At 35.8% G+C, this 72,089-nt stretch overlaps 1 protein-coding gene across 1 annotated transcript; it reads left to right on the top strand.

Moving 5' to 3' along the window:
- Positions 1-57,097: 57,097 nt before the first annotated feature.
- On the top strand, positions 57,098-58,096 carry LOC131078640 (pathogenesis-related thaumatin-like protein 3.2). The gene is given in 2 exon segments (XM_058016393.2): positions 57,098-57,188; positions 57,311-58,096. Coding segments are annotated over 2 exon segments (702 nt in total). The 5' UTR covers positions 57,098-57,124; the 3' UTR covers positions 57,949-58,096.
- Positions 58,097-72,089: the final 13,993 nt, after the last annotated feature.

Here is a 72,089-nt window from a genome sequence, read left to right as displayed (position 1 = left end):
GAATCAGACGATCGAAGATGTTTGGTTATTTGTGGTTTGGATGGTGAACTTATATCATGAAAATATGTATCTAACCAGAACAGGAACTTGTGAATATTACCAGAAGGTGTGTTTCAAATTTTTGATGAATATTTGCTAAGGTTCTAGTAGGGTTTAAGACCGCTAAAGAAATCATCAAACTGGTAATGATTTCTATTATGATGGTGATCAATGGTGAGTCTACATGAAGCGTGTAACATGGCACAACCTACGTGAAAGATTTATTTGTTTTTTAGTGTGATTCAAGGAATAAATTCTTAGGAATCAGTGAAACGCTTAATACAGTGTTTTGAACATTTGACATTGGTATAGATCAGATTTTTATGATGGGTTATGATTAACCAATGGTTGATATTGCATTGTACTCTATTGTAGTGATCTATATAATGATATGTGATGATCTCTTATGATTTGAATTATAAATTTAAGATGTAATTAGGGTTTTGTGGCTGACCTAGTTGAGATGGTTATTTAGGAAGACACAGTTGATGTTTATGATGTCGATGGTCTTAGAGAATGTGTTAAGCCATCCAAGTGAAGTGTGAGATCTTCCTGAGAGTTTTAGAGTATTGTGTATAATTGGATCTGATCAAGCAAGAAAAGAAGTGAAAGTAACAAATCATTTTCTTATTGTTGTTCCCTAACAGTTGTAGCAAGTTAAATCCCTTAACTGGGTAGATCCTAACAGGGCATCTCTCAAAAGAGTGCTAAATCCTCTTGCGAGGTTGATCCTAATAGATCCTCAAGATCCTAATCAGACTGCTAGGCAAATCCTTTAGCTAGGTGACTCCTAACAGGGTCTGCCCCTAACTAGGCGTATTGTAAACTCCTAATAGTGTTAAGCTCCTAACAGGGTGTACTTCAAAATAGTACAAATATTTGTGGGTACCAACTCCCACCGTGGTTTTTTTTGATTTGGGTTTCCATGACAAAAACTTATGGTGTTCATATGTGAAATGTTTAATATTTGATGTTCTTGTTTATGTTTCACTTCATGCATTATTTTTGAGACACCGGTTATGATGTTTTATCATAAGTTTATCAGAGGTTACCGGTACTGATAAGGAGTTGTTTGTGAAAGTATTTGATCTGATTGATAAGGTTAAGGAGTTGGTAAATGATCAATTTTATATGAATTCTTAAGTGGTAAATGATTTGATTAATGTATCTGATAAAGAGGTTGTTAGATCTTATTAAAGAAGTTGAGATATTTGTTAAATGGTTTCAGATCTGATATAAGTTTGTTTTTGAGTTAAAGTTTCAATTGGTCTTAATACTGATTCACCCTCACCCCCCCCCCCCCCCGCTCTCAGTATTAATCGTATCCTCATAGGAATAACATTTACACCGACTCCAAAAAGGTTAAAACTTGGCCAAGTTATTTAATTCTCCTTGCCATAACACATGTATCTTAGTTCAACAGTTTGGTTGTTAGATACTACATGCATGTACAAGTTCCATTCCTGAAAGTTGATGTTGGTTTGCTAGGATACTCTATCATGAGGGATGGGAGATTATCATGAGCACTAGGAAGAGAAAGATTCATTTGGTTAGGAGGATAAAACACCTGGTTCATATGCTTGTCTTCTAGATTGAAGATGGAGGTGAGTCCAATGGAAAGGAAGATATTATATCCGGAGACAGATATTCATATTATATCATTGTAAAATCCTATGTATTATAGTATGTTGTATGAATGTTTTCATTTTAAAAGACCAATGAGGTATCATGATTATAGGCTAAGTAAGCCAAGTGAATGACCTAGTATGTCCAATAATGTAAATGTGATGGGAAGTCACCATGTAAATGTAACTAACAGAAAAGTAAGAAAACTACTAACACACTAACCTACTAACATGTGTCCTACGTGTGTATGATTCTTGGATTATGTTCTTTCATGCTTAGTTTCTATCTTCTATTCTTGAATGCATGGTTCAATGACATTATTTAAGTGGATAATTTATGTTTACTCATTGATACATTGACCTTACTTTGTATTTAATAGTAGTTTAACATAGGGAATTCGAAGTTCTTCATACACGTTCTCATCTTAACTATACTAACTATAAGTTGGAACATTTGTTTTGATAAGAAAATTATTATTCCTATATAATTGTTACATTCCTCATATAAAAATGTTATCACATAATTTTGTTAGGCACAATAGTAGCAATTTGTAGTTTCATGAATGTAATCTTTAGTTATTTTTAATTTATCTTATGAATACTAACTTTAGGTTATCATATTAATCTATTGGGTCATTATATTTCCTTCATACTTGTCACCTTAATTATAACTCTTCTACTTATAAATGAATGTTAAATTTTGCACTCATGTTAATGGTACTTGTTACTCATTTTTTATTAGAGAATGTAAACTTACATAAGTATTTAATAATGTATGTTAGTTCTTTTAATGTAGTTATTCTAAGATTAGGACTAGCGCATCCTTACAATTATTGGTAGATGGAATATTAGAAACCTTAAAATGATGAGAAATTGTACCATCCTCTTTCTCTAAGGTATCTATATGATTAAGACACTCTAGGAAAGAGACAATCATATATCATTAATTCTTCTATAGGGAGTAGGTCATTCAAATGAAAAGAAGGTATGGTATCACTAGGAAAGGTAGCTACAATATCATCCCCTTGCACAAAATAATCCTTATGGGGGAGGTACATTTCAGAAGGATGAACATGCTGGATATTAGAGTTGTTGGAATGTGTTGTTGTCATTTATGTCAACATATTCACGTGTTCTTGTACTTTGGTGTTGTAGAGAGTTGGTTTGGTTGGTATGTTACAGATATGCTAATGTGAATTTAAGGATTCAGAGATTAGTATCTTCGGTTGATTCAACATGAGTTTTAGTGCACCAAAAGGTGATTTGATCAAGTTATGACGTTTGGTGTGATGACTGGTTTTTCTATTTGTTTTGTACTACAGAGTTGTGATTTCTAGTTTGTATTTCTCCGGAATTGATTCATTATTTTGAGAATATTTTTGAGAGTGTTTGGGAAATTCATGTGTGTCCTTAGTCCAAGTGGTTCATGATTTGGAGCTTCACATGCATATCTTTCAGTTTATCAATAAGTTATGTTGGTGTTCTCGAGCTCTAAGAGGGAGATGATGATGATTCTATTAATTCGAGTTGTTATGGTTGTTGTGGTGGAATTCACATTGCTTGTTGATGTTTTTTGATCATGTTCTATCCATGTTGCTAGTCCACATTAATCATTGTGCACGTTATTGAATATTTTCTTGGTTCAATAGTATTATTCGTGTTATATGACCTTCTGGCCAACCCGATGATTCTTGCGTGTTGTGGATGATCTTGGTAAGATATTTGGTGGTGTTGTGTGTTTGAGGTTTTGATTTAGGTCCATGCTATTTCCTTGCCAAAATTGTATTGGTCTGCATATTGATTTATATATTGTGTGATGTAATTTTGTAGTTAGGTCTTATGAGTTGATCCAACCTTCAAATTAAGGTTGATGATTTGTATAAATAAGAGTAAAAATCATGTAAGATGTGTGTCTACATTTTGAGAGGGTGTTGTATGTGTGAACAAGCATTTGAGCTTTCAGAAGAGTGATGAAGTGAAGAAGAGAGTTGTAGAGCAGACAGTGTTCTTAACTAGAACTATGATAAGGCATTTGAAGATGTTAATCTTTCAGTTCATGTAATCTGAATTGGTGTCTGATCTTTGTAAGGCAGCAAGCCTTCCTTTCTTCCTTCGGGGGTTGTAGCCCTCTCTTATATTTGAGCACTAAGCTCTAGGTAGTGCTCTTGAATGTATGTGCATTTCCCATTGTAATATTTACATATACTACTACAAAGTATCATCATATTGTGGGTAGGTTACCACTATGGTTTTTCCCTTAACTGGATTTTTCATGTCAAAATCTATGTGTTATGTGTATTGTTGTTGTGGTATTTTTTTTTTCTTGATGTTAATGATCAGATCTGCTTTTGTGGTTAATTTGTTTAATTTTGGTGAAAACTAATTCAACCCCCCTCCCCCCTCTCATTTTTCCTTTATTTTTGTTGCCAATAATTAGTATTAGAGCTATATCCTCTTGAATAAGCTTGACCTCTTGAGGAGATCCAGGATGGAAATTGTTGTTTTCATGAAGGAGAGTCTGAGATTTGATGTAACTAATTACATCATATGGAAGAACAAGATGGAGTGTCACTTGAAATTTCTTGGAGAAGATTATTGAAATATCACAAAGAATGTCTACAATGTTCCTCAGAATGGTTTTGTTACTGCAAATGAGATCAAGGATGTTGAACATAACATAAGAGCCAAAGAAGCATTGTTGAGTGCCCTGATATATTTAGAGATGACTAATGTGATCGGATTGCAAACTGCTCATGAGATTTTGGAGAAGTTAGAAACCTTGTATGTGTTAGGATTCCCACAGATATTGAGAGGGGGGGGTGAATCAGTATCTAACCGGTGAAATGAATTTCTTAACTTAAAACATGTAGAACGTATTATAACAGTGTATTGGTATGCAAGAAATAATGCAATAAATAGAATTAAAAGCAACCACATGAAAAAAACACCATAACACAATGTTTTAACGAGGAAACCCGGTGTGGGAAAAACCTCGGTGGGGTTTGTGACCCACAATATTCACTTACTGGCCAATAAGAGAATATTACTGCTACAAGAGGGGCCTGCACATGCAGGAAGGCCAACTTCCTAGAGCTCACTGCTCAAATACAAAATAGGAAGTCTCAATGACTTATAAAATGGATTATACAAATCTAGTGTCTTGTACTGCTTCAAAATAGCATCTATAATGCAAGATCTAGTACCAGTTTCTGCTCTGCATCTTACATAAACCCTGAACCTATATTTTGCATAATAGGTCTCCCTTATTTCACCTAAAAATATTCTTCTTACTTACTTACAAATTTTCTATAATGATCTCTTCTATATAAGAGTCATTTTACAACTTGCCAAGTCAGCTTACAAAATTTTTACAAATAATAAACAAAATATAATATAACAAAAATCTCATCGGCCTCTATGTCGGTATGCTTCCTTTCTCTGTCGGTGCCGGTGGTCTGAGTGTCGGTGTAGAGTCTGATCTTGAAAATGCTAGCGTAATGCCTTGTCGGTGCCATAGGATTGTAAGGTTGCCATCAATGACAAAACCTTCAATCACCTACAATGTCTCATTGGAGTGTTCATATGCCAACAATCTCCCCCTTTGGCATTGATGGCAACACTCATGAGAAAATTCAAAAGTGTATCCAAAACTTGTAATTCAAAAAATGTTTCCAAAAATATGTTACCAAAAATATAAGAGCTCCCCCTGAGTAGATAAGCCTTCTGCTAGTTATTTTCTCATACTACTACTCCCCCTTTGGCATCAATGACAAAGGTTGTCAAGATGTCAGTAGAGTTGTAGTCTCAACCTTGTAACTGGGTGGTTACAATTTGAAAAAGATCTCCCAAAATCAAGTTTATACTTTCCATAAACTTCTTGTTGTCCTTTATTGTTGTCTCTGTTCTTTGAACTGTACCGATGAGGTGCTGCATATGCTCTGTCGGTGTTCTCTGTCTCTATACTAGTACCTTAGATATTTCCTTCCGTAATGATGCTAGATAGTCCAATCTTGGACTCAGTCTTAGTTTCAAATTCTTTGCCTTATTTACTATTCTTTCCTTTTCTCTTTCTAACTTAAGTAACTCTTCCTTAAAACTTGTTATCCTTTGTTCAAAAATTGATAATGTATCAGGTGAATTAACAAAATTGTCAGTAAGTTTATTGATTTCATCCTGTACCTTGCTCATTTTCTTATCTATGTCTACTATCAAAAAGTTTGTCTTGCAAGTATCTTTGTACAGAGTTTTAAATTCCTTCAATAAGTTACATAGTTCCAGTAGAAGTGTGTCAAATTCCCTAATACACTTCTTTATCTAATCTTCAAAGAATTTTTTCTTTTCAATTTCTAACTTATCCTTCAATGCCTCTTCCTTTATTTGCTCAACAATCACTGTGTTCTCAGTGATGTATTTACATAAAGTGTCAAGTTGGCTTAAAGAATCCTTATTGTCTATGTTACAGTTAGGAGCTATCATCTTCAAAATTGGGATTGTGTCATCTATAGCTTTATAAGCCTGTGAACAACAATCTGTTATCCTTTTGATGGAGTCCAAAAGTACTTTAGTTACTTTTGTTGATTTGTAACCTGTTGAGGAGGAACCAACATTCTAAATTCCATCGATGGACGAAGTAACCAGGGTTGTAGTGACCTCTGGTAGGTCAATCTGTGTTTCCATTTCCTTAAGAAATGGTTTTTGATCTTCTCCTACTGCCGATGGCACTGTTTCCATGTGAATTTGTTCCTATTCCAGAGCTTGTTGTGTTATCATTGTTTAAGAAATGGGTTTTCTTTTCCCATGATTGGCTATGTTTTTGAAATTTTGAGTCAGACACACTATCAATTGCTCTGAGTCTGTGTTAGGTTTTAAAAGTTTAGGGTTTCAATTTTAAATTGCTCAATGTTTGATCAAAAACCCTTTGGTTTCTATTCCTGCATTACTTTATCCACTTAAGTAATGGGTCTTGGGGTCGTATGAGGTGTCCCCCCTTGTCATTTGCCTAGGCAGTTGTTGAATTAATCATAAAAATTTATGCCTTATGTCTTTTCTTCCTAATGTTGTCGGGCCCAGTAAGTTGCACGCAGCTCTCAGATGGATCTGTGGTTTTCTCTATTTCATTAGGTGAATTTGCTCATGTTTTAAGACTCATGAAATGGTAAAAGGGAAAAGCGTGTTCAATGGTGTGCATTTGGTCCAGTTTAAAAGGGTTCCATCTCGTTCAAGATCTAACGGCTGGTGTTAGTTCGCAGCCGAAACTAGCAAGTGAAATACCTTTCGCAAAATGGCAAAAATTCTTGGTGGGACCCGGCAGTGGAGACTTTTCAAATGGCTAAAAGGTGATTAGGTTCAAGAGAGATCAATGGTTCACGTTGTTTTGTGGCTGATAGATACTCACGTGTTATGCCCTGCGAAGTAGCAAAAAGGTTTTTTGGCCCACGAAAAGGGAGTTTTAATAAGAGCATAACAGATGTGCAAGTCTCATTTGATCTAATGGTTAGCACAGCTTCACAAGAGGAAGATGCTCGATAGTTAGCTTTCATGAAGTAGTGAATTGACATGGTGCTCCAAGCAGGCAGTCCAGTTGGTCAAGATGGCGAGTAAAATGATGGCACATGGCAGAAAGTCAAAATAGTCAGCAAGTCAGATCTAAGGATTAAAAGGTGGGTCCTAGAGGTGAGTCATGTCACAAGATAAGAAGTGACCTAGCAGATACAGGTGGCAAGGATGAGGTGGAATCCAATGTTTTCTCTCAGCGAATGAAAGGTTGACATGTTAGTTCGAAAATGACTAGATGCCAGGTGGATGGAGTTGAGTCAGAGGGCCCACGTCTGCCGAATTCAATTATGTTGTTAAGCATCGAGCAGGTCAGTTAAAATCAAGTGGTCCACGTGAGTTCACAAAGGTAAAATACTTGTGTTTTAAAACTAGCAAAACAACGAAAAGGTTTTGGGGTCCCAAGGACAGATAAAGCATGAAGTTAAAAGGGGATCAACTTCGATTCAATCTAATTGCTCGCGTTGTTTCGTGGCTGTGAACCAACTGAGGGATATGCTTCACAAAATAGCGAAAGGAAGAGAAAGTTCATCCAGGTGTAATGCTAGATGGTGACATGTTGATTGACACATGGTTTCAAAAGAAATTGAGGGCCCGCCAAGGTGTAACCGGTGGTTATAAGGGAAAGACATGTGGCTGACTTTGAACTAAACTTGAAGAGTTTTCCAAAGCTAATGGTTGAGTGCCATGTGGTATTCGGTAACCAGCGAAAGAGTGATGTAAGTGAAGCAAGCATAAAGCTCTTTCTTAAAGGATGGTCATCTCCAATTTGATCCAACGCTTCACATTGTTTTGTGGCCCAAAGTTGAAAGCGGTTTAAGCTATGCAAAATAGTGAAAGACCGTTAGCCGTCAAGATAGAGGCGTGGTTAATGAAGAAGCTGATGGTCCCGGTAAGAGTTAAATGTCGCGTAGTTAAAGTTCCATCTAACGCCTGGCAAAACTTCGTGAAAGAAAAGTGCTTGGAGGATAAAGCCCGCAAAATGGCGAAAAGGAGGTAGGCGGTGCTAAGGCAAAGCTGTTAAGTCAGTGTAAAGACCAATCAAGTTTCATTTAATCAGACGGTTGGCATGATTTTGTTTGATGAAATTGCTTGAAGGTTATGCTCTGTGAAATAGTGAAAGAGCGAAAAGCAAAAATGTGCAGGCATGTTGTGACCCGTTGGACCAAAATTTTTGAATTCTCTCATGAATTCAATTCTGAAGGGACAGCTAAAGCATGTGGTATCAATGTCGCAGTTAAGAGCCTGAGTACCACATATGATCTCATATCAATCGAATGAAAATATCATTCTAAAGAATTGTTGCAGAGAAAGCAGTTGCAGAGCTATTTTCTTCAAATACAGAGCAAACTTATTCAGTTGCAGAGCATATTTCTTCAAGCTAAAAACAAGTATTCTTGTACTCTTGTTTGGCAATTTCTTAGCAGTGTGTTTTAATTGAGGTCTTGATTTGTCATAGAAACAGTTGGGGGTAGTAGTTAAATTGCTTGCATATTTTAAGATGGCACCTAAGAGAGAATTCTCAAGAAAAGTTAATTACCAGGAAAGGGCCATTTGGGATGATTTTCTTGAACAGTTGACATTGTCAACTAATCTGGCATCAAAGGTGAAAGAACTAGTGTCAAGAGCTCCTCGCTTGAAAATAGGAGAGGGGTTATATGATAAGGGTAGCTGGTTGAGAGACCCACAGGTTGGGTTGTCTGGGTTGGGGTTGTTCAAAGTTGGATTTGGCATGAGAAATTCCCCAGCCCCAATGAACAACATCTGGGAGTTAGATGTGGGAAAATTGGTAGTTCCAGGAGTATTCATGGATATGGATCTCCTAACTTAGATTGCACATAATTATGATCCAGTCATAAGGAGAATCAGGGATATAAATGGGAAAGCCCTCATTGAAATCCATAATGAGGAGTTTAGAAATGCATTTGGGCTTAATGAGTTTCCTAATTTTCTAGAACCTATTAATTTCAAATCATTAGCTCAGGTATACAGTGTGCAAAGGAACCACCTTAGAAATGGGCCTCTTAAAGAATTCTTTGTGAAGATAGGTGGGTTGATAGTTGTAGGACCCAACACTGAAGATCCCTTCTCATTGAATCTGTTCACCCTTAGGGCTAAGGGATTGTATTGGTCACTTTGCCAGATTTTAGGAGAGGATGCTAAAGCAAATATGCCCACTCATTACATGCTAATGATTGCTCAAATTTTGAATCCTTCTCTTGCAGTAACCTTTGATTATGCTTCCTTTATCATTGATGCTATCCATGAAGGATTGATAGGAATAAAGAATGGGAAAGTGGATAGGCCTTTTGGATGGTATTCCCTCCTCATGCATCTATTTTTATTCAAGGGTGGTGATTATTTTGCAAATGGAATGGATCTTGTAAAAGAGAAAGATGGAGAAAAGATGCCAGTGCAATTATGGAGTACAGTGTTGTCATGGGACATAAATGATGCTAGTTTCTTAAAGTTTGATAAATGTTTTGCATCAAATATTATGACTCTCCTCTGTTCAAAAAATCCAAGAGTCCCCAAGGTTCTTTTGGAATTTATTAGACTAAAAGAATTTGCAGAAAATATAAAAATTGTCCATAATTGGGATGATATTTACTTATACTTTGTCTCCATAGTTTTTAGAGTATTTGGTTTCAGAGGCACTCCATTTTTATTTCCCTATCAAGTCCCTCTCAAAGTGGGAACTGCAGAAGTCCTTAGAGAAATTGGTAGTGTGCAAGAGGCAGAGCTAACAGGCAGGGGTAAAGGGACTATTTTCCCTACAGTTACTATAGCCCACCAATTTGTAATAACCAAGGGAGGTTGGAACTGTTTTGAAGATTTTCTTCAACCTTATCATTTTTCAACTATAGTATCTAGGTGTGCCGATCCTGAAGATTTCTTCAATGGCATTTTTAGAAAGAGGGCAATATGCAGAGGTAGACCCCATCAATTCTAGTTTCCTAAAGACCTCATTAGAAATGAGTTTGATCTAGATGAGTAGGAGCTGAGGAAGGAAAAGTGGGTGGCTTATAAAAAGGCCTTAGACTTTGTACATCAGTTTGATACCAGCTATGACCCATTGTCTAGCTTTCACCCTTTTGAGGAGAAAATAAATTTCCTAATTCTTTGTTTTGAGGATGTGATGCAGACTTTGAAAGAAAAGAGAGAGGTTGTAATTAAAAACAACCCTGAGAAAGCAAGACTAGTTCTAAGTAGGTCTGCATCCACTAGAGCAATCCCTCCTGGTGACTATACATTGCATAAGAAGTCCAATTATAGTGTGTTGATGCCTACAATAGGGGAAGAGGAAGATACAGGATGTCATTGACATTCAAGATAGCCCAAAGAAATAGAGAGTGGGAAAAGAAATACAATCTGATAAACCCTTGTACTCTCCATCTCAATCCCCTATTCATATAGGAGATGAACAAGCAACAGTTGAGCAACTAATACAGTTAGGTAGTCTGGGAGAAATAGCTTACACATATGATGAAGTAGAAGAGGGAATGCTAGAAGAGCCCCTTGTTGCTAAGATGAACATCACTACCAATGAGTTCAAGGGCTAGGAGTGGGATCCTGAGATCAAGCAGGCCAGTGAGGACTTCTTGGCTGACAACAACTTTGTTACATTAGGAACATTCATGTAATTTGTGTGGAAATGGAACATTGATAAATACAATGCAAGGTGTGAAAAGAGAAAAGGTGAGTAGCCTCATAAAGATCCAACTATGGTTGAGGAGGAAATAAAGAAAGAAATGATAGATGATTTTAAGACCATCACTCCTGAGCAAGGAAGAGATATGGTGGCACAAGCTGGAGTACTCATTCTCCTTGAGTGGGACATAGAAGATGCCTTGGTATTGGAGGCAGTGAGAAAAGAAACCAAACCCATGGAGGGAGTCACTTTTACCAAAGACAATGTTGCATTGGTCATATGGTCTCTCAAAAGAGATGAAAATAGGACAAATAAGGACACCCCAGGGTCAAGTTACCTTGGTGGAATGATAGTGAAAAGAGTGCAAAACACAGGGGTGGTGGAAGCTACTAGCACTGTGCTAGAGACTGCAAAGTTTATTGTTGCAATAGTAGAAAGGGAGGCTAAGGAAAAGGCAGACCTCCAAGTTAAGTTGGAGACAATTTTGAAAGCTTACAACAATGCTAAGGAAGAGGTAAGGGGTAAAGATAGCATCATTGCTAAGCTGCAAAGCCAGTTGACAGGACAGTACCATCAAGGTGAGTCTTCAACACTAATGATCTCCTCTTCTCCTGCAATACCTCCACCTACTAGCCCCATTATTGAGTTCCCACCATCTCCAGCACCTTCTAGTTCTCAAATGGTTGAGATCACTCCCCAAGAATTGGAGAATTTAAAACAGGCTCAAGCCATGTATGCAAAGAAGTTTGAAGAAAGAGTGAGGGTTACAATTTCAAGTTTTGTTGACACCATGCAGGCCTCACTATTGTATAAAAACATAAGCAAGATTTTAGATATGTGGAATGAGCTTAATGGAGATAAGGCCATTTTAATGCCTATTTTTGACAAGTGGAAGCCTAGAGAGAAGGATTTGGAGCTTATTTGTGCATCCTATGATGAAGCAGGGCAGATCCTATTATCAAATCCACTTGTGACACCACCAAGGACCTAGTAAAATTGGCAGAAGGGGTGGACAATGCTGACAGGAAGATCAATTTGTACAAGAAGGAGTACACTGATCAGGTTTTTGAATTGCTCCCAGGAGTTTTTGTCAGCCCAAATCAATTGAAGGACAAACAAGTGTGGCTTAAGGAATTAGAGGCCAAATTGTCAATTAGAATAAAAGTAATTGTTGACTTAGATGATGCTTCCTTTTTTGTTGTAACAATTCAGGAGATAGAGAGAATCAAATCTCATTATGGTTTTCTCAATTCAGAGGTCAACAAGATGAGGAATTCATGGAAAAAGTTAACCAAGGCAAAAGGCAAAATGATTAACTTCATGTGGCCAACTGATGATGTATACAATGAGTGGACAAGAAAATATGCCATTTAGGATGCAGAACAATTAGAAGAGGTTGCAATGGGACAACAAGTAGAAGAAGCCGCAGAGGTTGAAAAAGACTTGTAACCATTTTTGTAAAAGGTTTTGTAACTTCTTCTTGAGAAGCAATAATTCTAACAAACTCTCCTAGGAAAGTCCGAAGCTATGTGCATCCATGCTAAATGGATACCAGGACTAGTTAGAAATGATCACAAAAGAATTGTAAGAAAACGCTGTAGAAATTTATCTGATCTTTTCCAAGTTTTAATGGAGAATATTCAAGGTTTCTTGTAATACTTTTTTGAAGAAAATATCAATATACAGACCATTGGTTTTGAGTTAAAACTTTGTGTTGTCTTCAAATGTGTTTGCAAGTGTTTACTATTTCATTCTAAATAATCCAGGATTATTTTGTTTGAATAGGGGTTGTAATGCAATCTTCAGAAGGGGAATTAAATATGCAAGAATCACGTCTACCAGTAAATTCCTTGTGAGATATTTTGAATCTTGATGAGAATAGTTTGATTTAGTATGAATAAATTCTTATGTGTGTCAGGCATATATAAGGATCTACAGAAGCCAAACTAATGGGATATGTATAGATATTTGATTGAGGGAGTATTGTTTGAACTTAGATGACTCTGTGACCTTGGATAAGGCACTGGTATAGATCGAGGTTGTCCATTACATATTTTGTAGGTGAAATACTAAATATGAGTACAAGTTTCATTCCTTTGTTTCAGTAAGTTTTAAGGTGATTAGATCCACTGGTTTTCTAGACTAGTTTGTTGTGGATTTATCTTTTAAAAGTGTGAATTTAGTTCACAAAGGTATACCCGCCTGGACTTAGAGTAGGTCCGAAGTGTAGAAGGTTAAATCAAACCTTGTCATATGTTGTCCTGGAAGTTTCCTTCTCTTTAATATCTCTTCTGCACAGAGTTATCATATCATTATAAGGATGTTGAAGTGAATCAGATTTTGAAGACAACATGTTGCTCTGCCTATTTCTCTGTTTGTTGCTATGTTTCAGTCTCAATCTAAGTCTCTACCTGTTGCTTTGTGTTATCAACTTCAACTTTTCTTTCAGTATTGTCAATACTGTCAGTTGTCGATGGCTCACTAGCCATATCTATCTTGCCGATTGTATCTTTGTCTATCATAATGTTGACCTTTTGTGTATCAACATCAACTGTGTATAGTACCTTAGGATTAGGATTTGTATCCTCTATGTCCATACTCTCATCTGCCATTTGATCTTCAGTAGTTGTTACCGATGATGTAATTGGAGGTGGTGGGAGTAAGTTGTCTTTTACTTTGATACTCAGAGGTCCACCAACCTTTCCTTTACCCTCGTCTTTTTCCTTCTCCTTCTGGTATACCTTTATTGGTTTGGGGTTCCTGTACTCTTCCTGTTTTCCTTTCTCAACAATAAATATGTCCCATGCATTTTACGTTTCCTCTGTTACTTCATTCACTCTTCCAACCATTAATGCAATTTGCCAGTGTGCAGTAGAGAATACTGACTAGTTGGCTTCTGCAATTAAGTCATCTATCTCCTTAGGTGAGTTTACTAGGTAAACAAAAAGTAATTTTTGAATTTTGATTTTCTTATCGAGCTCTACAACAGCTTGTCTTCTTGCTTCCATTCTTTTGAACAATTCATCTGGTAGTTCATCTACAACTTCCATCAAAAACTTCTTATAGATATCCAGGTGTAAAATAACATTGTTTTCAACTTGTTCTTTTTCATCTGCCGACAGTGTATCATAGACCTTTCCTATGTTCTTGAGTTTCCCTTCCTCTGTGATTTCATATAGCAATTTGTCAAGAGGGGGCATGTTTTGTTTAGTCTTCTTCTTCTTTGGTGTCAACTTTTTCTTTGGTGTTGTCTTTCTAACCGGAGACCGCATTGCCTGTTGTTTTTGTCTAGTCCTTCTAGGCGAGGGTGTGGATGTCGGTGAAGGATCCCTTTTCCTTACAAATCTTTTGAAAGTTGTGGGCATGTCACTCTCTGAAGAAGTAGCTACTGGTAATAGGTGAGTCTCATGCTGTAGAGTTCCTGACTCGTCCTCAATGATACCAGTTTGTTTCAGTACATCTTCTTTAATAGCCTTAGCCTGTCTAGAACCTCTTCTCATAACTGCTTCAACCTTTTTCACTCTCTTCTTAGATTGAATTTGACTTTCTATGGTCTTAGCACTACCAAATACTTCTTCCTTTGGTTCATTTGGTGCTTCTAGAAGTGCTTTAGCATAAGTTTCAATTATATGATCATCGGTCTCATAGCCCATCTCTGTTTCCCATAATTGTTCTTGGGATGACTGCTTCAATCCAGATCTCATCCTTTTTTATTACAAAACATATTTCATCCTTGTATTTGTTGACAAGATTCTGTGATAGTCTAATTCTTTTGTTCATCCTACCCTTTAGTGTTTGAAAATAGTCATGAATATTCTTTTCTTTGTTTTCACCCATGTTGTTGAATAGGTCTGTTAACTATTTTGCTACAGGTATATCAAATCCAAGGTTCTTATTGCCTATACCAGGAACCAACATCAAGCATACAAGTAAATTTCCAAATCTAAAAGTTCCTTTCTTATCCTTCTTGATTTTTCCTAAGTTATCAATCAACTCATCTTTTAACCATTCACATACATCAATTTTTACATTGTCTTTAACCATGTCATAAGCACTCTTAATGCATAAACTGGAAACTGAGTTAAGTCTATTTGCATGAGTTGCTTTGTACCCTAAAATCATGCTAACAAATCTCACATTTATATCGGTCACGTCATTAACCCTCAGAGACCTTCTGTCTAATGTTGCACTAGTTAAGTTCATTACTAGGTCATTAGAGACCTTGTTAGTCTTGTCTGGTCTGTTACCGGTGGAAGGTAACTCTGTTACTGCTTTCACAGCTTCCTTTGTAATTTTGTGAACTAAATCAAGCCAAAAGAATGAACAATGTACCCTGCTTAAAACTATCCTAATCACTTCCTTGGGAAATTCAGGAATACAGAGGATTTTAGTGAATCCTAGGGTTTCAACAACTTTATTTTTCAGGTTTTACATATCTGGAATTGTCACATATAACAGTCTTATACATGTTTTTAATTTCTCCATCTCCTAATTCCTCTATGTTGCAATGAATGTATATTCTGGGATCTTTTGCAAAAACAACTCCTTTTGGAATTTGGGAAAAAGCACCTACATTGTCATCTTTCTTAGCTACCTCGGGAACTAGCGGAAATACAGGCCTAGGGCATTTTATAACCTTGACAACTATAGGGTTTGCTATGAATTTAGGTGCAAAAGAGGATGACATGATGATAAATACCTTTTTCTACCTTTGGATGGATTGATTGCTGAAGTGCTTTGCCTCTTTGCTCGAAATGCCTTAGCTCTGCAAATTTCGCGCTCTTCAAATGTTTGAAATCTCGATGAAATAAAATGGAGCCAAAACCATAAATTTATAATGTTTATTTTCTATCTACCATATTTAATGTATGTCGGTTAAGTAGTCACTTAACATTGTCTGCCGGTATTGAAGTAATTTCCAACTTCTCACCATTAACCTAGGGAATTATAGCATGTCTTATTTGATTGCCAAACCCTCAAGAAAATTTTCTACAATTTGATGAAGAGCTTCCTGCTGGTGGAGTATTACTCTGTCTTGCCGATGAAGCACTACTCTGTCCAACCGGTGAAGTGTTGATAGGTTCTACTAGTGGAGGAGTATTCCCAACAATATTTAGGTCTGACTTTCTAATCCATTGTTTTGAGAATTCTTTCTTAACCTCTTCAACTTTTTCTTTTCCTTTCAAACTAGAACTTTTGTTGTCTACTGGTGATCCTTTACTTCTATAGAATTTTGCAATATGCCCAATCTTGTTACATGCATAACAAGTCACATTATTCTTCTGAATAGCTTTCCCATAACCTATGCCGGTTTGTGTTCTGCATTGATTAGATAGGTGTCCAAATCTTCCACAAACATAACATCTCACATTCATTCTGCAATTTTTAGAGTTGTGACCAACTTTGTTGCATTTTGAACATTGACCGGTGGGTGTGTTGATATTCCGATAATTTCTAGATCTACATTCATTTTCTCTATGACCATACTTATTATAGTTAAAGAATTTTCCATTAAATTTATAAGCATTAGGTTGTCTTACCAGTTTGCTATGATCCTGTGTGTTTAAGTACCAAAGCTTTCACCAACTTCAAAGCCAATTCCATAAGTGTTGCCTTTAGGTTTTTGATTCTTCAGCAAGTTACCAAGTTCTTTTGAGCTTTTATTGAATTTCTCTTTATGCTGATTTGCAGTATCCAGTTCTCTTTCTAAGTCTTCTTTCTGCCTCATCAGTTCATTTGAGTCATTCTGAGTGTGCATCGGATCTGTCTTCAATAAATCATTTTCATAACTGAGTCTTGTGTTTTCATTTGCAGCATCACTTAGTCTTCTGGTCAAATCTTCTTCATTATTCTTTCTATCTTCAATTTCTTTACAAAATCTCATAGTCATATCTTGCATCTCATTCTTTGTTGTCATGTTCTCTTGTTTCAGCTTGCTTATCATATCATTAAGAGTTTCTTTTTCATCATTCTCATTTTGCATCTTTTCACAAAGTTCTCTTCTCTTGTTTCTTGAAATAGTAAGATTTTCTTGAAGTGCCTAAATAATATCTTGAGCTGCCTTTAGATCATCTTCTAGTTTGATGTTTTTCAATTTCTCTACATCATAGTCTGAGAGAGTTGCTTCTAGTTGCTTCATCAAATTTTCCATCTCTACCGATGTCAAGATCTTCCTCAAGCTGTTAGGCTTCTGAAAATAGAGGACCAGGCTCTAATACCAATTGTTAGGATTCCCACAGATACTGAGAGGGGGGATGAATTAGTATCTAATCGGTGAAATGAATTTCTTAACTTAAAACATGTAGAACATATTATAACAGTGTACCGGTATGTAAGAAATAATGCAATAAATAGAATTAAAAGCAACCAAATGAAAAACACACCATAACACAATGTTTCAACGAGGAAACCTAGTGTGGGAAAAACCTCGGTGGGATTTGTGAGCCACAATATTCACTTACTGGCCAATAAGAGAATATTACTGCTACAAGAGGGGCCTGCACATGCAGGAAGGCCAACTACCTAGAGCTCACTGCTCAAATACAAAATAGGAAGTATCACTAACTTACAAAATGGATTATACAAATCTAGTGTCTTGTACTACTTCAAAATAGCATCTATAATGCCAGATCAAGTACCAGTTTCTGCTTTGCTTCTTACATAAACCCTTAACCTATATTTCACATAATAGGTCTACCTTATTTCGCCTAAAAATATTCTTTTTACTTACAAATGTTCTATAATGATCTCTTATATATAAGAGTAATTTTACAACTTGCCAAGTCGGCTTACAAAGATTTTACAAATAATAAACAAAATATAATATAACAAAAATCATGTCGGCCTCTATGCTGGTATGCTTCCTTTCTCTGTCGGTGCTGGTGGTCTGAGTGCTGGTGTAGATTCTGATCTTGCTAGTGCTGGAGTAATGCCTTGTTGGTGCCATAGGATTGTAAGGTTGCCATCAATGACAAAACCTTCAATCACCTACAATGTCTCATTGGAGTGTGCATATGCCAACAGTATGAAGGAGAAAAACATGTGAAAGTTGCTAAATTGCAGAGCTTGAAAGGAAAGTATGAGTTGCTGAGAATGTGAGAAGATGAGAATATTTCATCCTTTATTGATAAAGTGAATGATCTTGTACTAAACATTAGATGTGCCAAAGGAATCATTGAAGAAGATGAGATTGTAGATAAAATGTTGAGATCCTTGCCTCCTTACAAGAACAAAGTTGTTTCTATTGATGAGATCTAGATTGTGACAAGAGACATGCAGGTTGGTAAGCTTGCTGCTTTGAATTAAGTAAATTTGGAGAATCACATGCCAAAACTGAGACTGCATTTAAAGCTACTATATTGGGGAAGCAGAAGTATAATCTGTGAGAGAATTTAACTAGGGTTTTTAGATATGAAAGGGAAATGAGAAAGATGGAAGAAAAAGAAAGAGAATTGCAAGATCTTGAAGCGCTCATTGCCAAAAGATTCCCTAAGGGAGCTAGTAAGTATGAAGGGAAGTTAACTTTGAAATGTTTTTCATGCAATAAGATAGGACATTTTTTCTTTTAGGTGTCTGGAAAGAGTGTCAAAGTATGATAAGCCTTACAAGCCTAATCCCAAGTATAGATATCAGAAGAAGTGTTATTATGCTACTGATGAAAGTGTGACAGATGATGAGTCTAAGAAAGGGAATTCAGAAGATGAGTGAGTATTCATTGCTATCAAGGAAGATGATTTGGTACCTGTTGATTCTACAAGTTACATGAAATCCTTGGCTACTAAGATTGAAGAGAAAGATGAATGGGTGATTGACAATGATTGTTCACATCACGTGACAAGTGATAAAGGTAAATTTGTGAATATAGAGAAGTATGTTGATGGTATAGTAATATTTGGAGACAACAAAGCTTGTGTAATCAGTGGTAGAGGTTCTATTTCTCTTGATGGTAAGCATAATACTGATGATGTTTTATATGTTGAGGATATGAAGCATAATATTTTGAGTGTTGGACAGATGGTTGATAAGGGGTGTGATTTACAATTCAAGAATGAGAAATGTAAAATCCTAAATAGATCTAGTATAGAAATTGCATCAGGAACTAAAACTAAAGGTAATATCTTTCATCTAAATGTTGGTGAGAAAATTTGTTTGATTTCTCGGATTGATGAAAGTTGGTTGTGGCATAAGAGAATGTGTCATGTTAATTTTGACTGCATGCTTAAGATGAGAACCTTTCTATCCAAGTTGTTAGGGGTCTACCTAACATAGTGAAGCCTACTAATCTGGTGTATAAAGAATGTCAATTGGGAAAGAAAACAAGAATTCCATTCAAGAGAAAATAGTATACATCTAATACGATATTAGATCTTGTGCATATTTATTTATATGGTTCTTCTAGGGTGAGAAGCTTGTAGGGTGATAGATACTTTATGTTGTTGATTGATGACTATTCTAGAATGATGTGGGTCACTTTTCTAAGGGAGAAATCTAAAGCACTAGAGAAATTAAAAATATTCAAAGCTAGGGTGGAGATAGAGACGGGATTGAAGCTAAAGTGTATAAGATCTGACAATGGAGGAGAATTCGCTTCTAGTGTGTTTAATTCCTTTTGTGAAGAGCATGAAATTAGGAGATAGTTATCTGCTCCACGAACCCCTCAACAGAATGGAGTTGTTGAAAGAAGAACATAATTTTGGATGTTGCTAGGACTATGATAATTGAAGGAAATGTTTTTCATATCTATTGGAGAGAAGTTGTTAGCATTGTTGTGTACACATTGAACTGGGTGCATATAAAAGGTGATTTCGATAAGACCCCTTATGAGTTATGATTTGGTCATATTCCTACAATTAGATATTTTAGAATCTTTGGAAGAAAATATTATATCAAAAGAGATGAGGATATAGGAAAATTTGATGCAAGATGTGATGAAGAAATCTTTTTGGGATATTCTACTAAGAGCAAGGTCTATTTGTGTTACAACAAAAGACTAAGAAAAATAGTTGAAAGTGTAAATGTGAAGGTCGATGAGTACGATGAGAAACAAATCAAAGTATGTAGATATGAATCTGATGATCATGACGTTAGTTCAAAGCAAGTGCAGACTCAAAGCATAAAATAGAGTGATCTGGAAGAGTCATTAAATTCAACTGTTGTTGGTTGTGAAGAAGTTCAATAGACTGAAAATCAAAACAATCAGAAGACCCCCAGGTATCTACGATTAAATCATTCAGAGAATTAGATTATTGGTGATAAAAATAAAGGTGTGATGACTAGGAGAAAAATTGTTGCTAAAGAAAAATGTCTATTTTCCAAGATTGAGCCTAAAGATGTTGAAGGCCGTAAAGATGAAAATTGGGTAAAAACTATGGAAGAAAAGTTAAATCAGATTGAGAAGAACAATACATGAGAACTTTTTCCAAGACCTAAAGACAATAATGTAATTGGTAGTAAATGGGTATTCGAGAATCGTTAGCAATTGACACTCATTTGATTAGTTTCAATATATTGTCATTGATGGCGAGATGTTACGACTTCATATTTTGGTTTGGTTGATTACCGACAAACACTTCATCAGCATCGGCACCGGCACCAACAAGTATCTTCATGGGTTGGAAGGAATTCTTTGGTTACTGGCATTGCAAGCCGACATGGTTTACATTCAGGATATCGATTTAGGAGGCCGACGTCATTTGGGAGATCCAACATTGACAATTGATTTTGATATTTATGTATTTATGTTATTGAGTCGACATGTATATTCATATTGTAATTATCTATGTTAGTCGACATAAGGCATGAAAGTTTGTAAGGGTATATAGATTAGTTGATTAGATCATTCTGTAAAATATAAGAGAGTGTAGGGTTATTTGATACATGAGAGATATAATTGTACTGAGGAATGTGATGATTATGTTAGAGGTTATTCTGGTAAGGATTAAGGGTTTCAGAATTGGAACAAACAAAGCTTAATCGGAACTGTATTCAGGCATAGAGGATGCTATCATTGCAGCTCACTCATTTCTCTAGATTGTAGTCTAGATTTGTATGTAGTCAGTGAGACTCCTTTTGTGATGAGTAGTGTGCTCTAGGATGTAAGCCTTCCTACAAGTGGAGGCCCCCATATTGTGTAATATCTTTTCATATGGCCAGTGGATTGATATTTTGGGTCTCAAATCCTACCATGGTTTTTCCTCTTTGAGGTTTTCCACATATAATTATCTATGTTATGGTATTCATTTGTGTGATTGTCTTATTGATTTCTTTACTTCTTCCAATCTTATATGTATCAGTATATGGGTAAGTGCACAAAGATGGTGGTCAAAAAGGGGGGTATAAGTGGACACTTTTTTTCTAAAATCAGGTGAACCTGAACTTAGAGGAAAACTTTGAAAGTCATCCACTCAAGATATGAAGATAATCAAAGAAGAAATATTGTAGTAATCTGAATCTAGTTTCCAAACTAATAAACTTTTTCAAAATTGGATAAGATTAAGGGAGTCAATTCCTTCGCGCACGAAAAACTGACCCTATTTTTTTTTTCTGAAAAACATAACATAGTGTCTAACTTGTGCATCAAAAAAGTCATAGTTAGATTTAGTATTTTGACAAATCCTTTGGCAAAAAGATAGTTATGAGTGAGCACTAGAAGATGTGTATTTTTTTGTAATTTTTTGTTGAGTATTTTTTTTTTATATGATTTTTCCAATTGAGCACATCCTGAATATTCGGTACCTGTTAGTGCACGAAGCATAAGTTGCACTAAACAAATCAAAAAGACAATTTTTTATAATATATAAAGTTTTTTAAAATTTGGATACATATATCAAAAGTTATTGAAAAAATGGTGCACCTATGTCTGTGAGAACTATGGAGACACTAGTAAAAGAGATTCAATAATAATATGTTATTATTGTTCAAATTGAAAACAAATTATATGGTTAGAAAGCTCAGAAGACGGGTGAAAATATGGTGGCAATTTTAGAAATACCCACTTTATGAAGTGTAAACCTGATGATGACAAAGTCAATAAACCAAGTTGATAAAATAAAACACGTCAAAAATGAGAGAAACGGAGGGAAATCAAACTTCCAATCCGTAGCTTTGTCATCCAAGCCTATTTCCAAGCCTAAACAATCAAAAGCGCGTACGGGTTACTTATGGTTTTAAAAGCACGTATGAGGTATGTATAGTGTAAGCAGCGCGTACGCGCTTGTTTCCCTATAAACAGTGTGTACGTGCTATTTTATAATATGTGTATAAACATATAATATATGTAATATATAATATGTGTATAATATGACATTGTATATATAATATGTTTATATACATATAATATATTAAACATATATATATATACATGTAAGTGTATCGTCTCTCCCTCTCAAACACATACAAGGTCTCTCTCTCTCTCCCTCTCTCTCTCTCTCTCTCTCTAACCCCGTCTCCCTTCCTCCATACCCCATCCCTCTTTCTCTTCTTCTCTCTCTCCATACCCCACTACAACTGTGTCTACACTTGTATATAAGTAAGTGAATTTATTTCTTATCTACAACTTCCTCTTTGATTTTTATCATGTATCCTCTCCTAAAAAAAATTACTGATGGATTTTTGTGTGTATATTGAATAGGAGGAATAGGGTTTGAAATTGAACCACAGGTGTATTACCGTGACAAACAAGGAAACCTATAGAAATATTCTTCTCGAATGTGTTTTTAATGAGCAGAGCATATGTGGAAAATAGTGTCAACAAAGCAACATGATGAGTCAAAGTACCTGCAATATGTTTTTCAAAAGAAAACAACAGGTAGGAAGAGAAAGAGTGAGAGTAACATAGATGATGTCCTATAGAATGATAGTGATGGGTATGTGAGAGTTCCCATGTTGTTACACAATGCCTATCACCTAAAGAAATTAAAGTTTGTTTTATGCATGGCAGTGGTAGTATATGATGATCATCACTTGTCAAACAGCTTGGAACGGTACATACCCATGAAAGAAATCAAGTGTTTAATTCCTATAGTCACAATCGAGATCAGTCTTATAACCTTGCAAATTTAATAGCATCATATGTTTTAGAACTTAGGCAGTACTCTTAGGGTTAGGTCAAGCTCTTACACTTGCTTTTTAGTGAATCCTTGTTGTTTGTTCACTTGGAGTCTCATTGTATGATATTCTGTTCATAACTTTAAATTTAATATATCATTTTATTATCCCACCATATGACCCCTTAGGTGTCATTAGAGGTTGTATTGTTTCCTAAGAGGTCATATGGTATCCTGTGACCCCTTAAGACCCCTCCTCTTTCCCTACCCCCTACTCTCCCCCTCTCCCTCTCTCTCCCTCCCTCTCCCTCCCTCTCCCTCTCTCCCTCTCTCTACCTTCCTCTCTCTCTCTCTCTCTCTCTCTCTCTCTCTCTCTCTCTCTCCATCTCCCTTCCTCCATACCCCTTCTTCTCTCCCACCCCCTCTTCTCTCTCCCTCTCCCTCCCTCTACCTCTCTCCCTCTCTCTACCTTCCCTCCCCCATCCCTCTCTCTCTACCTGCAATATGTTTTTCAGAAGAAAACAATAGATAGGAAGAGAAAGAGGGAGAGTAACATAGATGATGTCCTGTAGAATGATACTGGTGGGTATGCGAGAGTTCCCAAATTGTTACACAATGCCTGTCACCTAAAGAAATCAAAGTTTGTTTTATGCATGGCAGTGGTAGTATATGATGATCATCACTTGTCAAACAACTTGGAAGGGTACATACCCATGAAAGAAATCAAGTTTGTAATTCCTATAGTCACAATCGAGATCAATCTTATAACCTTGCAAATTTAATATCATCATATGTTTTAGAACTTAGGCAATACTCTTAGGGTTAGGTCAAGCTCTTACACTTGCTTTTTAGTGAAGCCTTGTTGTTTGTTCGCTTGGAGTCTCATTGTATGATGTTCTATTCATAACTTTAAATTTAATATATCATTTTATTAGCCCACCATATGACCCCTTAGGTGTCATTAGAGGTCATATTGTTTCCTAAGAGGTCATATGGTATCCTATGACCCCTTAAGACCCTTCCTCTGTCCCTCCCCCCTACTCTCCCCCTCCCTCTCTCTCTCTCCCTCTCCCTCTCCCTCCCTCTACCTCTCTCCTTCTCTCTCTCTCTCTCTACCTTCCCTCCCCCCTCTTCTCTCTCTTTCTCTCTCTCCCTCTCACTACCTTCCCTCCCCCCTCTTCTCTCCCTCTCTCCCTCCCTCCCTCCCTCTACCTCTCCCTTCCCGCATGTTCTCTCCCTCTCTCCCTCTCTCTCCCTCTCCCCTCTCCTCTCCCTCTCTCTCCCTCTCCCCCCTCCTCTCCCACCCCCCTCTTCTCTCTCTCTCTCTCCCTCTCTCCCTCTCTCTCCCTCTCCCCTCTCCTCTCCCTCTCTCTCCCTCTCATCTCCCTCTCTCCCTCTCTCTCCCTCTCCCCTCTCCTCTCCCTCTCTCTCCCTCTCCCACCCCCCCTCTTCTCTCTCTCTCTCTCTCTCTCTCTCTCCCTCTCTCTCTCCCTCTCTCTCCTTCCCTCTACCTCTCCCTTCCCCCCATGTTCTCTCCCTTAGGTGTCATTAGAAACTGACACTATTGCCTATACAAAAAATGTACAAAGATTAAATACAATTAATATAATGATAAGTATTGAAGGTTGAAAACAATTAATTTTACATATGGAACAAAAGTGTACTGGATCTTGAGATGCTTCTCCAGTGCAAGGAGGAGGGTTTGCCATTGACGAAATAGGTATGGATATTTTCTGTATGAAAAATTATAAGATTATAATATACCACAAGTTCACATGTACACGTGCATATAATCATGAAATCAAGAAAATAAAGTAGAGATACATACCTCTGCCCTCTCTTGATCCGTGGGTGAATTAGGTGCATTCAACATATCCACAAAGCTCAATGGTTGTTGTACATGTAAAATAGACAAAAAACACTAATCAATGTACAAACCCCAACTAATACTTGATTTCAACATTTTCAAACAATTGTACAACTAAAAATTAGTTCAATTACCTTCTTCACATGTTTTGGCGTCTTCGAGGAATTCTTTTTCTTAGGACAAGCCCTAGACGCAGAGGGGGGTACCCTAAAAACACAAAGTTAACATGAGATATTAGTACAGATAATAAATTAAACATAATTTAAAAAATCTAAAATGAAATTACTTGCATATTCCATCAAAACAATACATAAAAAGAGTTTTACAAAATATGATACCATATAGCCTTGTAGGCCAAAATCGATCGCGGAGAGCGTGATGTCATCAATATGGGACATTTCATCCCTTGTCAACACCTACAAACCAGAAATTGGAACAAGCATTAAAGATAGTTAGTATATCTTGTATTTTTTTGAATTCAAAGTGTACTATTCTATTTTAACATGTTACAAAATTTATACCTCAGGCGTCGAAGTTGCAGCTATGGTAACTGGGGGAGGTGTATGGGATACCATTGTTGCATTCTGAAATGCATATTATTTGTCTCAATTTAAATCGATGTATAAATGAAAATTCATTTATGTAATTACAAATTTAAAGTGACTGATAAATAAAATGTTATGAATTCAAATCAACACACCTGTGTCTGTGGCTCATGGGCAAACACCATGTCCATCAACTCATCTGTCAGCGCGACATCCTCAAACGTGTGAGTCCAACATCTACAACTGCAAATCATGCACAAATGATATGAGTATCCATCTGCATCGGCTGCATCATCTATCCCTGAGCATATCCCTGAGCAACTGACACACATATGCTCGATGGGCTCTTTGTTGCCCTCTAATGGCTCATCATCCAATACAATAGGGTGTGCTAATGATGTCCCATGCTGGATGATGGCACTAGTCAATGTTGTGGTTGCTTAAAGAGTCTATAGCTCTATTGACTCTTTCAGCTCTAATGGGACAGCCTGATGCACCTTGGGTTTGGGTGCTAGGGGGTGACGACTCTCCGTGGCTAATCGCCTATGGGCTCCAGGTCTATCTTGGGCAGAGCCACCACCTCTACCATGAAACTCTCTCATGTAAAAATAGTTTGGTTGCACATTGAGCACAAACTCACAATATATTTTTCTCAAAAAATATAATGGCACCTCATAATTATTACAAGGTGGATCATCAAAGACCATCCACCACCTCTGCTAAAAAAGATTCTTCATTTGCACATTGGTAGACCAATGTATGGGAAACCTCTTTGCATTAAGAGGTAATGACTGACCAGTTTTGGGATCAACAAAAAGGGCACATATTTGTTGTTTAGAAATATTTTTGTTTTTTACTCCATTGTATGATAGCCCATTGGCATAGAATTGGCGACACCTATCCCTAAAGCTTCCCCATTTGGTAATTTCTATGCAAACAACTATGGCACCACTAGCTAATGTTTCTAGGCTAGTGGCGAGGGATTGATGATGGTCAAGTTTAGAAGTTTTCAATTTTACAATCAGTCTATTGATTTTAGACGTATTTTGTCCTAACTGATTAATTAATTCTTCCTGTGTTTCAGCTATCGGGTCAAAAGGAGGAATTGGGGGTTGTTCTTGTGTATTTTTAGGAGGTGCATTTGGTTGCTCTTGTGGGTTTCCAGGAGGTGCATTTAGTTGTTCTTGTTCTAGATTAGAAGAATCTAGTTTTTGAAACAAAAAATGAAAAAACCTAATCAAAATTAATGAAATTAAATTCAAAATGTAAAACAAATTGCATAAATCGGAAAGAAAGACAAAAATAAACAAAAACTAACCTTGATCCATAGCCTGGAGGACAAATTTAGCACCCCATTTGTGGTTTAGGTTAGAAAATGAGAAAAAATGAAGTAAAAAATGTGCTTTATGGGTAAATGAGACCCTATTTTTTTTTAAAACTTTTTTTACTAGGCATCGCGTACGCGGTATTATTTGGATTATTAGCACACATGCGCTCATTTTCCTATAAGCAGTGTGTACGTGCTAGTTTTCCTAGGCATAGCGCGTACGCGCTCATTTTCCTAAAAGCAGTGCATATGTACTACCTTTTCTAGGCTCGGGAAGAACAAACCTAAGCGCGTACGCGAAAATTTGAAATTTTAAAAACCACGTACGCGCTGCCTATTTTTCCAATTTTTTTTTGGGTCGTGTCCACTTTTCTAACCACCATCTTTGTGCACACAACCATACCAGTTGGTGAATGCATGTTTTAATAAGGTTAAAATTGATTATTCTGGTAGAACACTGATTCACCTCCCCCCCTCTCTTAGTGTTCTTGGGTTCCAGCAAGAATAAATTGAATGAAGACATAGAGAGTTGTTAGAAACAAAGAAAGACTAGTATGTAAAGGATATTCATAGATCAAAGGTATTGATTTTGAGGAGACTTTTGCTTTGGTAGCTAGAATTGAAGTTGTTAGATTATTTATTGCATATGTTGCTTATAAGAATTACAAGGTATATTAGATGGATGTGAAGTCAGCCTTTTTGAATGGTGAATTGAAAGAAGAAGTCTACATTGAACAATCGAATGGATTTTCATTTATAGATGAAGGAGACATGGTATGCAGATTCAAGAAAGTATTGTATGGACTTAAACAGGCTCCTAGACCTTGGTATGCCAAATTGGATAGGTATTTGATGAATTTGTGATATTGTAAAGGTATTGCTGATAATAATTTATACTTCAAGATTGATAATGATAACATTTTGATTGTTGAAGTTTTTGTTGATCACATTATTTTTGGAGGAGATGGTGATTTGAGTAAGAAGTTTGTTGATGATATGCAAAAAGAGTTTGAGATGTCTATAATAGTGAGATGAAATTTTTTTATGGAAAAAAAATTACACAGACTGATAAAGGCATTTTCATATCTCGATCAAAGTATGTGAAGGAATTGTTGAAGAAGTTTGGGTTAGATGATTCCAAACCTATTGGAAGACCTATGTTAACCGAATGGAAGATGACAAAAGATGATGAATCTCTGAAAGCTAATCAGACTTTGTATAGATCTATGATTGGTGGATTGTTATATTTGACTCAGACTAGACCAGACATTATGAATGATGTATGTCTTGTTGCAATATTCTAGGTTGATCCTAAGGAAATTCATGTTAGTATTGTGAAAAGGATATTTAGATATTTGAAAGGAACATTTGATTATGGTTTGTGGTATCCGAAGAATGATGATTTCATTTAAAGTGCTTATACTAATGCTGATTGGGCAAGTGAAGTTGATGATCGAAAGAGTACAAGTGGTGGTGCACTCTTTTTAGGGAAGAAGTTGGTTTCATGGATGAGAAAGAAGCAGAATGCTAAATCATTATCTACTATTGAAGATGAATACATTGTTGTTGCTGGTATTTGTTCTTAGGTAGTATGGATGAAGAAGATGCTGAAGGATATTAGAGTTGTTTATAATAAGCCTACTATTATATATTGTGACAATTCAAGTGCTATCAATATTTCAAAGAATCTGGTGTTGCATTCTAAAATAAAACAAATATCAATTAAGTTTTATTTTCTGAGAGAGAAAGTCAGTGATAAGGAAGTCAGAATGGAGTATGTGTCGACAAAGGAGCAAATTGCGGATATTTTCACTAAGCCTTTGCTTGCAGATACATTTGTATATTTGAGAGAGAAGTTAGGGGTGATTGCTCCTCATAATGTGAACTAGATGCATTGAGATGCATCAATCCATTGGACTTCATAGTCTTATCCTGATATCTGAATCGATGAGTGGGTGCTTCTACTCAAAGGGAGTAGTTAGTATGTGGTTTTATTTGTGATTGTTTGAGGAAGAGATATTTAGTTTTGAGAGCCTTTTGAATTGATGTCAAAGGGGGGGAGAAGCATGTGAAAAAATGTCCTATCTATCTAAGGTAGAGAGCTATGTGTGCGTGATCTCAAGGGGAGATTGTTGGAGTTGATTTCCTTCTTTGCATTGATTATTTTTCACATTCATATATTTCCATCAATGCCAAAGGGGGGTATTGTTGGATATTAGAGTTGTTGGAATGTGTAATCACCATTAATGTCAACCTATTCCTGTGTTCTTGTGCTTCGGTGTTGCAGAGAGTTGGTTTCTTTGGTATGTTGTAGATGCGTTGATGCAGATTTAATGATTCAAAGATTAGTATCTTCAATTTATTTGGCATGATTTTCAGTGCTTTGGAAGGTGATTTGATCAAGTTATGAGGTCCAGTGTGATGACTAGTTTTTCTATTAGTTTTGTATTGCAGAGTTGTGATTTGTGGGTCGTGCTGCTCCAGAATTGATTCATTATGTTGAGCAGATTTTGGAGAGTATTTGGGACATTCATGTGTGTCCTCAGTCTAAGTGGTTCATGATATAAAACTTCACAAGTGTATCTTTCAGTTTGTCAGTAAGTTATGTTGGTGTTCTTGAGCTCCAGGAGGGAGATGATGATGATTCTAATAATCTGAGTTGTTGAGGTTGTTGTGGTGGAACTCACGTTACTTGTTGATTTGTTTTTATCATGTTCTATTCATGTTGCCAATCTACATTAATCGGTGTGCATGTTATTGATATTTTCCTAGTCTGGCAGTATCCTTCATGTTATACGACCTTCTGGCTAACCTGATGATTCTTGCATGTTGCGGATGATCTTGGTGAGATATACGATGGTGTTGCGTGTTCGAGGTTTTGATTTAGGTCCAAGATATGTTACTTGTCGATATTGTATTAGTACACATATTGATTTATGTATTGTGTGATGTAATTTTGTAATTAGGTATTATGAGTTGAGTTGACCTTGAAATTAAGGTTGATGATTTGTATAAATAAGAGTAATATAAGATGTGTTTATGTGTTCTTAGAGGGTGTTGTATGTGAAAACAAGTATTTGATCTTTCAGAAGAGTGATGAAGTGAAGAAGAGAGTTGTAGAGTAGACAGTGTGCTTAACTGGAATTGTGATTATGTATTTGAAGATGATATTCTTTCAGTTCATGTAATCCAGATTGGTTTTTGATCTTTGTATGGTAGTGAGCCTTCCTTTCTTCCTATGGGGGTTGTATCCCTCTCTTGTATTTGATCAATGAGCTCTAGGAAGTGTGTTTGAATGCATGTGCATTCCCCATTGTAATATTTACATATACTACTATAGAGTATCATCATATTGTGGGTAGGTTCCCACCATGATTTTTCCCTTAACTGGTTTTTCGACATCAAAATATGTGTGTTATGTGTATTGTTGTTGTGGTGTTTATCTTTGTTCTTGTTGTTAATGATCAGATCTATGGTTGTGGTTAATTTTTTTAAGTTTGTTGAAAACTAATTCTCCCACCCCCCCTTAGTTTTCCTTCATTGTTGCTGCCAACAAAACATTATTCTCCAAATCTTCATCTCTAGGAGGAAGATCTTTAAAAGAAGTGTCCATATTCTTTTCTTGCACCAATGTGCCCTCATTGATGGTACCAATTTTGGGAGAGGGTAAATCATAGCTATGAATGAAAGAGATAACTAGGTTATCATCATATACATGAAAAATAATATTATGAAGATCTTGAATTAAATTTGAAATTTAATTAAAAAATGAAGATAACAACTCTATTTCAAATAAGAGAATGAAGGAGTAGATTTGAATTTCAAATATTGAATGCAAAGTTTTCAAATGTAAACTATGATTAAACAATGCAATTTATTTGTATAATGATTTAGTAACCAATGAATTAAATAATGTAATTTATGATAGTGGATAATATATGCATTTAAGTTTGAACATAACATGTCATAACAATCAGATCTAAAAATACAATTGAAATATTATGCAACCTTTAAGTCAATTTTAGTAAAATAAATTATAGCTTATATGAATTTAACCACTAAATTTACGTAATTTAATTGCCAATATGATTTATGAGTGCAAAAATTAATGTTTAAATGCATTTGTATTAGATCTGAGACCATAAACCAAAAATAAGCATGCAATGAGTTAGATTCACCAAAATGTATTGTGGTAAAAATTAGGAATTAGGGTTTCACCTGTTAAAACAATAAAACCACTAAATAACCAAATTAACCCAATACATTGAAAGAGGATGGAACCCAATAGGTCTAGCCACAATTCAAATAAGGAAAGGGCTAAAATTTTGATTAGATTTAGTGGCTGGGAATGATTATCCTCTTTCTTAGTTTAATTTGGAATGCACTTGTGAACTAGGAAAAAGTAAGTTATAATTGGAGAAAATTGAGAAATATGGAATGCTACAAATGTCCCACTAAGCTATAGACTAGGATCTAGGAAAAAGAATATATTCAAAACTTGTTCCCAGAAGTTCAGCTTAATTTTTGAGACCAAGTGGCACAAATTCATCCTAGTCCTCTGAATTTTCCTCTGTCAAAATTTGAACCTATTTGTCACTCTCAACTTTGACAAAATTCCCAAGTACAACTCCTAAGCCTATTCCTACACACAGAAAGAAAGGAAATATGTTCATGTGGATAGGGGTTTGCCTAAGTCAAACCCTAGTTTAGGAATTAACCTTGAATGAAATAATGCAAATAGTGAAATAAATGTTAAGGAGATATACCTCAAATCTATAATTATTTATGATGGTGAAATGCTCTTTGAATGTAATGGAATGACAAACACATGAACATGAAAAACCCTAATCACACACACACACTTGCATGAAGATTGATGTAACTTTTCTCCACAATGCTTGAAGGATGAAATGCAGCCTTGAATCACTGAAATGGTTTGATGATCAATTCTTCACATATGCATAAATAATAAGGTATATAGACTTCAATTGCTTCTAGGTGAAAATGAATTGATAGGATGCCTTTATATAAGGTTTCCTAGGTAAATTATGATTGATCTCTAATAGTCATGTGTAGCCACAAATATGGGAAGCCATCAAGGATATAAAGAGCCTATCTCATTTCAAATTGGGGCCTTTTAAGGGGGACTAGGGAATTTTTGGGCACCTTGGTCCTCCTACAAACAAGACTAGGATAAAGGGAAATGGGGAATTACGTCCGGGATGGGGTCCACTAAATGGTGTTCATGGCATCAGGGTTGGATAATAGGACCAAAATAGACCTAGAGAGGGGATGGGGATAGAACACGCTAAAGTAGGAGCACACACATGAGGTATAAATTGTACGAGTTACAATTTATGACACTACATAAAGTAACACCCAAAGAATCTCTAAAAAATAAAGGGTTACATAGGTTTTGATTAAGAAAGGTAGAGAATCAAACTACATATGAATCAAGGAGTATTTTCTTGGCTTGTGTGGTTTGATGAACAACAATACAAGATTGAATGATCATGTGCTAGGGTATATAGGTGTGTAACGATATTTTGGGAAGAAAACAAGTTGGACATATGGAGAAACAAGGGAGGGAATAATTTTGTGCCTCTATAATCTTTTTAGCTATATAATAAATGCAAGGATAGTATATTAGGTAAATTAAAGAAAAAAATTAAATGCTACTCAATCTGACTCACCTTTTTGATATCCAATTTTAGGTTTATTCCCTTACATGATGACATTTTTAATCTAGTTAGGGCTTTTTAAAGACTTTTATGTTCTGAAAGTGTATATGTATGTGTGTGTTCTATTTTACATATAGTAATAGTGATGAATATGTATTTTCATTATCTAGTCACTTGTGGTAACTAGTGGATCTAACTTGATGTATGCAAGTTACTACATGAATCCCCAGGCATTTGGATTAGTGAGTTAACTTAAAGAAATTAACTACTTCCTAGGTTATAAATGGTAAGACAATTTCATCAGCATGGTATTATAGTAGGATGCAAACTTAGGAAGGAGTGGATTATACTTGGTGTGAGGAAAACTAGATCCTAGTGAAAACCATTTGTGGATCTAAGTGGTAAGAATGAGAGAGTCAAGAAAATAATATTCCTCTAAGAAGAATATTGAAAGATTATTTTGTGTTGTAGGAAGAGTGAATTAGTGATTTGAATCTATAATAGAAGTTCAAGATTGAGTAAAGTGCTTAATAAAAAATAGAAGAAGAGACCAAGAACATGAGAGAGCTATAAGTGAGAATGAAGAGAAAGGAGTCGACATATGGGATGAGAATTTAAAGATGTATATGTATAAATGGATGAAATATAATGGAACCCTTCAAGACAATTTTGAAAATTAGAATGGGAAAAAAGATGGAGCTAGCATGCTTCTCAAGGAGTTTGGAACTCAATGCACTAGTAGAAATATGGCAAATAAATGACCAGGTGACTAAAACTTTTAGTCACATCAAGTAAAAATGACCAAATTCTAGTCATTTTTTGCAACACAACTATAATGACTAAATAAATGACTATTTTGGTCATCAGGTAAGAAACACAACTAAATAATTAGTCACATAAAAAATGACTAATAGTCCTTTATTACAATTAAACATCATATTTATGCTTGGATTATATATATATATACATGGTGGACTAGTCAAATTTGGAGACAAAAAGGCATGTAGGATCAAAGGCAAAGGAACAATATCCTTGGATGGTAAGACTAATACTCACAATGTATATTATGTTGAAGGTTTGAAGCATAATATTTTGAGTGTAGATCAAATGGTGGATAGAGGATTTAATTTGCAATTCAAAGATGGAAAATGCAAGATTATCAATAGATCTTGTTTGGAAATTACATCCGGAACTCAAACCAAAGGTAATATCTTTCATTTGAACTCTGGTGAGAAGACTTGCTTGATTCTTCAAATCAAATGAAAGTTGGCTATAGCATAAGAGGACGTGTCATGTAAATTTTGATTGCATAGTGAAGATCAGTTCAACATAGGTTGTCAGAGATTTGTCCAAAATTATCAAGACTCATAATCTAGTATGTAGAGAATGTCAAATGGGTAAGAAAGTTAGAAATTATTTGAGAATAATATATGATAGATCTAATGAAATTCTTGATCTTATTCATATTGATCTATGTGGACCGGCAATGACTAAAAGTTTTCAAGGTGATAGATACTTTTTGTTGCTAATTGATGATTACTCTAGAATGATGTGGGCTGCATTTTTGAAAGAAAAGTAAGAAGCTCTTGAGAAATTCCAAATTTTCAAAGCTATGGCTGAGACAGAAACATGATTGAAGATAAAATTTTTAAGATTAGATCAAGGTGGTGAATTTACATCTGGTGAGTTCAACAACTTTTGTGAGAAGCATGGAATCAGAAGACAATTTTCTGCACCTAGAACTTCACAACAAAATGGAATAGTGGAAAGGAAGATGTTCAAAACTATCTTAAATGCTATAAGGTCAATTATGATGGAAGACAAATTGTGTGATATCTATTGGAGAGAAGCCATCAATACTATGTTATACACTTTCAATAAAGTACACATAAAAGGTGATACCGGTATGACTCCTTATGAATTATGGTTTGGTAATACTCTTACTGTAAGATATTTCAATTATTTTTTGAAGTAAATGCTATATCAGAAGAGATGATGCATTAGGGAAATTTGATCCTAGATGTGATGAAGGAATATTTTTGGGTTATTCTACTAAGAGAAAAGTATATAGATGTTATAAAAAGGACTAAATAGGATAATGGAAATCATAAATGTCAAAGTGGATGAGAAAGGTAATAATCAGATCAGATCATATGACTATGGACCGGAAGATGAGATTGTTAGATCAGAACCAGTTGTGCAAGAATGAGTTCAGATCATTGATCCAGTTGCTTCGGTAACATCAGAAAATTCCATAGTGACTTTTGATGAGCAGAAAGAGTCAGAAAGTCAAGATAATCCTAAGACTCCTAGGTATGTAAAGTTGAATCATTCTAAAGATCAGATCATTGGAGACAAAAGGAAAGGTGTGATGACAAGAAGAAGGTTATCTACTGAAGAGCTATGTTTAATTTCTCAAATTGAACCAATATCATTTGTTGAAGCAAGTAAAGATGAGAATTGGATGAGAGCTAAGGAAGATGAATATCCTAGAGTGAACCCATCTAGATACAAATCAATGATTGGTGGATTGTTGTACTTAACTCAGACAAGACTGGATATAATTAATGTTGTCTACATTGCTTCTAGATTTCAGTTAGATCCGAGAGGAATTCATGATATTGCTGTTAAAAGAATATTCAGATATTTGGCAGGAACAATAGAGTATGGGTTATGGTTTCCAAAGGATGATGATTTCAGATTATGTGCCTATATAGACTTAGACTGGGCAAGAGATGTTGATGATAGGAAGAGCACTACAGGTGGTGCATTCTTTCTTGGGAAGAAATTGGTTTCATGGCTTAGCAAGAAACAATCATGCACTTCATTATCTATTGCTGAAGCTAAATATTTAGCTACTGCAACTAACTGTACTCAAATCTTATGGATGAAGAAAATGTTGAAGGATATAAGGGTAAGTTATGATGAGCCTATTCTTATTCACTGTGATGATACTGCTACTATTGATATGTCAAAGAATCTAGTATTTCATTCCAAATCAAAACCCATTTATATAAGGTATGGTTTCTTGAAGGAAAAGGTTGAAGCAAAGGAAGTCAGATTAGTTTATGTGCCTACTAAGGAACAAATTACAGATATTATAACTAAACCATTGCCTAAAGATACTTTTTAATATCTCAGAGATCAGTTGGGGTTCACCACCCCTTCGACAGAGACTTAGAGATGCAAGGATGCATCAATCCGGTGAGCTTGTCAAAAACATCTTCTGATCCGAGTTGATGGGATGATGTTTTTGCTCAAGGGGAGTAGTCAACTGTTTGGTTTGGCATCATCCATTTGTCATTGATGTCAAAGGGGGAGATAGTGTTGATGTGAAAAAAAAAAATTCTTAGCGGGAGATAAATTTTGTTGGTTCTTGATTGTTTGGGGAGATTGTTGGCATTCCTTGGCGCTTGGTTGTTTTTCACATTTAGTGTTGCCATCAATGCCAAAGGGGCAGATTGTTGGCAATATGTTGAAATTGTTTATGTGTTGTCATTGATGTCAACACTGTGATCTGGTTGGATATGGTTTTGTCCTGATTGGTTACTGCAATCCCAGTTGGTTGCTACTATTCCGATTGGACCTATGTCGGTTGGACTTGGTTATCAATGGTTATGATCCGGTATGATCAGATTGGTTGTTTCAATTTTGGATGGTTATCCAGGATGGTTATATGCTTGTCACATTCAGTTCATTCATGATTTGGTGCTCTGGAAGCTATCGCTTATGTTCTGGATTATGAGTTGATATTTCCTGGTACTGATTGGCTTTACCAATTGGTGATATTTGATGATTTGGTTGTGATTTTGGTCTGGCTTATAAAAATGGGTCCTAACATGCTGAAGGCATTCTTGATCATGTTCTAATTTTTTGGTGGCTTCACATTGGCTAGCATGATGATTTGGTGGTCCTATTTGGATCTGGTTGGTTATTCTGTGTTATTACATTGAGGGTTTCTATTGGTTGGTGAAATGTGTTGATATAGGTCTTAGCTGAATTTCCAGTGGATATAATTGTTTGGTAATTTGAATTAGGTCCATTTTATGTAATGTAAATCATAATATTGGTCCGATGGTATCATGTGATGTAATTTTTATAATTATGGTTTATGGGTTTAGGGTTTAGCCGACCTTGTTATCAAGGGTGATGATCTGTATTTACAAGCAACTTATTCATATAATTTGGAGATATATAAGGTTATGTGTGCATTACCAGTGAGAGGTAATTGTGTGAAACAAATTTATATCATTCAGCAAAGGATTGCAAATGTTTTGATATTACAGGGAAGACATATGTGCTTCATCAGAATTGTATCAAGCATTAGGAGATGCTATTTTCACAGTTCATTTTCTCCAAATTGTTGTCTGATGTTTATGTAAGTCAGTTAGACTTCCCTTTTGTGATGAGAAGTGATCTCTAAGAGGTTGGCTTGATTGCAAGTGCAATCCCCATTATAATTATTTCACATACTGTTGTAGAAGTATTATCTGATTGTGGGTAGGGTTTCCCACCGTGGTTTTTCCCCTTACTAGTTTTTCCACGTCAAAATATTGGTGTTGTGTGTTTTGTGCTTTCATGTTTTATCTTTCATTGTCTTTTTTATATTGTGCTCTAGTAAATGGTTTATAATTTGCATTAAGTGTTTAATTTGTGGAAAACTAATTCACCCCCCTCCCCCCCTCTCATTTTTCCTCTAGTATCAAATATTCTAATAGTTAATTTATTAACTTGTAAATAGAATATTGAAAAATGCAATTGCATATAAAAATTAAATGACATTGATAGAAACATAAAATATCATCAAGCACAACAATTTTGCAATGTGACAGATGAAATACATTATGCAATATGCAACCAAAAGTTTAATAAATACCTAGTAATTGCTAGTGCTAAATCTCTTAAATTTTCCAAATCATCTCATCATCCTAATCATCAAATCAAGAGGTTCCTTGATTATTGTCTATGTTTTCTTCAATCTGGATACCTTGGCTTGAGCGCATCTCAAAACTAGTAGTACATGTGTCATTGCCACTGATATTTATTCTGTTATTATCAGTTGTCCCACCTTGGTTTGAAGTGTTTCCCAAACCTCTTCTTTCAGTTTTGGACTTCCAGATTTCCAATGCCCTTTCATAAGGAAAACTTCAAGCATTATACCTCAATGTATATAGATGCAAGCGATTTTCCAAATTCTTGTCTAGTTTGTTCCTTAACTTTGATTTTAAGAACCATAAAGAACTGAAAACTCTCTCATCCTCCACCAAACCCAAAATCAAGTTTTAACATAAATCAACAAGTTTGAGATACTCTAATAATGAATTAGCCAATTGTGCACTCCGACTTATCTTTGTCCAAACCTTTGTTACAGATCTCTCTTCCAAGGGGTTCTTCACTTTTTTTGATTCATCAAAATGATTCCTCATAGTTAAAGCAAAACGGGTTGATTTCTCTCTAAGAATTATTTCATTTAAAATTCCTTCTATAGTTTGTCCATTAATTTTTACAGATTTGCAAAATGGTTTATCAAAGTCATTATCTTACGATAAAGATCAGCTGGATTGTTGAGTTCCTAATATTGAGGAAACACAATAGACATGGCTTCAAGTAAATCATCATGAGGGAATCATTTTCTAATTTTTGAGGAAACAAAAGAGGCGATTTTCTTTAGACTAGAAGTCACAGAATCAACAATCTTGCTAAAATATTCCCTTGTGACACTTACTTCTTCCTTCTTAGAGCATTTTCTTGATTTTGTGATCATGGAAAGGTGGTGCATTGGTATCTCAAATCCATGTACACTAATATGTAACTCCCCGTTTGCGCTAAAATGAAAAAAAATTGTTAGGATTGTTCAAATCTTTCAATGTCTGCCCGCTAGTAAATTTTAAATCTACAAATGTTTGTTCTGATTGATAGAGATTATCGAGGGTTATGCATGTTATTTTACGTAGATTAGCATATTTATCAATAGACATAGATCTTTCTTGTGCTTTTTTCACAAGATGGTTCATTTCCTCTAGCATGGGGAGAAGACCTGCTAAAGTTAGGATTGTCTCTATATCACATAACCTATGAAGTAGGTCAGGAGCTTTGTCTACTATGTGGCGATGTTTGTACATTACTCCAATCAAGGATCAATATTTTGAATAAACTCGATGCGCTAGACCATGCAAGGAGACCCATCTGGTCTTGACATCCTTCAGAAGCTTGTTCCCATTGGGAAAAATTTTGAAATTCCAAAAACCATTTAGGACTTCGACAAAAGGATGAGTAGAGATCCCTGATTAAATCTTCAACATTATGTTACTTTAGGATACTTGCTCACAACTTTAAAATCTAGATTCATTCCGTGGGCCATGTAGTGAATGGTATTCATGTAGGGTGAACAAGAAGTTTGTAGGCTTATGCAAAAACCGTTCTTATGACCTTGCATTAATGAAGCTCCATTTGCTCCTACACATACCAACTTTTTTGCAATTGTCAAGTCATCCATACATTCATATTCAATTAATGAATTCTTAACTACTTGAAACAGAGTTTCCATTGTCGCACTCTCCTTCAATTTAGAAACACATAGTAGATGAGGTTGCCGGACATGATTCTTTATGGTATAAACATGCATACATACCCAAGACATATTAGCTATTGCCATAACTTCGTCCAAAGAAAATGCAATAAAGTTTGAATCTCTAGTTCTTTCCTTTATATCTTGTTTTTAAATTTCAGCAAGACAACTTTCTCATTCCGAACCATTGTTTACTGACCAGTGACTGTTAGGAAAGTTTGGAACTCCCAAACAGGATAATAAAGTACTAACTTCTGGGTAGTCTGTCATAGGATGCCCTTTGGTCAAAATATGAAAAAAAACAATTAACTAAACATTTTTTACTAGTTGTGTGACTCCCATTGCCTTTCCAAAAACAACTTCAAGAGAACCTCTAGATTCAGTGATCTTTGCATGTCTTTTCAAATGCGCATCTTATTCCTCGGTACACGTAACATGCTGACTTTTCTCCTTTGTTTTCCATCTTATCATTTATTTTTCAATTCCTTCTATGATTTTATTTCCGTAAAATTTGTCAATATGCTTTTCAATGGTGTCAAGCATCAACCACAACCTCTTATCTTTCTTATATTTCCAACTATAAATATTACACCTGCATTCTATTGGAGGGTCACCTTTGTTTGGATTTTCTACTAGTTCAATGAATGGATACTTCGACACTCAATCAATTTGAAAATGCCTCACCATATCCCACTCCCAACCCATTTTTTATTTGGATTTTCTTTTCCCCTTTCCTATATCATCATCATCTATGACATTGTGAACCAAGTCGATTACCACATTCCTGATACCCTAGGTATCTACTAGCGCTTCTTCTTCTTTGTCATTTGAGATATTGCATACACCACCTTATTTAATATTCAGTGTAAGTTGTGAATGTGGTAGTTGTGACGATGTACCTTCATGATCATGTTTTTTACCACAAACATTGCTAAAGTACAAATTTAAGGTTCTGCATTTTGCCGACCTCTTTTGGCCTTCACCACATTCAGGAGTCTTACCCTTCTTCCTATTTGACATCTTCGACAAATAAAGGTTGGAAGTGAAAAAAACTATTTACTTGTTTGAGAAGAAATAATAGACTATAAGATTCATTTCCCCTAGGGCCTAGAATCTAGATGTCTGAGGTCTCCCTACTCAATAAGAATGATCTAAAAGTTGCTAACAAATCGAGATGAATAGTATTATAACACTTAGATGAAATGATCACTTACCTTTAGATTCTTATAGAGTAGCACAGAGCACTAGTAGATGACAATGCAACAATGGTTGTTCCTATCTATAACTTGGCTATTGATCCAAATTGAGAGCTCTGAATCGACCAAATTGTGTAAATAAAAATTTGATCTTTCATACAATCTTATACCAATCCATATTTGGTGAATATTGTGGTAATTTTAAATGGTATACCAAAAAATTGGCGAGTCTCACTTAATTCTAACACGTCTTATGGAAACATTGGGTGAATGAAACATTGATAAAACATATACATTGTAATTTACTAGGTGATTATGGACCATCCATTGGGATGAAATTATAATAAAATTGGTGAAATCAATCCTCCCGCAACATTGAACAATTAAAGGTATTGGCGAATATTGGGGAGAATTAAGTCACTCTTCCAAAAAATATCGGGCGAATTGGGTCCTCATGCAAATTGAACTATTAATGGCTATTAGTGAATTACCTCGGTGCATTGAGGCACACTTCAAAAACTCAAGAAAAAATATTAAATAGATTGTTGTGATAACGCAGACTCTATTGGTGAAATATTTAAATCGTTACAAAAAACTAATAAAAATGAAGGCGAATTGAAATGCATTTGATGAGAAATTAATAAAGTCAGGGTGATCTAGCTACCTAGATCAGTCCAACTTATTCACCATTTTTGAAATGCCCGAGACAAAATATTCTCCAGTTGGCGATTATTCGCCACTAAAGTTTTCTCTGGAGTCGACGTGGTCTCATGCACACCAGAAAACTACGTAGAGGGAAAAGGGGGGGTGCGATGAATATTACAAAGACCCTCCAGTTTTCCCACCCCATGAATTGGTTAAAACCATTCTTCACAAACTACATTTTTAACTATTGGATGCCCCATAATATTTTGATTTGGCTCAGCATGAAATATTAAAGTTGAAAGTATGTAAAGAATGAAGAGACGAAACCAACACAAAATCATTGAAATACAATGATAATGGTAAAAATTATTTATTGATCAATTAGGAAGATAGCTTAGGAAATTTTAGTGATTTCATTCAAAGAAAGTGATGAAAACCAAATGAAGAAAGACAATTACCTAGCCATGTCACCTAAGAAAATCGATGAATAGCAGAGGTAAAAAGGAGAGAGAAGTGTATGTGGGGGAGGCAATATGTCCATGTATAAATTGGCCATGCATAGCCCAAACAACTTTAAAAATAGTCAGATCTACTAAGAATAGTTAGAAAAAGGGGCGATTTCACTCATAGTAATTGACCTTGCCTAGTTTAAAATCAAGCAAGCAAAGTAATTCAAAATAGTAGTTTGTCCCATACGTTGAAAGTGCAGAAAAAAACAAAAAGGGAAGGGGGAGATAACCAAAATAAAACAATAAATCTTACTCTGCAACCAAATCATGGGAAAGGTGGTGTGCTTCCAAGTCACCGCAAGCTGTTCGATCTACAAAAATATAAAGGAGGGGAAGCCACCAATCTGTGCTAATAGAAATGGAGAAGGGAGGAAATAGTTTCCAGTCAGAATCTTGGACATCCAACCAATGTAATTCACCTGAAAAAGAAAAGAGCCCCCTATCAAAAATTACATTGCCACTCAAATACAACAAATTGACTTTCCCCAAACTCTTTCCTCTGTGTCCAAAATGGTATCTCAAATTCGGACGTCCCCAAATGGTAGTTGGGTTCAGTTTATAAAATTGTTCAGGTTGAGAAGTTCAATCTATAAAGTGTGGATCTGATTGATTGAAAACAAAAGTGGAAGAAGAGTTAGAAGTGAGGTGATTTTGATTAGTCAATTAGGAAATGCAAATTGAGAGTTACAGAGAGTTCGACTCTACTTTCAATTTTAGAACTCAAGTGTTACTTTTAAAAACATGCTTGAGTAATTTAATTCTCATAAAGCATTAAATTTGAATTTTAAATTAATATTTTAATTCATTTACTTATAATTTGTTTTTTATTATATTTAACATTTTAATGTAAATTTAATATTTATTATTCAAAAATCTTATGTTTCAATTATATTGACTTTCTAAATTGATTAATTTGTTTAATTATGTGTGTGTGTGTATGCATAGGTTTACATTGCCTGGGTTGCTATCGATGAGCTAGGAGACCCCTCCTCAATCATATGTCCGCCTTTGATGGTTGACCCTGCATCCACCTCACACTCGACAAAAAAAGCGTCAGATCATAAAATTCCATAATAAAATTATCATAATGCTATGTTAATAATATCACATAATGTCGTTATTAGCATTAATTAGCATCATAGCTAACATCACAAAATAATGTCTCCACACACATCAAATGGAATCATAATATCAAATACAAATAATGTCGCCAAGCATAAATGTGATCAAAATATCAAAATGTTATCATGTATAAATGTCCAATTACTAGTCTAAATTTGGGTTGTGACAATAATGAAGAATCTAACCAAGATCAAACCAATAGCATTCATGTTCTTGAGAATCCAAAGGTTGTTGTCCACCTTCATCATGATGTCTCTCAACCTTAACTTGTTGTTAAGGGTGGATTTAATCATTAAGTTGATTATCATGCAGTGCCTTCCACATATAATAATGAAGTGTTTACCTTGGAAGTCGACAAGAATATACAAATTGAACCACAATATACTTTTTTAGTTCCTACAATCTTCTCTCCAATTCAGACAAATACACCCTCTCCTACTAAATATGTCCCTAAAAAGGAACTCTTAGAGGATGATTGGGGGTCATTAGTTTTCACACCTTCTTTTTATACAAAATCTAAGATGCCTAAATTTGATACTAACACATGTCTAGATGTTTATTGGGTCTCTTTAAACTTCAATCCAATTCTACCTAAGAACAAACCCTCTCCTTTAGACATTTCAACATCCCCTACTCCATTGTCTAGTAAGCCCATGTCTTCTCATTCCAATATGGCATCACAACTAGATGATGTTTTCTCCAACCTTCTTGATGCCAAGTTAATTTCTCTTCTTTGGCCTAAACGAAGAAAGAAACATAGACAACATATTGAATATTCTACTTTTTGCAAGCATCATAAAATTCATGGTCATTCTACTAATGAATGCCAATATTTGCAAATTAATATACAATATATTGATTTAGGTATCATAAATGAAATAGGCAGCAATGAATCACATATTTCTTATGGTCATTTCAAATAACATCTACTTTCCTATTATGTTGCTCCTAACTATGTGACATTGTTAGATTACCTATTGGGGTCTCATAGTCATTCATGGTGGTACAATTTCAGGTCCAATCATACTTAGTGAGCAACATAATAGTTTGTTTATTATTTTCTCTATTCTTGGGTAGGAAAAATAATTTTCTCTCTTTCCTCTTTCTAAGGATTCACCTTTTCCTATATGAGTTGCATTTTTAATAACATGATGTCCTTTTTTTATAGAATTATCCTTCATGCGAGTGCATGTGTGTTCTCTAGTTAGGATATATTTATTTCTTGAAATAGTATGTATCTTATGAGAAATCTCTCCTTAGGAAGCGTGTGATCCTTCATGTCATGGTTATCCTTGTCTCCATGATTGAGGGAGAAACACTGACATTTCAACTCTCTATTTTATTCCAAACATTGCCTTTTCATTTATGTGTTGCATTTTTCATAACATGATGATCTTCTTGCATATAATTATCCTTCATGTGAGTACATGTGTGTTCCTTAGTTGGGAACTTTTCTTTCCTTGAAGTGAGACTTTTTTTTCTGAATAATATATCTTTGGAGGTTATGTAATCCTACTCTTTGTCCCTATGCTTTGGGGGCATTAATCTTTCTCTTTCTAAGGATCCACTTTTTCTTTCTTGAGTGGTATTTTCTTATTATACGATGTCATTACTTGTGTGGAGTTGTTTGTTTGCTCAAGTATTCTCTTATGCAAAATATGTGTATCCTTGTATGCAACCTCTTCTTCATTTGACAATGTATGTCTATTATAAATAAACCCCTCACTTTGGGTCAAAAGTGTATCATCCTTCATCCAGAATCCCTTTAACCTAGTAATAGGGGGAAGGTTTGAATTCTTGTTCTCATTCCTTTCTTTTGAGTCAATGATGACATTTCTATTCATAATTCTCCTCTTGGAGGTAGATGTCTTTTGAGCAAAGATCTCTTCCTCCTCCTCCTAAAGATTACCTTTACACTTCTTGCAAGATATCCCCTTTTCAACTATATTTTCCTTTCTTGTAAGAGTAATGGCTCTTTATTGTTTCCTAAAATGATATCTCCTTGGTGTTAAAGGTGTGTATCCTTGTTTCTAGCTTCCTTAAGACATCAACATAGGACTATGTTGACATATTAAGGGGGGGAATTGCATATAACCCTCTTTGTCCTATATTTTTATACTATATTTTGTATGTCTTATATGGGGTGTTCATTCTTGAAACCGGTCCAATTAGTCTTATGCGAGATGCTTCATGCCTACAACCAAAAGCAACCTTTTATATGTCTTATATGTGCTATGCATTCTCGAACCCAAACCAACAAAGTATTATATGAGATGTTCCTAAAACTAGACATTTTTTTTATTTCATGTCTTATACATGTTGTTGCATGCTCGAAACCAGACCAACAATTCTTATACAAGATGCTTAATTCCTGAAACTAGACAACATCATATGCAACAAGGTGAGTGGAACTAGCAAAACATATAAAGACTATTTTGAATCTCCTCCCCAACATGGATCACCTAGAAAAACATAGCTTGCTAGCTTGTAGAATCCATGTTATCTCTCTTCTCTTCCCTTTAAGCTCATAACTTTACTTTTTGTGGATCATGGTTCATTATTCGATACATTCTCTTGCTCTTTTTATGTGATCTCTTGTGTTCTTGTTATAAAATTCTGAGATTGATATTAGTGACTAAGACATTTTGATTATGAAGGTCACTTCAACTAGATGACTTGGAGCCTTTTTTGTACTAACTCCTTGTGTTGTGTGTCCTTTGTCATTGTTTGTCTTTTTGTCTTGGTCTTATTTTGTTTGTCCTTGCATGTGATTGTGTGAGTTAAGATCCTAAGATTGGGCCCAAGCTTGGTTCCTCAAAACTAGCAATGTCTTATCTCCTTGCATGTGATCTCGCTCCTACTTTCTCGTCTCTATCATCTCCACTTTACCATGACTATATGCACATAGAATCATACTCTTGCTAACGTGGGGGCTAAATGTAGTATCATAAATTGTAATTGATATAATTTACACCTCATGTTTGTTCTCTTACTTTAGCATGCTCTATCCCCATCCCCTCTCTAGGTCTGTTTTGGTCCTATTATCTAATCTTGATGTCATGAACACTATTTAGTGGACCCCATCTTGGAGGTACCTTCCCCATTTCCCTTTGTGTTGGTCCTATTTATAGGAGTACTAGGGTATGAAACACCTTGGTTTGGACCAGGGTTCCCCAAAATGCCTCGGTCCCCCTTAAATAGGCCCTAATTTGAAATGGGGCATGCTCTTTATCTCCTCAATGCCTTTTGATCTCTGTGGCTACACATGATCGTTGAAGGTCAGCCTAATCAATAATTTACCTAGGGAATCCTATATAAAGGCATCCTATCAATTCATTTTCACCTAGAAGCAGTTGAAGTCTCCATACCCTATTATTCATTCAACTATGAAGAAATTGTCATCAAGCATTTTTAGATATTCAAGGCTACATTTCAGCCTTCAAGTATTATGGATAAAAGTTACATCAATCTTCATGCAATAATGTGCGTGTGATTAGGGTTTTTTATGTTCATGTATTTGTCATGCTATTACATTCAACATTTGTGATTCCATTCAAAGAGAATTGCATCATTATCAACAATTGCAGATTTGAGGTATATCTCCTTAACATTTATTTCAATATTTGCATTATTTCATTCAAGGATAATTCCTAAATTGGGGTTTTACTTAAGCAATCCCCTATCCATCACATATTTCCTTTCTCTTTATGTACAAGAATAGGCTCAGGAGTTGTAATTAGGAATTCTAGTAAAGTCAACAGTGATGAATAGGTTCATCTTTTGACAAAGGAAAATTTAGAGGACTAGGGCGAATCTGTTCTATCCGGTCCTAAAAAATCAAGCGAAAACTTTTGGGAACAAGTTCAAAATCTATTCTTTAGCCCACATCCCAGTTCGTGGCTCCATGATACATTTTGTAGCATTTTGTATTCATCAATTTGCTTCAATTATCCCTCATTTTGTCCTAATTCCCATCTACATTCCAAATTCAACCAAGAAAGAGGATAATCATTCACAACTAGTGAATCTTATTAGAATTTTAACCCTTTCCTTATTTGGATTATGCCTATATCTATTGGGTTCCATCCTCTTTCAATTTACTGGGTGTTGAACACAATGTACTGCTGAGAGGGGTGGTGAATCAATGGTTCCAAAAAATCTTTTCCTTTTAAACCAAGCTTTGAGTATTGGTTAATAACCTAAGAACTAAGCAATCAAATCGGTAAGATATAAGAGGATATCAAAAAGGAAAAAACACAAATGCACAACTCACGAAACCAGATGTAAGAGGAAAACCCAATATGGGAAAGACCTCGGTGATAAATATTGTTGGAGTCTAATGCTCCAATCCAGCCTCACAATAAAACAATGGGTTATAATGATTTAGGGCACCAACCCAAGGAGCACCAACCCCTACTAATTTAGGGAACCAACCCAAGGAGAGCTAGCCCCTACACCAAGCACCAACTTGGTCTAATACAATGAAAGATAATTTAATGTAATGATAGCACCTTGTTGCAAATGAGTTCTGCAATACTTGATCAACTGATGTCTATCGGTTATCAGATTTCTCTCTCTAATCACTTACCGGTTACTCTCTACCTTTCTTCTCTTTCTCTGAACCTCATCCTACAAAGTATCACACTTGGATGCCTTCCTAACTCTTCAATCTCTACCAGTACACTTGACTATTAAAACTATAATAGTTCACCGATTACTTTGTCTCTGCCGGTTAGGGCCTCTTACTAGTTTTGTCTGCTAACTCCACACTCTGACTCTCTGTGAAAGAACTCTTTAAATAGGTTGTCTCTCTTCTTTCTTAGGATCTCTTTTCTCTCACAACTTGTATCCAGCATCGTCATCTTTAGTCTTGAGTTCACATATTTATATTTTAGGGATCTTGCCAAAAGAAACATTCAAACAATGGCGTGCTAGGGTTTTCCTCTACCAACTCACTCCGTATCAAATCTGATTGGATATTCTTTTTTGGAATGATGATCTGCATCATATCAATTAGCACCTCCATATCCTTTCCTTCCAATGCACGTTTTCTATTTTGAGACGTCTTCAGCATGTGTTTCAACCTTTCTATATACATCACCATTAACGCTTTAGTTGTTTCCTTCGACCAGTGACCACGAGGATTAGATTGTCCTATAGAATCAGATCAATCATCTTGCCTCTTTATCTTCCTCGAGCCACAACAACTTTCCATCATCCCATGATTTGCGGGTTCTTTATTAATTTTGAACTTCTCATCAACTACCACCTCGATTAACACATCGCCGACCTTTGCGTGCTCGCCACTTGGTGTCCACCTGTCATCCTTTTCGGCATCCACCTATGCTCAGACTACAAAGTCAATTTGGCATAATCTTCAGACTGCTATGTTGGTTTGACATCCTTCACTGACTTAGACTCACTACTGGTTCAACTCACCTTATCGGTGGACCTTCATACCTACTAACCTGTTCTTTGTCAGTGGTTCAACTTGGACTGCCATTAAACATACTGGTCCATCCACTAAGTCCGTTTACTGATTGCACTATACTTCTCTTTGTATTCTAGTAATCACATCCCTCTGGTCTTCTTTGCTTTGTTTCTGGTGGTCCTGCTTTACTGGTAGATGTTGCACTTCATGTGTACTGGTAACATACATTTTTTGTTTACTTACACACTCCATCCTTCATACCGTTTGACATCAATGATAACTTAATGCCAACAATCTCGCCCTTTGGCATTGATGTCAACACACCTGTAAGTCTCCATGCCAATAGATTTCTTCCCCTTTGACACAATGACAAAGGGTCAGGGTATTTCAGTATCCGGTTTATTCTCCCCCTTTGATTCATACTTAACCAGTTAGACTGTGGGTACTCCTCCTTAGTCAAATATTCTCTTTGTGATTACAACCAGTACCGAGACATAAAATCTTGAACTCTCCCTGTGATCAACATGTGGTTCAAGAGATATAGATACTTGTATGAACTCCCCCTAAACCATATATCTCCTTACAAACTGAAGTGCATGAGGCACATGACACAATTCCCAACTTGTGTCTCAAGTACTCAGAAGTGCTTACCGATAATGGTTTGGTGAAGATGTCTACCACTTGTTCTCCTGTAGGAACATATTCCATCTTTTCTTCCTATCCTTCAACCTTCTCTCTGAGAAAATGATACTTGATGTCTATATGCTTTGTCCTTGAATACATCACCAAGTTCTTTGATATGTTGATGGCACTTGAATTGTCACACCGATGGAAATAGGATTAGAGATATCCACCTGTATGTCCCTAAGGGTCTACTTCATCCAAAGCACCTGAGAGAAACATGTGGCAACAACAATATATTCTGCTTCAATAGTTGATAGGAAGACTAAATCTTGCTTCTTGTTATGCCATGAGATCAACTAGTCACCTAGGAAGAATGCACCACCACTTGTGCTCTTCTAGTCATCAATGCAACCTACCCAATCAACATATGTGTATTCTTCCAGGGTAAATTCCCCTTGTTTAGGGTACCATAATCCATAATTGAGTGTCCCCTGGAGGTACCTGAATATTTTACTAACTGCATTCATATGTGACTACTTAGGTGTTGCTTGAAATATAGCCACCATGCATATTGCCTGCACTATATCCGGTCTAGAGACAGTTAGATACAATAAAGTGTCAATCATGGATCTATACAAGGTTTGATCCACTACCAATGACTCATTATTCTTGCTCAGCTTGCTTCCAATCATGATGGGGGTACTCACTGGTTTGCAGTCCTCCATTTGAAACTTCTTTAGCATGTCCTTTGCATACTTGGTTTATGAGATGAAGATTCCCTTCTCTAGATATGATATTTTCAAACCAAGAAAGTATGTCAACTCTCCAAGTATTGACATCTCAAACTCTGACTACATCTGATCAGCAAAATATTTGCAAAGAGTGTCCTTGTTGCCTCCAAAAATGATGTCATCTACATACACAACCATAATGATCATGTGGTTTCCATATGACTTGATGTATATATTTCTGTCAGCACTCCCCTTTTTGAATCCTTCCTCCTTCAGGTACTTATCTAGCCTTGAATACCATGATCTAGGAGCATTCTTTGAACCATATAGGGATTTCTTCAACCAACACACAAAAGTATCATCATCATGTAACAAAAACCCTTCTGGTTGCTCCATGTACAATTCTTCTTCCAAATTTCCATTGAGGAAGGCATATTTTACATCTATTTGATATACCTTATAACCCTTGTAGGCTGAAAAAGCTAGAAACATCCTAATTGCTTCTAGTCTTGCTACGGGTGAAAATGTTTCTTCAAAATCAATGCCCTCTATTTGAGAGTAACCCTTGCACACAAGTCTAGCTTTATGCCTAACAATTTTACCTTCTTCATTCATCTTGTTCTAGTGACCCATTTGGTGCCAATGATGTTCTTGTCTTCTGGTCTAGGTTCTAATTCCCAAGTCTTGTTCTTCTCAATCTGCTGCAACTCTTCTTTTGTGGCATCCATCCATTTCTGACTTTTTTTGGCCTCATTGAATTTCTTAGGTTCCATTTCAGTCATGGGGAATAAATTGATTTCTTCACCATTCCGAGCAAGTCTTCTTCTAGTGTGCACACCATCACTCTTATTACCTAAAATCTGCTCTTCTAGGTGGTTTTTCTGCACATACCAGTTAGGGACCTTATTGGATCCTTCTTCTCATTCATTGTCTGATTGAGCCCCTTCACCTTCATCACCAGAATCATCATACTGATTCACTTGTGCTTATCTTTCTTTGTGCATATCCTCATCAACTCTTACATGCACACTCTCAATGACTCTTCTTAGTCTTTTGTTGTAGGATTTGTAGGCCTTACTATTAGTTAAGTAAACAAGGAAGATCCCTTCATCACTCCTGGAATAAAAACTACCTAAAGCATCCATATATCTCTTGATAAAAAATTTGCTTCCAAAGACCTTAAAGTAATTGACTAGTAGTTTCCAGTCATACCACAACTCATAAGGTGTCATTTTGCTATTTGTCCTCAACTAAACCCAGTTCAAAGTATATGCTGCAGTATGAACCACTTCCTTCCAATACATATCCAGTAAAATTGCCTCATTCAACATGGTTCTGGCCATCTCCTTGATTGTCCTGTTCTTCCTTTCTACCACACCATTTTGTTGTGGTGTCCTGGGGGCTGAGTATTGTCTTCTGATTCCATGTCTCTCATAGTAATCTTCAAACTCATTTGATGTGAACTCTCCACCCCATTCGGATCTTAGGCATTTCATCTTGCATCCACTTTCCTTCTCTACCATCTTCTGGAAGATCTTGAATCTATCAAATGCTTGTGATTTATCCTAGAGGAAAGTGACCCATGCCATTCTTGAATAGTCATCAATGAAGAGCATAAAGTATCTTTCATCGACAAGAGATCTTGTCCTAGTTGGACCACACATATTTGCATGCACAAGTTAAAGTTGTCTTGAAGCTCACTTTAGTCTTCTTTCCTTTCACACATTCATCATAAAATGTGCTTACCGGTTTGATGATGGGTGGTATATTTCTCACACAACCCTTTTTTCTTACTGCAACTAGATTATCAAAATTTGTATGGCCTAATCTTTTGTGCCACAACTAGCTTTCATCCACTTGTCCCAACATGCATTGGGATTCAAAACATTCTTTCAGATTGTATACATTTCCATCTGTCCTCTTACCTTCAGCTACAACTTGACGGACACTCTCCTTCTTTATCTGGCAACTGGTAGATTCAAAGGTGAATTTATAACCTTTGTCACACATCTAACTCACACTCAACAAATTATGTTTCATGCTTTCCACATAATATACATTACATGCTTTCAATTTTCCATCAATATTCAGAGTACCTTTTCCCTTTATCTTGATGGAGTAGTTATCTCCAAATACTACTGAGCCTCCATTTCAATCTTCAATCTTGATAAATTTATTCTTATCACCAATCATGTGGTTGGAACAACCACTATCTAAAACCCATAGATTTCTTCTTTCTGCATGTAGGGCAGTCTTCACAATCAGACTTGATTATGCTTTGTTCTTATCTTTCTCAACCCAAACTGGTTCAGTTTCCTTCTTCTTGTCAACACTAATTTTATGCTCTGGTTTAGCTACCATTTCATGTTCAGGAGTTGTCCTCTTTTGCTTGATTTTCCTATTCTTACAATGCTTTACAAATGTCCATACTCATGACAATTATAACACCTTACATTCATATTAAATGATGAGTTTAAAAAATTATTGTAGGAAACTGGTTGACTTCTCCTACACTTATAACTCCTATGACCTAATCCATTACATTGATAGCAAATGAAATTCATCTCTTAGAGTGCAACAAAAGATTTTTTATTTTCATAACTCATAATGGGCTTATTCATTAATCTAAAGTTAACTATCCTATGTCCATTTTTGTTACACCGGTAACAATAGCCATCAAAGTTTGATACATACCGGTTTGGTTGCCTTGGTCCTGCAAACATCTATCTCACTGGGGGTCTTCCTTTCATGCTGCCGACTCTAGTGAACCCTTCATGATCAACCTTTGCTATGTTCCTAAGATATTCATTCTGGTACATTGAGTATACCGATTTGTGGGGCGATTTCTAATAGCTTCTGCATGAGTCATCTTACCAGAATCCTTGCTTACTATGAATGTTTTCTTCTCTTCACCTTCACCTGAAGAAGTGGACTATATCTCCTTACCAGACGCATCTTTTCTATTTTAACTTTGTCCTTCTTCAAATCCTAAGCCATCGGTATCTTTAGATTTCTTTTGTTTTCTCAACATCTTGTCCAAGGCTTATGTACTACCCTCATATTTGCTCCTCATTTTCAGTTCATCCTTACTCTTTTCAAGTTCCTTTTTGAGCTTCACTATTTCTTCTTCTAGATCTTGATGCTCCTTTTCCTAATTCATCAGATTTGAGAATGTAAATTCACATATCCTATTGGATTATTCCAATTGGATTTTCAAGTTAGAAATAACTTGATTGGACTCATCTAGGGATTTCTTCAAGAGATCTTGTTCTTCTGCTGCAACAAGTTTGACCTTCTTCTCTAACTTAACTCCTTAAGAGCACTTATGATCTCACCTTCTAGATCCACTTCAGCTTCAATGGCTTCTTCCTCATCTTCACCAGGACAATTCATGTAGTGCCATAAAGAGATTAACTTCTCTTTCATCCTCATAGAAGTCATCTTCTGATGCACTTTCTTCATATGTGGCATCATCCTCAATAGTATATACGTTGTTCTGCTTCTGGTAACTTCATCTTCCTTGCTGGTAGACTTTCTTCTCTTTGTCTTTACCAACAGATCTGCCAAAACTCCATTGCTCATCTCCGTCAGTTTTATTATAGTGACATTTTGCAGCAAAGTGTCCAACTTTACCATAGTTGAAGTATTTGAGTGGTAACTTTCCTTTATACTTACCGGATCCTCTCTTCAGATTTCTGACAAAGTTTACTACCTCTTCATTCAAGTCTTCACCTGATCTTTTGTGAGCAACCTCTTCCTTGCCCTTTTCGAAGGATTTGAAAGATGCCTCTTTACTTGAAGATGCTTCACCAATTATCCTCATTTCATAGGTATTTAAGGAGCCAAATAACTCATCCATTGTGAAGGTTTTTCATATCCTTGGCTTCCTCTATGACAGAAACCTTAGTATCATACTTAGATGTGAGATATCTAAGTACCTTTTTGACAATAACTTCTTCAACCATTTTCTCTCCAAGTCCTCTGACGATGTTCATAGTTTCATCTACTTTGTGAAGGTAGTCTCCAATATTTTCTTCATCTTTCATCTTCAAGCCTTCAAGATGACCTCTTAGTGATTGCAACTTGGCCTCTTTGGCTTTGTTATCTCCTTCAAATAATCTCTGCAATTTATCCCAAGTCTCCTTGGCGGATGAGCAGTGAATAACCTTGACAAACTCATTGTCTGGTAGCCCACTTAGAATAGCATGTTTAGCCTTGCATTGTTCTCATACTCCTTCTTAGCATTCAGGTCTGTGGGAGGAAAACTAAGGACAGTATACCCATTCTTGACAAACATCCACACATCAAAACCAAGAGAGGAAAGATAGGTCTCCATTATTCTACTCCAGAAGGCATAGTTAGTTCCATCAAACATGGGGGCTTTTGAGGAGGTGGACTCATTTCTTGCCATTATGTTCTTTGACCAGAATCTACCCAAGATAGAGAAAGCTTTGATCAGTTGGGAACCTAAGGCTCTGATACCAATTGTTGAACACAATGTACCACTAAGAGGGGGGGTGAATCAATGGTTCCAAAAACTCTTTTCCTTTTAAACCAAGCTTTGAGTACCGGTTAATAAACTAAGCACTAAGCAATCAAACTCGTAAGATATGAGAGGATATCAAAAGGGAAAACACACAAATGCACAACTCACAACACCAGATGTACGAGGAAATCCCAATATGAGAAAAACCTCACTTAGAAATGTTGTTGGAGTCTACTACTCCAATCCAGCCTCACAATGAAGCAACAAGTTACAATGACTTAGGGAACCAACCCAAGGAACACCAACCCCTGCACCAAGAACCAACTCAGTGTAATACAATGAAATACAATTTAATGCAATCATAGAACCTTGTTGCAAATGAGTTCTACAACACCTGATCAACTGATGTCTGTCGATTATCAGATTTCTCTCTCTGGTCACTTACCAGTTACTCTCTACCTTTCTTATCTTTCTCTCAACCTCACCCTACATAGTATCACACTTGTATGCCTTCCTAACCATTCAATCTCTACCAGTACACTTGATTGTTAAGACAATAATAGTTTACTGGTTACACTGTCTTTGCCAGTTAGGGCCTCTTACCGGTTCTGTCTTCTAACTCCACAATCTGACTCTCTGTGAAAGAACTATTGAAACATATTGTCTCACTTCTTTCTTAGGCTCTCTTTTCTCTCACAAATCACATCCAACATTATCATCTTTATTCTCAAGTTCACATATTTATATTTTAGGGTTCCTGCCAAAAGAAACATTCAAACGGTTGCATGTTAGGGTTTTCCTCTACCAACTCAATCCGTATCAAATTTGATCGGATATGCTTTTCTAGAATGATGATCTGCATCATATCAATCAGCCGCACCATATCCTTTCCTTTCAATGCACGTTTTCTATTTTTAGACATCTGCAACATGCTTTTTGGCCTTTTTCTGTACATCACCATTAATGCTTCAGTTATTTCCTTCGACCAGCGACCACAAGGATTGGATTGTCATGCAGAATCAGATCAATCATCTCACCTCTCTATCTTCCTTGATTCGTAGCAACCTGCCATTGTCCCATGATTTGCGGGTTCTTCATAGATGCTGACCTTCTCGTCAACTACAACATCGATGAACACATCACCGACCTCCGCATGCTCACCACCTGGTGTCCACCTGTCATCCTTGTCAACATCCACCTATGCTCAGGCTCGAAAGTCAGTTTGGCATAATCTTCAGATTGTTGTGTCGGTTTGAAATCCTTCACCAACCAAGACTCACTACCGGTTCAACTCACCTTACTAGTGGACCTTCATACTTGCTAACCTCTTCTCTATTAGTGGATCAACTTGGCCTGCCATCAAACATACTGGTCCATCGAATAAGTCCATTTACTGATAGCATTATACTTCTCTTTGTATATCGATGATCACATCCCTCCGTTCTTCTTTGCTTACTTGTCGGTGGTCCTTCTTTACTGGTAGATGTTGCACTTCATGTATACCGGTAACATACCTTTTATGTCTACTTACAGACTTCATCCTTCATACCGGTTGACATCACTACTTACTTCATTCATACCAATCACCAGTACTTATTCCCCGGCGACCATTCCATACTGGTTGACATCACTACTTACTTCATTCATACCTGTCACCACTACTTACTCACTGGTGACCATTCCATACCAGTCGACATCAATGACAACTTAATGCCAACATTGGGTTAATTTGGTTATTTAGTGGTTTTATTATTTTAATTGGTGAAACCCTAATTCCTAATTTTTACCACAATACACTTTCTAGTGTCAAAGGGTTGATCCACTATATCAAAGTTTTGTTCATTGAAAAATATTCTAGTTTATAATGGAGAACTCTTTGGAGGCTTGTCTATTTTAAATGAAAGAGAATGGTGAATTCTTTGCAAAGGTGTCATTTATGTGCTTTTCATGCTACTAGAAGATATTTCACTATTGCGAAAGGTCTTTGGTCCTTAATTTATTGACATTTTTTTTGTAAAAGGAGGATTAGTTAAATCATAAATGATAGGTAATTTGTAAAGATAACACTTAATTAAAATTTAAGAATAGACACTCATCAACCCAAAAAATATATATGGATCTAAATATTAATCTAGGTAAAATTTTGTGCATAAATAACTACACTATAATCATAGCAAGGCTCAAGTTAATACAAAGTTGATATGTTAGGGTGTTAAATATCATATTCGGTGGGCTCATGCATTATGTCTTGCAAACTGTATTATGTGTTTCCTTGACCTAATAATTTTCAAAGATCCTCAAATTCATTTAAAGTTTCCATTGTCCATAATAATTTTAGATTTTTCTTATTCTGGATTAGACCACGTAGATTTCTTTTTGCCAACATTTTGGATCAAACTCTATGATCCATCATCAAGGCATAAAGAAAAAGAAGATAAATCATTAAGGGGTACCACACATTATGCCCTCCTTATTACATTTTTTGGTCACATGAGGTAGCTATGTGCTAATACTTCCAAAAGAGACACTATATTTTTTTCATCCTACCAACATCTTATTCCATGTATCAAGATCTCTAATACTATTTGGATCTTATTGCATCATATAACCAATGCATGTTCATTTTCTTTGATGTTACACTGATGGCATATGTTAATCTAATGACACACATATTTATGTAAGTATTTTGAATGCTAAGAAGCACACCACCATTTCTTATTAGTGCATATTAAGAATGACCCGATACTTTGAGATTCATCTCCATTCTATATACTTACAGCTCTTGCCTTTCAAGATTCTTTACTTACTTCTTATGTGATCTATTTATACAACTACTACTTTACATATTTTACATACTTTAACATTCTTAACATACATTCAAAAAAAAATTATATCTTTTTCTCTCCAATTTCTTGCCTCCCATAAATACAAGCAATTGAAAGGGGCGTATATTATGTTGAACACTCTTCTATTAAAATTATAGACAATTACACTTAATTTCACTAAAAATAATCGCTATAATGTGGTAGTTCTTAGTGCGCCACTTTATTCTTGCATTCTTATCATTGTCTATTTTCTGCTAACGTGGTATTTTAAATTCCCTACGTTGCGCCACTATCTATTGAGAAATGAACTAGACTGTGACCAAATCAAACGTGTTATTTTGACATTTAAGACACTCCACCGAAAACTATATAGAAAATGGCAGACAAATTCGTATTGCGAATTAGTGCTTGATCTTGGTTGGGTTAAATTTGAAGAGTTCCATTCAAAATCCATTTCGCGTTTAACCCAACGAGATATCCATTCAAAATCCATCTCGCGTTTGACCCAACAAGATATCTTGCAGCCGCCTCATCTATTATGCTTATCCAGACTTTGAAAACAGGGATCACAAGTGAGATAAAGTCAAATGCACGAGATCGATTTCCCTCTAAATACACACCCATTCGCAGCATAACCACTCACACTCGTTAAAAATGGCTAGAGCGATGCACACAGTCTGGATTGCTCTCGTACCAACACTATTTGTTTTTCTCCAAGGTAAACTTCAACATTTCTATACTTAAATATAAAGATTTCTGTCCTCCAACATTTAGCATTGTATATTTAGATAGAAAGACTAAACCAACGCTAGCTATATTGAAATGTTTTGAGTACTGCAGGAATAAATGTGAAGGCAGCAACGTTCGATATCACAAACCAGTGCCCCTACACGGTCTGGGCAGCGGCAAGTCCAGGTGGAGGGCGACAGCTGGCAAAAGGGCAGACGTGGACCATCCAAGTCCCGGCGGGAACAACCGGGGGCAGAGTATGGGCACGCACGGGCTGTTCTTTCGACAGAAGCGGTCGGGGCACCTGCCAAACCGGTGACTGCAACGGCATGCTCAGCTGCCAAGGCTACGGCCAGGTGCCAGCGACCCTGGCCGAATATGCCCTCAACTAATACATGAATCTTGACTTCTACGACATCTCTCTCGTCGATGGCTTCAATGTGCCTATTTCCATGACTCCCACTTCGACAAACCCTAACTGCAAGGGGAGAATTACATGTTTGAGCGACATTAATTCCAAGTGTCCTTCTGAGCTGAAGGTGAATGGTGGATGCAAAAGCGCCTGCGCCAGATATAATACGGCCCAATACTGCTGCACAGGAGCATCTGCCAACAACTGTGGTCCAACCAATTACTCCAAGTTTTTCAAGGGGCAATGCCCCCAGGCCTACAGTTACGCCAAGGATGATGCCACCAGCACCTTTACTTGCCCTAGCGGAACCAACTATAAAGTTGTCTTCTGCGGCTAACTTTAACTCCCCTTCTTTGCCTTTCCGGATATCTAACCCTAAGTAATAAATAATGAGGAAGTAGTAGTATCTCTGTGCTCCGCATCATGCGTTTGAGCTGTTAAAGGTATTATCAGATGTTAAAATAATAGAACTGAATTGTTGTACATATCATTTCTTGTCATATATTTATAATATATATTGTAAATATATAATTTTCATATAAATTAAAAAATTATTAAATGTTGATCAGAATATATTCAAATTTGAACACATGAGAACTTTAAATTTTATATAAAACAAGCATAAATTAAATATTTTTTGTTTCAAAGAAAATATAATAATAATTATACACTATATGTGTCATTTATAAAATAAGATGTTCAATTAAACAAGTATTGTTATCACAATAAGAAAAACTAATGCATTCCTATGTGTACAATTAGGGTAGCAATGTATATGCATTGGAGAATTTCATATTAACAATTTGTCTTATCACAAATATAAAATATGAGCACAATAAGTTGTTGAACACATCAGAATGCTTAGAGGCGTGCGGAGAGGGGGTAAATTAATATTTATTTAAAATTAAACCATTCCATTTGCATATTTAAACATTAAATTAGATTTGCAGAAAAGAAGAATTGAAAGTAAAGCATACACTATGACAATCAACACAAGGAGACCAAGATTTTTATTTGGAAAACCCAATGAGGAAAAAACCACAACGAGTGCTATCTCACAATATAAATAAAAAAGTTTTACAAATTTTGTTTTAAGGCTCATTGCCTAAGGAAGCTCAAGTTGCTCCTTGATGAACTTGCTAGGAAAGATACAAAGATACATAGACTTGCTGAGGAGATTCACTTTATGATAGCAAGATAAATGATAGCTTGAATTACAAGAAATAAGAACTTGAACTACTATAAATGAAGCATCCATAATATGCAGATATTCTAGTCCCTTTATTGCATGTTCACTACATTTGGTTGACTTAATACTCATCACAAATAATTTGTTCTTTTATTTATATACTTTGCAACAAATCAGAACACCAATTAGGTCGACTCTGAGATAAACTTTTAGATGAAACGTGTGATACACTATAGGTTGGCTTCATACATATATACCATGAAGTAAAATGACTTGTGGATCCACCCACAAATTAACTATAAATGAGGGGATTTTCTATCCTCAAAGTGATGAAACCTAAAGGAGAAAACTTTCTTTCACTACCTCACTAAACTAGCACTCTGATGAGAAAAGAAGATATAATAATAGTGAAACAAATGAAACTATTATAATGTGCAAATAAAAGTTATAGATACAAATATTTTAATTGTATAGAATTGAAACTAACAGAATACAAATGTTATCATCAATTTGACAAAGTCTCAGTTTTAGGACACCAACACATCACAAGGATGTTGGCATGCCATGCTATCATCTATATGGTTAGAGGACACAGAGCCACTTGAATTCACTTCAATCTTAGTTTCAATCTTTGATCCTATTTGTCACCTACACATACTTAGATAGGGGGAAAATGTTGGGGCTATATAGGGGCTTTCCTAAGTCAAACCCCCACTTTGGTGTTTCCAACTCCACGAACAATCATATATATAGATTTGGATTAAAAAAAATAGATAGTGTAATAGAAACAAACCCCACTTAATGGAGGAAACCCCCTATTGCAAGAGATAAAATGATAGTGTAATAGAAACAAACCCCTATTATAAGAGAAAATATGATAAGTGAACTAAATGCATCTAGATAATAGACACATTCATCTATTTGATCAAGAAGATGATATCAATATAATAGATAAGAGAGAAGAAGAAGCATTATGTAGTTTGGACCCCTCCCTTGAGATAACAATGTGAGTGTACTTTGAGAGAAGATCAAGAAACTGCAATATCAAGTGTATATTTTGATAGAGTTTTGCTAAGGGAATGAGAGCAAGAGAGCCAAGAGTGAATGTTCTTGCAAAATGAGAGAGAAGAGAGAGTTTTGTTTCTCTACATGGACGAGAGTGACCATTTCAAATACACACATGGCAAGGGACATGAGTTGGAAAAAGTCTTAAGAAAAATATGTCGATTCGAATTCAAAATATTTGTGGGACATTTGCATGTAAAGTAGACCATCTGTGTGCCATGCGCTTGTTCAAATAAGATATTTCAATATTAGCTTAGGGGTCAAATGCTACTTCATCTTTAGGAGCCATGATATTGTTGGCAACAAGGTAGAAAATTGAGATGGGGGGAGTGAATAAGTTTTCTTAAAAACTTTACTTAACTCAAACACAATATCAGATTTGATAAATAACAGTGTAAGAATATATCAACACCACATCAATAACACACATAACTCAAAGATTTTTGATGTGGAAAACTCGGTCAAGGGAAAAACCACGGTGGGAACCTACCCACAATATGTTGATACCCTATTAGAAGTATATGAAATATTACAATGAGAATGCACATGCATTCAGGCACACTACCTAGAGCTCGCTGCTCAAAAACAACAAAGGGCAACAATCCTAGGAAGACTCACTATCTTACAAAAACATTCGGATTATATCCGAAAGATCATGAACTAAGAAAATAACATCTACTGATGCTTGGATATAGTTCCAGTTAGGCACATAACACATATACTACCCTTTGCACTTCTTCACACTTCTTTGTACTACTTCACTACTTTCAAAAGATCAAAGCATTATTCGCACACACAAACACTCTCTCACATGAATATTACATTAATTTATACATATCATCAACCTATCTTTCAAGGTCTTCTCAATACACATCACAAATTACAAAGATATAACCATACATGCTACAACATTACATGTGGACCAAAACAATGTCGGCTAAGATATAGTATGGACCCAACCTATCTTTCAAGGTCATCTCAATACACATCACAAATTACAAAGATATAACCATACATGCTACAACATTACATGTGGACCAAAACAATGTCGGCTAAGATATAGTATGGACCCAACCAAATACCTCGAACATGAAACACCTCCAAGAATTATGCCTCAAACATCCACAACATGAGCTATAATTATCCAGTCACCAAGAATGTCGCATAACACAAACATACCAAAGAAATCATCAACAACAAGCACAATGATCAATGCAGACTACCAACACAAATAGGACAAATCAATAATTACCACATAAACAACTGCAACAACACCACTTACTAGAATGTCCATCATCATTATACTGAACTTCAAGAACACTCACTGCAATGATTGACAAACTGAAAGATTCACTTGTGGACCTCCAAATCATGAACCATCTGAATTGAGGACACACCAGAACGTTCCAAACACTCTACCAAATCTGCAAGCCAAGGTATTACAACGGGAAAAAATGCTGAGCAAAATCCATAACAATGATCAGCACTTAACAATTGAAAAACCAGCCGCAATAAATATCCATGTGGACAAGTGAAACTTGAGCTAAATCAACTAGAGATACTTATTTCAAAACCCTTTAATCTGAAACAACTCAACTGCAGCATATTGGCCAAACCAACTCACATAATCTAACTGCAACATTGGAACACACAGAGAAATATGTTGACTTCAATGGCAACAATAATGACAACACATCACTCAAACACATACTAGGACACTATCCTAACAATCTCCCCCTTTGTCATTGATGACAACATATGATGTGAAAAATAATCAATGACAAAGAAAGAAACAACTCACAACAATCTCTCCCATAATACAAATATACTCTCCCACTTAGATCATTACACAATTTTTCACACGATTCCTATCCCCCTTTGACATCAATGCAAAAACACATAACATAAATTCTCACAAAAATGAACATTTGAACCACAACATTGACTACTCCCCTTGAGTAGTAGCCACCACTCATCAATCTGGATCACAAGCTGATTGTGAAATCCATTGGATTGATGCAAATCCATTCATATTTGTTCTTATCAGGAGGAGAAATCACCCTTATCTTCGCTTTGAGGTACTCAAAAGTATCCTTAGGAAAAGGCATTATGAAGATATTTGAAATTTATTCCTTTGTAGAAACATACTCTAATCTGACTTCTTTCTCATTCACCTTCTCTCTCATGAAATGAAACTTGATTGAAATATGCTTGGTCTTAGAATGCAACACCGGAATCTTAGAAATGTTGATAGCTCTTGAATTATCACAATATATAGCAGTAGGCTCATCATAAACAACTTTGATATCCTTTAACATCTACCTCATCCATATCACTTGAGTACAGTTGCTAGCAGCAACAATATACTCAACCTCTATAATATATAAAGAAATATCATATTTCTTCTTGCTCATCCAAGAAACCAATCTTTGTCCCAAGAAAAATGCACCACCACTAGTACTCTTCTAGTCAGCAACATCACCTTTCCAGTCAGAATCATAAAAAAGAACTCAAAGTAAAATCATCATCTTTAGGATACCACAAACCAAAATCAACAATTCCCCTCAAATATCTAAAAGTTCTTTTCATAGCAACAACATGAGTTTCCTTAGGATCAACGTGAAATCTAGCAACAAGACATACACCATTCATAATATTCGGTCTGGTCTGAGTTAAATATGTACAATAATCCACCAATCATAGATCTATATTTGGTCTAATTTTCTTTAGGGGATTCATCATCCTTTGTCAACTTACATCCAATTACCATAGGGGTACCAACTGGGTTTGAATCATCTAAACCATACTTCTTCAACTATTCCTTCACATACTTGGACTAAGATATAAAAATGCCTTTATCCAAATGAGTAATTTGCAATCCCAAAAATAATTTCATCTCATCAATCATAGACATCTCAAATTTATTTTGCATCTCATTAGCAAACTTCTTTCACAAACTATCATTCCCTCCAAAAATAATATCATTAACAAAAACTTCAGCAATCAAAATGTTATCATTATCAATCTTGAAATACAAATTACTATCAGCAATACCTTTATTGAATCAAAACTTCATCAAATATTTATCCAATCTAGCATACCAAGCTTTGGGGGCTCGCTTCAATCCATACAATGCTTTCTTCAATCTGCAAACCATATCTCCCTAATCCGTCAACTCAAATCCACTTGGTTGCTCAATATAAACTTCCTCTTCCAATTCATCATTAAGAAAAGTTGACTTGGCATCCATCAGATAAACTTTAAAATATTTATAAGTAGCATACTTGCAAGAAATAACTAACTTGACTTCAATTCTAGCTCCTAGAACAGAAGTCTCCTCAAAGTGAATTCCTTCCATCTGAAAATAACCCTTACAAATAAGTCTTTCTTTATTCCTGATAACTTCACCTTTTTCATCCAATTTGTTTCAAAAGAACCATTTAGTTCCAATTACATTTTTATCCCTAGGTTTGGGAACAAGAATCCATGTATTATTCTTTTCATTTCGGTTAAACTCTCATTCCATTTCTTTAACCCAATTTTCATCTTTGCATGCTTCACTAATATCTTTAGGTTCAATCTTAGAAATCAAGCAATATTCATCAACAATTCTTCTTCTAATCATCACACCTTTATTCTTATCTCCTATGATATTATTTTCTAAATAATTCAACCTCACATACCTGGGAATCTTAGGATTTTCTTGATTTTTAGACTCTTGAGTTCTTTCTTCTGCACTAGCACTAGTCTCTCCTTGATTTTCTGGCTTTTCTGAAACAATCTAAATTTGATTATGGGTCTACACTTGCTTTCCTTTATCAGATCCATCAATTTGATCATCTGAATCATATCCGGAGCATCTAGGCCGATAGTCATTACCTTCATCAACTTTCATATTATCACTCTCAACTATCTTTCTCAATCTCTTATTATAACATCAGTAGGCCTTACTCTTAGTAGAATAACCAAGAAAGATTCCTTCATCACATCTAGCATCAAACTTCACTAGATCTTCATCTCTTTTGATATAGCATTTACTTCCAAAAATTCTAAAATATCTAACTATAGGAATATGACCAAACCATAACTCATAAGGGGTCTCACCGGTATCACCTTTGATATGCACCCAGTTAAGAGTGTATAAAACAATACTCACAACTTCTCTCTAATAGATATGCGAAACATTTCCTTCCAACATCATGGTTCTAGCAGCTTCCTGAATCATTATATTCATCCTCTCCACAATACCATTCCGCTGAGGGGTTCTAGGTGCAGATAACTGTCTCTTCACTTCATGCTCTTCACAAAATGCGTTGACTCATTGGAAGTTAATTTGGAAGTTAATTCACTACCTTTGTCATTGAAGTTAATCCCATCTCTTTCTCAACCATGGCTTTGAAAATCTTGAACTTCTCCAAGGCTTTAGACTTCTCCCTTAGAAAGTAACCCACATCATCCTTGAATAGTCATTAGTCATCAGTATGAAATACCTGTCTCCCTACAAGCTTCTCACTCTAGAAGGACCACACAGATTAGTATGCACAAGATCCAATAATCCATTAGAACAATATTGTTTTCTTCTAAAAGTAACTCTTGTTTGCTTCCCTAACTGACATTCCTTACATACTAGATTTATAGGCTTTCCTAACTTAGGAAGACCTCTCATTTCTTGAGTAGAACTTATCTTAACCATGCAATCAAAATTCACATGGCACATCCTTATATGCCATAACCAACTTTCATCAATCTGAGCAATCAAACAAATTTCACCACTAGCATTCAAGTGAAAGACATTACCTTTAGTCTTTGTCCCTGATGCAATCTCAATTCCGGAACCACTTAGGATTCTACACTTGTCATTCTTGAATTGCAAATCATATCCCTTGTCAACCATTTTCCCAATACTCAAAAGATTATGCTTCAAAATAAAAGATATCATCAATATTGTTCTTACCATCAAGAGAAAAGGAAACTCTACCATGGATGATACCAGCTTTGTCATCACCAAATCTTACTACACCACCATCATACTTTTTCATACTCACAAACTTACTCTTATCACCTATCATATGATGAGAGAAACCAGTGTCAATAACCCATTCATCTCTCTCTTCAACTTTAGCAGCCAAAGTTTTTTCTTGATTAATGCAACTAGTAGAATCAATAGGCATTGGATCATCTTCCTTGATAGCAAAATATACCCATTCATCATCACTTGAATTGCCTTTCTCAGATTCATTATCCATCACACCTTCATTAACAGTATAATAACATTTCTTCTAATATTTAGTCTTTTAGGTCTTCTTAGGAACTCTTTCCAAACACCTTGAAGCAAAATGTCCTATCTTATTACATGAAAAACATTTAAGAGACAATTTTTCGTCATACTTAACGGCTCCTTTAGACAATCTCCTAGAAATCAATGCTTGTAGCTCCTCAAGCTCTCTTTCCTCTTCTTGCATCTCCTTCATCTCTTTCTCATATCTGGATACCCTTCTTGTAGAACTTTCTCTCGGATCATATCTTGGCTTCCCGAAAATAGTAGCTTTGAATGTAGATTCAGTCTTAGGAAGAGAGTCACCAAAATCACTCAATTCAAAGGCATCAAGCTTACCAATTAGCATGTATCTAGTCACTTTATTCATAGTATGGATCTCCTCAATAGCAACAACTTTATGCTTGTAAGAAGGAGGAAATGATCTCAACACTTTATTAATGATCTCTGATTCTTCCAATACTCCACCGACACATCTGATATTGCACACAAGCTTATTCACTTTCTGCATAAAAGAAGTAATGTTCTCATCTTTACCCATCTTCAATAACTCATACTTTCCCTTCAATCTCTGCAACTTGGAAATCTTCACATGACTGTTACCTCCATACGAAGTTTCAAAATTCTTCTAGATCTCATTAGCAGTCTGCAAATCCATCACATTTATCATTGTAGAACCAGTCAAGGCACTCAACAATGTTTTCTTAGCTCTAATATCGTATTCAACTTCCTTAATCTCATCCAGAGTGGGAGGACCATTCGGAGGAATTTTATACACATTTTTTAGTAATCTTCTAGTAATATTCACCAATGCATTTCAAGTGACACTCCATCCATCTTTTCTAAAGAGTGTAGTTTGAACCATCAAATCTTGGACTATCCTTCTTATAAGTTGCCATCCCGGATCATCTTAAGCAATCAAGCTTCTTCGAAAGAACTAGCTTTGATACCAATTGTAAGCAACAAGGCAAAAAACTAAGAGGGGGAGGGGGTGAATCATTTTTCTCAAAAACTTTACTTAACTCAAACATAATACAGATCTGATAAATAACAGTGTAAGCATAAATCAACACCACATCAATAACACACATAATACCAAGATTTTTGACATGGAAAACCAGGTCAAGGGAAAAACCACGGTGGGAACCTACCCACAATATGATGATACCCTGTTAGAAGTATATGAAATATTACAATGAGAATGCACATGCAGTCAGGCACAATGCCTATAGCTCACTGGTCAAAAACACTAAAGGGTAACAACCTTGGGAAGACTCGCTATCTTACAAAAACATTCAGATTACATCCTAAAGATCATGAACTGATAAAATAGCATCTACTCATGCCTAGAAACAATTCTGGTTAAGCACATAACACATATACCTATCTTCGCACTACTTCACTAATTCCAAAAGATCAAAGCATTATTCGCACACATAGATAATCTCTCACATGAATATTACATTAATTTATACATATCATCAACCTATATTTCAAGGTCAGCTCAACATCCTATTTGCAATTGATACTCATCTGGTAGATACTAATGTATGAATAATGGTCCAAGGTTGTCATTGATGGAAACTCTTCTTGAAAATTCTATCTGGTAATTATGAATTTTGGTAACCGGATGTGAATGTGATCCAGTGATAGATAACCAGTATTTCAGGATAAGCAGAGCAGTTGTAGTCCTGAAGATTTTTGGTGATTGCGGTTGTCAAATTTGTGCATGGGATGATAGGGCCGAAATATGGTAATCATTTTAACATCAGTTGGATGATCCACATATGCTTTTGGTGATCTGATTCAAGCGACTCATGATTAGACATTAAATTATAGGTCAACTTGATAATTGTTTATTTTGTGATTGAGGATATATAAGACCAATGTAGAAGATCTTTTTGGTGTATGGTCTAGTGTGGTGTGAGCGAGTAGTAATCGATAAACCTTTTTGGCATAGTTTCACGTGTGCATTCTTCATCTAGTAGCTGTTTCAACAGAAAATAGAGCAAAGTAGCAAAGTAGATACAATTGGAGTTTTTGCACTTAACCAGACTTCTTCCAAGCATTGTTTGTTGCTATTTTGGAGTTCAATCATTTTAATTCATCAATGTAAATGATTTGTAAGGCAATGAGCCTTCTGGGGTTGTAGCCCTTATTATAATTGAGCAGTGAGCTCTAGGCAGTATGCCTAAATGCTAGTGCATTCCCCTTTTGTAATATTTTTTTTCTACTAGCCATATTAGAATAATATTGTGGGTTCAAATCCCATCGTGGTTTTTTCCATTTTGGTTTCCACATAAAAATCCTGGTGTTTTGATTTTGTGGTTGATTATCTTGTGTTTCTGCATTTTACTTTCTTGCATATGCTTCTGGTGGTTTGAGATTAAGTCAGAATTGGTTTTTAGTGATAGATCACTGATTTGCCCCCCCTCTCTCAATGATCCTTGATTCCAACAATTGGCATCAGAGCCTAGTTCCTCCAGGGAATCTTAACCTCTTGAGGAAGGTCTGGGATATTGAATCAATGGATTTCGGTTTGCAGAGACAACTAAGTGTGGCTCTTGCGGATCTTGATGCAACAAGAAATGAAATAAGTTCCTTAAAGAGAAACCTGAATGCAACTGGAGATTTCATTAAGGAATTGAAAGATCAAGTGAACACTTCAAGAGACAAGAGGAAAGAGTTGATGGACAAGTTGAAGGAGAAAGAAGAACAAATCATGGAAAATGAGGACAAAGCTGATGAATGTGATAAGCTTGCTAGAGAGAATGCCGCATTGAAGAATGAGATGCAATCCTTTATGATGAAGTTGACTAAGGAGATTGAAGACCAAAAGAAGAATGAATAAATTTTGACTCAATCATTGAAAGATAGATCAAATGAATGATTCAGGCTTACCTATGAGAATGATCAGTTGAAGTTTGAATTGACACAATCAAGGAATAAAAGTCAGGAACTTGAGAGACATAGTGTTGCCCTAAGAGATGAACTTGCTACTACAAATTAATACAAAGAAAAATTCAATGCTATCTTAGCAAGGCTTGATGAGATGAAGGAAAGTCAGAGACATGGAAAAGACATGAGAGGAATTGGATTTGAGAAAGGAGAATCCTCTAGTTCTGGACAAATCAATGCAAAGCCTAATCATAAGAAGATCGAGAATCCTCCGATAAGAAAGCCTAATGCCCATAAATTCAATGGTAGATGTTTTACTTGCAATAAATTTGGTCATATGGAAAATCAATGCAGAAGTAGGATAAATAATGTAATGAAAAATATGAACAATGCCCCTGCCTTTACCCATCAGTGTTTCATATGCAATAATTTTCGTCACAAGTCAAACATGCACAGAGTGCAGTAATGAACAATTTTCTAAACAAGAGATGTTATGCTTGTGGGATGTTTGGACATATCTCTAACCAATGCAGGATGAGACCAAATCAGATGAATTTAAGACCTATGCAAAGAAATATTGTTTGTCATGCATGCAACAAGCCCGATCGCATTGCAAAGTATTGTAGAAGAAAAAATGTAAACAAGAATGCTCTGGTAGACAAATCTAATAAGAAAGGCAAAGAAAAAGTAGAAGAGATCAGAGGCAAGCATGAGAAGATGTGGGCCAAAAAAGATGAATCCAAGGTAGCTAGTGGATCTGTACCTGAATCTGGTGTATATTATTCATTTGGTAACTAAGGCATTTGACCTTAGGGGGTGACATTTCCATGCAAAATCTTGGAGAACCCCCTGGAGAGGCCTATTATTGATCAAGATTGATTACAGATGTTTGGAGATGATTATCTAGAATTCATCATATCAATCCTTGAATCTAGTGAGTTGGTTTATGTTGAACAGGGCTTCCGGTTGAACCTTACCAATGCATTTATGTCAACTTAAAATTAGGGTTTGTAAAGTTAAAAAGGGCAAAATATGAATCATTTATCATATTGTGAGCAAAGAGTTGAAGTAGTAGAGAAAGGCAAACCAGATTTCAAGGCGATCAATAGCTTAAGGTGATATGACAAAAGACCATTGTGCATCCAACAGAAGCAAAAGGTACTTACAAAAGTGTATTTTGAACCCTAAAATTCTTGAAATAGAATCTTCTTATGTTAATACACCTTTGAAAGTAGAAGTTTCTAAACACGTGCAAGGCCGCAATTTAAGAAACATCCAATTAAGTTTGTTCAAGATAATCCAAACGGTGCTTTTCCATCTGTTCCATACGGTGTTTTACATGTTGATGATGTGAGGGCATACATTCACTGTAAAATTGAGGAAACAAAAAATAAAGGCATATTAACCCTATATACTGAGCGAATAATGGATAAAGTTGGAAATCCCAAGCTGGAATATGCACAATTGCAGAGGAAGGGTTTCATGCAGTTTATTCACTTCCTGACAATCGATGACTATGAATGGGTGAGGTACATTCTGAGCCATGTGAATGATGAGTTTATTTGGCTGGACAAACCATACAAGATAAACTAGCAGGCAATCCATGCAAACACATGCCTAAATCAAACTAATGGGAAACCTAATCTAAGGAAGGTAACAAACCCTACCGTTACAAATTTAACTAGTGCTCAATTTGATAGTAGATCTATGACCATTGATGATATCTTAGAGCATGATATGAGATTTGTATCCATGATCATTGGATACAAATTTTACCAGTCTAGCAGATAGAATTTTGTCTCTGGTACTGCAGTTTATGCAGGGTATCAGATGGTGAAAGAGGATATGTAGTATGATTTGTGTACAGTCCTTCTTGAAGAGATTCCCAACAATTTGAAGATGATTAAATCTAATAAGAAGCATATTTTTAAATTTGGTTCTCTAATTATCTATCTTGCACCATATTTCATCATTGAGATCCCTGGGACAGGGAGAGTCCAATGGGCTTATGACTTACCGGTGGCCTCTTAGCTCAAACAAGGTATGCAGAGATTGGGAAACAAAGAGAATCAAACAACTGCTCTTTGGAGTTTCTTTAAAATCTTCTAAGGCAGAATGAAGAATAGAATAAGGATTCCTAAGGAAGTGGTGGACAAGTATGAAAACACTATCTGTTTCATGGTCAACAAGGACCAATGCCATATGGAGGCAGTAGAACCAAGAACAGTGTGGATTTTTCCAGTGGGCTATGAGGTTGATACCCAAACACTTGAGGTCTATGCTCAACACCTTCTGAGAAAACCGATGGAATCAAATGAACCAAGATTTGACACCTTCAAGGAGAAGGATATGGAGTTACATGAGAAATTCACCCAACCGACAAGAAAAAGAAAGGTATTTAAAATGGATGAGGAAGTGGTTGTGAAAATGGGATTCACTAGAGAAGTAGTCAAGCAAGTGAGGGAGAAGAAGGCACAAATGGAAGCTAAAGAAGAATCAAAGAAGCCTAAGGTTGAACCGGTTCCTTCCAAATAGAAGCCTAAGGAGACCAAGTCTGCCTCTACTTTGGTGAAGTCATATACATGTCAAAGCTCATTCGGGAAAGGAGTATTGAAACAAAAGGAGAAACCAAAGAGGACATATGTTGTTGTATCTTCGGTTGCATATGAAATAAAGTTAGATGAATAAGCTGAGTAGGTCAAGAAGAAAGGAGAGTTTGTTAGAGTGGTTAGGAAACCATAGTTCGGTGGTGCTCAACCGAGCAAGAAGATATGATTTGAACCCTCTCTGACCGGTAGGCCTAAATGAGGAAGAAGGGTGAGAACAAAATTTGATAAGGACCTTGAATCCGACAAAGTGGAAGGTAAATATACCTTTGTTCCTCCATTAATTGCAAAAGAGTTGACTAATGAAATAGTTAAGGATGGTAATCTTAAGAACATCAGTGTATACTATGATAATTTTGATAAAAATGAGCAAAGGGAAGTTGAGGAAGTTGTTGTATTGCATCTGCATAACTTCAACATGTCTTTAATTGAATTAGAATGCAGTATTCTAAAACATTTGTATTATTCTTAATGTTAGAAGGCTAACTGTAAGAAGACTATATAAGGAAATGATAGAGCATGAATTGATAAATATCAGTGCTTGCATATCTCAAGAAGAAGTTGACAGACTCGTGGAATTGGCCAACCAGAAATAATTCAGAAGCAAAAACAGAGTCAATAGACTTATGGTTGGCAGGGTAGAGGAAGTAAGGAAAGAAACATAAGAGATTTGGGAAAAGCTTCTTAAAGATTAATCGAGTGCCAATCTAATGCAATCAAGGGGGGGAGATCCAATGAAGGACAACCCAACCTTGCAACTAAACACAAAAATCATGCAAAGCATATCGGTAACCGATAACAAAGTGCCAAAAATAGCAAGAAGAACAACCAGTAACAACACAAAACACATAACCGATTAACAATGTGAATGAATCTTATTACAATCTGAAGAATTATGCATGCCACATGTTGGATTGCAGTCCAGGATACAAACAATGATTACAATGAAATTACAAGATCCGCAAATCATCTACACATCAAGTCAAATTTCGGTATTAGTCTGTTGGTTTTATCCTAATTCAGACCTCAGCCTTTCGACCTCAGTCCTACCAGATCATAATCTCGTCAGTTCTACATCTTCGCTCAATCTCAAAGCTCTATCTTTGATCTTCTAACTTCTCCCTCTATTGTCTTCAAATGATTCACAAGCTTCCATTTATATCATCTCCAAATAATTATAACTCAATCAAGTCGGCCCAAAGACTAATTGGTTCATGAAACATGCAATGGTAACATGTAATATCAAATCACTAAGAACAATCTCCAAATCATAAAAATGATGCACAAACTTCTGGGAATATTGGCTAGGACCCAAAGAAACACCTACAATGATCCACAAGTCACACAACCCGAAATCATCTTTGCTCAACATACAACTAGGCTAAACGGTAAGAACATATCAACCAGGACAATACCAGAATCCACATCTCACTGGAAACAGAGAT

The sequence above is a fragment of the Cryptomeria japonica genome, chromosome 3 (assembly GCF_030272615.1).
Source record: "Cryptomeria japonica chromosome 3, Sugi_1.0, whole genome shotgun sequence".
Lineage (NCBI taxonomy): Eukaryota > Viridiplantae > Streptophyta > Pinopsida > Cupressales > Cupressaceae > Cryptomeria > Cryptomeria japonica.
This window is presented reverse-complemented; position numbering and strand designations above follow the sequence as displayed.